A 72,089-nucleotide genomic window follows, 5' to 3' on the forward strand; every position below is an offset into this window, starting at 1 on the left:
GCCAGAGTAGAAAAATAGCTTTCAGGGTATCCTATTCTAGAGTCACGCTTTTCATTTTTTTTTTTCTACGAGACTTATGAAATGAATATTAACTGCGTCATAAAGAGACATTTCAGATATGGCTTAACAGAACTGGCAATATTACCGAACTGGAAAGATTTGTTAACACCCAAAAGGTCCATCTATTTAGCCAAGTTTCTTTACCGATACAAATCAGAAAATACTGATTTGAACAAAAACTACGAAATAGTATTTACAATGATGATCTTTTTTTTTAATGAAGCCATTTGAATGAATAAAATCTGTGGTTCTGAACAACTGCCAATATCCAACACCTTGGCAAAGAGTCACACCAACGTGCAAAAACACATGATATTTCCATACATAAGAAATTCTAAACGTGCAGTAGGAAGGAGGAACCTATACTTACTGCTGGAGAATTCTAACACATACGAAGCAAAATTTCCGCAAGTTACTCCTGAAATACCATACCACTATCATATCTTACACATTCGAAGGTAACGTAGCAATATCATAGCTTTAGTGAGTTTACTAGAGTAACTCTTCTCTATTTCAGACATTCAGTGAAATAATGAGCCTAGAGAACGACCCTAGTGTGCCGTCAGCCCTAGTACACAGTTACCAATCTTTTGGTTTGGCGCCAATTCCTCCTCGAACATCGCCAGTGTCTGCAAGTTTAAAAGTGGAAGTTTCAACACTATCACTCCGCGGTACTTCGTCAGAAATTACCACATTTATTTCACCAGGAAGTTCACAAATATGACTCGTCAGATCACAGCTTCATCTTTCGTTATTGAAGTTTGTTTTCTTTTTTTTTTGTCGAAATTTAATGGATCCCGCGCGTGCTACGGGGAATTCTTGGGTGCATCTTCGTCGACACTGGACCAGAAACATTGCAAGAATAAATAGAATACGAATCATAGAAAACCATCAGGGAAAGACTCATTACCGTTTCCTGCGCTGCTTGAACGAAACCTAACCTAACGACAATTTTTCATTACGTCTTCGTTTTCTGAAAGGAAAATCGTAAAGATGAACGATTTACGAGACGCTGGAGATGTGTGAAGAGGATCACAGGGATCGGTGTTGTCATGTCATAACGCTGGGGCTAAACCTGACTCCTCTGAGGTCAATGTGACCCGAGTGGGAGAAACAAGACGACCAGCTTTGTGGCCTCAGGACTTCTTTATAGATTAATTGCCCCTGACTGGAATTTCTCTCTCTCTCTCTCTCTCTCTCTCTCTCTCTCTGATGAACAGTTTGTAGGTGAATGCTAGCTTGTATTTGCTGCCAGTTAGTGTTCTGAGGACAATTAGTTTTGTGTTTAGCTCATGTGTTTATGTTTGTGGTGTGGCGAGTGAATCACCTATGTGTTGTATTTTCGAGTGAGTGATTGGCCATTCAACGTGACAGGAGGGTCCGGGTTAGATCAATATCTATCTAGATTCTGGTGTGTAAATGAAGACTTCTGTGGAGATGAGGACATTCCGTCTTGGGCGAGTTAGTGTCCTAATTACGTGCTGTAATTTTTGATATCTTTTCAACGACTGTGAACTTCATTTCGATTGCAAATCACTACCTTTCTGCGATTTCCTCCACTCAAAACCCTGGCTCTCACTTAGAGTTCCCTTTTAACGTTGGACTAAGGGGGGAGGGGAGGTAGATAACTCAAAAATAGTAGTGCTTTACGGTATAAATCAACGTCAGGATCGTGCAAAACACACCAAAAAAAAAAACCATCGGAAAACCATAATTTCAACTTCCAAACAGATGGATGCTCGAAACGGTAATATAACTAAAGTTCTGCTAACTATAATGAAATCCGCTGTTATGAATTTCACCGATATTGATAATTCGAGGTTGGCCCGTCGACTGTCTGAGCTTTAAACCTATTTATGAACCGCCAGGTTCATGAAGGCCATCAAAATCAGTCGCTACATCCTCCACATCCACTCCCCTAATGTCGAGGGTGACCACAAAGAAACCACTCGTGCACCTAATCATGAAGACGGGCAGGATAATACCTTGTGAACATACCAGGCATATTTTTGAATACGTGTACAGGTAAATGACTTATTCATCCAAGATATCATCAGAAAATGTTAAGGTGCTGAATGTCAAACACTTACAGAACGTGGTATGTAGCTTCATATTCTATGTTGCGACATTAGGTAAGGCAATGAATGGTGGTGAGGGTTATGAAGAAGAGGGGAAATGTCGTGTTGATTAAAGTATAAGTAAGTGAAGCGCTAGTGGAAAATCAACTGGACATAGCTATGATACCTTTACCTTAGCTCCTAAGCTGGCGAGACGTCTTAATCTTCTGTAACACACACACATACGCACACACACACACACACACACACACACACACACACACACACACACACACACTCTCATGATGGGGATCGCAACAACTAGTGACGTATGCCAACAAATAGAACAACTGATCGTAACAACACCCCCACAAGCAGGTATTTCTCACAAATAGCTCATCACAATGTGAAAACTAGACATAGGCAAAAAGTCTCTCTCTCTCTCTCTCTCTCTCTCTCTCTCTCTCTCTCTCTCTCTCTCTCTCTCTCTCTCTCTCTCTCTCTCTCTCTCTCTCAGTACTTCCGCTCTACACACATGAAATTTTCCATTGAATTTTAGACACCCTTATCTTCCAAGTCATTACAGACTTTTACATGAAGCCCAATAATTAAAACACTTTTTCTTTATGAAAAGTCGATACATTAACTCATAAAAGTGGCGCAGGATATATGACCTCAACTATCCTTCACTGATCGAACGAGGGCAAACTGCAAGAAAACTGTTCTCTGACTGGCATGGATACCTCATCTATCGTCCATCCCTAGCAGATGATCTATTCTCTTCCAGACCCCTCCCCCTCCACCCCCAGTTACTAACCCTTGGTCAACACATTTCCATTAACGTCCCAAAAACTCTCTGCAAATCCTTTTTACCTCCTAAAACCACCTTCACTCTCCAGTTAACGGTCAAATGATAATATATATAAAAAGTTTAAGCCTGGACCTGGAATGGTCTCTTACCACGCGAGACAGTGACCTCTCCTCGGCACGAATACCCTGCGTTCGCGTCGCCAAGCCCCAGAGCTCGAATCCCAGACAGACTGATTTGTGCCGGTGTCCCCGGTAGCTTTATCGTGCTGCCCCATGCTCATCCTGCGAGCGGTAGCGCATAAGGATGACATGGGGTGACAAAGGGTCTTAGTCAGACCCCAGTGTGACAGAGTTGCCAACCTAACCAGACTGGCAGTGAGGCCACGTAAGCATCAATGGCTTTATTCTCAAAACAAGATCTAAGTAAGCTCTCAGATCACTAGACTCTCATCACTAGACTGTAATAGTTTTAGTTAACTCGAAAACTCTGCATTATCATACATGTTACGTTACCTTCCACAACCTAAATATAGTTAGATAATGACTCCTATCACGGCTGACAACTTAACCAACCTCTTGAAGCAGCGAAAACCTGGTCAAATTGAAGTGTAAGTGACCCAAAACATAAACAGCAATTACCAATCAGGGAGTCTAAATGTCCGCTATATATAAAATGGTTCATATATATAATCTTTTGCTACAGACAATACAATTATGTGCTTTCCGACCGTAAACAAATGGTAATTACCCTACATTTGCAACTGAGGCTCACATCTACTTTCAGCCACTCCTTAATATGTAGTCATGTTACTACCAAACCGAAACCCGAGTCAGAGGAGAGGGAACACATCACAGGCTTGTGCGAGCGTGGTGGTGTGTGGAAGTGTTAGCTAAAGCCTATGCAGATTTTGTAGCCTGTATGGGTACAGGTTGCAGTAACGATATCAATAAATTACCTATTTCCTCTCTGATGATAATACATTACAAACTGTGTTGCGTTTAATTAAAATGATTGAATGGAAAGTAATTTCCTTATCTAGAAACAATAACTGGTTATGAGTTTCCAAAACGTTTTACAGGAATTTCCAGAAAGTAAATATGTTTGTTTCATAGAACGTGCTGGGATTATAACCCTAAATCATGAAAAATCACAAAATTACAAACAAAAATTTTCTGCAACCCATATTTTTCAGTAGAGGGAGATTTTCCTTTTTAGTTTTCTTAATAATTCAAGTTTTCATTATGGTCTCAAGACCTACCTTCCCCACACGTTTTCTTTTCATCAAATCTAAACAACTCACGCAAATAAACTGGAAATATCTCATCGGAGTATTGTATTACCTTGCACACACACACACACACACACACACACACACACACAGACACACGTAATCTGCTTCACTGTTTACTCCTGTCATGCATTATAGTTAAGTAGTTGCCTGATTCTTTCAATGAGAGATTGAATGCATCCCTGAGACGCGAAATTGCTGGAGAAATTGGACTTGTTAACATATTGTAAAGTAAGCGAACAGCTACAGTCTCCGTTAGATGTGGTTTAGCTTATCCAGGATTTCTAAAGCCTGTAAATCTCATTTCATAAACGTCTGTGCATTATAATAGTTACTGATATAATCTAATGTGAAGCTACCAGTGTCCATAATTTTTACCATTATCAAATTGATTTGTACCACTTGGATGAAATCGTTAAGAAGGAAATCAAATACGAAGGCGTAACAAATGACGTAATTTGGCCTAATCTATTGAAGGTAATACATTGCTACATGTTAACCTTTTTCACCTAAACAGGTATCACTAGGTAGTCTTGTTTTAAGGTGATATAATTGAATTACGACTCCAGTGACCAAATTTTCGTGAGTTGAAAGAGGGAGGGACATTCTCTCAATAACAAAAAGAGATGAAATTATATGGTTTACATCTAGTCCTAGTAAACTTCAACAGGATCGTACGGTAAATTAATATTGATCGAACGCACGCGAGTATCCATACTTACATTTTGATTATCGGACATTTTACAGAAAGTTTTCTTATCTAACAACTAGGAGTGGGTTTCTGAATACTGTAGACTTTCATGCTGCTTTGCTTCAAATTTATTTTTGTTACTGGCAAAACTTTGGTGTTTGGTACTCTGAGTAGTGATTATTCAAATGCCTATGAATTATAATAATGAGTGAAGGCACATTCATCAAACTCAGTTCCGGGAAGACATGATATCAGTTGAAATATTTCTGCTATGCGCTAAATGCTCATATCTATACTTTTGAAATAGGTAATATAATTCTACCCACCGATGGTCAGTTGATGATTTAGATCCGTTCTGCACCTATACTATACACCTACTTTTTACTGGAATATAATGATATTGAGATCGCAAGTCTGCAATAAAATTACGTTTATTTTTGGGGCATTTTATGGTGACGGTGGAAAATGACAATTTCTTTTTTTTTTGTGTGTGTGTGTGTGTGTGAGAGAGAGAGAGAGAGAGAGAGAGAGAGAGAGAGACCTCTCCTTTGTTGGTCAGACCCTGGCAGCAGATCGACTGAGGCAAAAGGACAGTTTCAAAACGTCAAAAACTCAATGCACAGTTGTCAGTGGTGTACTAAACATTTTTGGTATATTACTAACGTATATGGTGAAAGTAGTGTTCACCTAATGATCTAAAATAGATTATGTACTAGATATCTAAGATACATAATGTACACTTTAACAATAGTTGCACAACTGAAAAAATGTAGCAATAAGTGGGGAAAAAACACTTAAATAGCAACGGTCTAAATTTTTCAAAAATTTCCCTTTGAAATAAAGCCAACTAATTCTATATTGTTTCGTTGGTCAGAGCAACGTAACCAGTGCATAACAGTATCATGTACTGAGCACACAAGACAATTCGTAGTGCAATGCACTATGACAAAATGATTTCATAAGTGACTTAACAGACTAATTTCATTAATCAAAATACATCCTCATTAAGAGCATGGTTATGGGTTAACGTATTGAAGAGTATTACACAAGAGTCGAACTTGACCATGGTATGACTCTTCTAACCGAAATCAACAGAGATATTATCTATAACTGTTAACATACCGTACCTCTGATATTTACGAATACTTGCATTGCGACAGCTAAAGTTCCATACAGTCACGTACTTTATAGCTAACAGTTTTCACAAGAACGGAAACTCCTAAAGCCGGACATTTTTGCATCCCTTACAATTTCGAGAGGACAGCAGACACATCGAGTTGAAAAGCAGGACTGTCTTGCAGAAGTCTTGTCACTTCACCTAAACCTAGATGAAACCCAACGAATGGACGAGTTATGAGTCAATATATCTTACCTTAACGTAGCCCAGCGGATGTAGGAGGGTGCTGACCGCACCTCAGTCGCTGGTAACCAGATCTTTCAGCTAATTAATCACTTAACAGATTTTCCAGGTAATCACTCTTTAGTCAGGTACTGAATGCATTTTCAAAAGTTATATATATTACCCATACGCCAGTCACTGTAATTCTACACAATATTTTCACCATATTGTTCACCAAACACAATACACTGCAGTAATTTCACTCTTTTGTTTACAAATCATTTATATTGAAAGAAAAATATTCTCACTTTATACACTTTTTTCCATCATTTCAATTAATGAATCATTACTCATATTTATAGATGAGTGACACTTGAGTAAGGCTGCAACGGTACTCAGCGCAGTAACACACTTTTGAACGTTGCCAGAGCACAGATCACTCTGCCTTGACCCATATGAAACAATATAACGATCTCTCTATTACTTGTAACACGATATCCTTTTTATTCTTGAACGTATATCACTTGCAGTATGATTATTCAGTCACTCGTTGACACTGTTTATCCTCTATTGCACTTCACCGTATATTTACGTACGAAAGAAATACATCAAAAGTCAACGATATTCTAATGTCCGTCTCGCGCTCCCGCCGTCGAGGTGAGGGAAGGCCGACTGCTGCTCTGGCTGGACCCGGGGTGAGGGCGTGGCCTGGTAGCAGAGGGTCATAACTGGTAGTTACACCATCCGATGTCTGCGTCAATGTAAACAAACGTATGACGAATGTCTCAACTTTCTATCATGATTAATAAAAAAAACAACTTTAAAAGCCTACTATGAATGATTTTTATATTGTTATTACTTGACTGATGAGTTAGGATTGTAAATGAGGGCCCACCCTTACACCACCCTACCCACGCAAGCACCAGCAAACGAGGGGGCGGGGCGCCCCATCCACCGGTAGGACGGCGGATGCACAACAATTTCTGTTGCCGTTCTTGCACATCGCGGGTCGTGTGTGCGTGTTAAATGTACGTTTCCTCTCGGGTATTTCGTGATCAGGGTGGAAAATGACAAGAATATGAGAAAAGGATAATCTCTCTTTGCTGGTTACGTCAAGGTTAAGGCTCACACACAACTACCACCAGTCTACCATGTATCAGAGTGAGGGACTCCACCCAGAGGTGCCAGTAATAGGGAAAAGTTTTAACAAAACTTACAATTTTCTACTTATTCTTGTTAGGAATTCTTAAGTTTACATGGAAAAGATACAAGTGTACATGTAAGATAACAACGCACAAGTCTAAACTTAATACCCACAAAGGTAGCAAGTAGAAGTGAAGTTTGTCAACAATCAAATCCGAACATCAAATTAATGCAGTTTTACACTTTCCTTGGTTATGACGGTATAAATCCTTAACAGTGCCATGTTATTACGTATCAAACACCAATGTGTATGGCAATTCATAGTAGTGTTCAATGGCTAACGTTTTGAGTCAACAACAAACTACAGAAATTTCATATTACATCCTCAGTAAGAATACAGTTATGAGTTACGTATTTGGACGATGATCTAAGACCAAGAAGTGCATTATATGAGAGCAGTGCTTAGGTCGGTTGGATGTTACTCTTATTATTATAGACCACAATCAACAAAGATATTATCTGTAGCTCAAAATTATATCAGACCTTTGCTATTTACGCACGTATGAATGCATTACGATAGCCAAAATTCCATGAAGTCATACTGCTTAATGGTAGTAATAATGATAAAAGCAACATTATATACTCATTCTTTGGTAGTAATGTTGATAAAGGGAACATTATATGCTCATTTTACGAAAAGCAGGATATTTTCGTGTCTCCTAAACGGGAATGTCCCTCCGAAATCAGAACGTCTGGTCATTCTGCCTGGCTGAAGAATCTGGCTCATAATAAGCTGGGTATGAGGAGAATGTGGCCGGTGGCAGCACTGGTGTATCATCAGTAATGAAGTTGCCAAACTGCTTGTAGAGCGGACATAATCTATTTACTTTGGCCTCCGTGTTTAGATCTGACACTCCAGTGAGAGAATGTCAATCAATTTACATCATTTTTGCCCAAAACTTTCCATGTGCACTGATCACTCCCGCTGACAGAGACCATATATCTGAAGCATTTTTGTTTTCCTGATTAATTCAAGAGTCAACCATCCACGGAAATGTAAGGATAATGTAAACGACTTCGAAGTGAACGTTCAACCACTACTGACCACAGTAGAGATCTTTACATCGTCATCTTACCTTGAAGAGCTTTCTTACAACACACGTGTCTCTGTAAACACGGCTCATGACCTTCTGTCCACGAATCAAAATCGGTTATGTATTACGAACTGCCTGGTGACGTTCACTCACGAACTGCCTACACGTTCATGTGTGTCAGATACCAAGTCGGACATGTTGGCAGCTCTGTGTGGGCTTTCAACATTAGGATCAAGCTTTTACAAAAGAGGACAGTTGCCTTAAAGCTTGATATAAGCAGCGTGTGATGGTACATGCTGCCGGATGCCACCATAACAGCGTCACCTAAGCAGTATAACAACATTAGCGATCCTACTCCATCATGTAGATGCGAAAAGTTCCATCCCATCCTCTCTCTCTCTCTCTCTCTCTCTCTCTCTCTCTCTCTCTCTCTCTCTCTCTCTCTCTCTCTCTCTCTCTCTCCTGCGTAGACTGAAACAAAAATATTGTCTACCACACTCTTCATTAATCCTATATAATGAACCCACGTTTTAAGGAAGAAGGATAGCTTTGCATCTATGATCCCCTTCTTTCTCTTTCTTGTGCTGTAATTCTTTTCAGTCCAGCATAGTAAATTTTCTTAAGGAGCGAATAAAACATTGACAAGTTAAAAAGAAAGAAGAAAACGGAGAAAGGATTTTCATTTATTAAACATGATATCCTTTAAAAGCATTTACTTATTATGCATTTATTACCAGTTTTCATGCTATAATCTGAAAGTAACTACTGCAGTATATCAAGGCCTTAATATTCAGGATGCGTTAGTGTCTGGTGCATTAGAAAAATTAAATAGTAAATATAATGCAGTTGAAATCCCCTTGCTAGTAACCTCCTTGCGAAGCATTATCTTGGTCACTAGTGTTCTTTAAGGTCATTACCCCAAGAACAGCAAGAGCCCACACTATTCGTACACCTTAATTCTCACAGGTATCTAGTTACACCAGTGAGGATAAACTTATCAATGGCGCTATTTGTAGTTCTTCATTTACTCACTGAAAACTTGCCGTACGGTAATTCTTAACTAAACGTTAATTTCACTAGGCAGCACGTATGAATTATAATCCTGATAATAGTGTTATTAGACGAGGTGTTAGTTATTCTGTTATACTAACACCCGTGGACAAGCTACCTGTATGCTACGTAATTAAGTAAGTAGAATTATGTCAGGACTTTCGACTGAAAACACAGCACAAATGATATACAAACACCAGTGCAAGTCTACTTTGTACTACCAGCGGGCAAGAACATGCGGTGTCTGGCAACAATTTCACTGCACGACCACAGTCACTGTGATGAACTGTCGCTTGTATCTCATTATGCCTAGAGAGCCGTGGTATGTACATTCATTCTGTATATCCAATTAAATGGGTGTAGAAGGGGAACTGTAGATGAAGCTCACTCACAGAGTGATAACACAGTCTTTCTATTCACAGAGTCGGCTCAGTTGGCTGGTCGTACGGAACAACGACTTTACTAAATAAACTACATCAAGAAAATTAATGAGTAAACGGGGAAAAAAATATATACCAAGACGTCAATTACGAAGGGAGTAACTTATACCAAGACGTCAATTACGAAGGGAGTAACTTAGCTCTAGGAATATTACCCATATAATGTCATACGTTATATATGTGCCAACAACCGCTTTCGACAAGACATACAGGTCAGTGTGGGTGAGTGGCACTGTGGAATGTGAAGGGAAACCATGGAGGACGTTGGTCACACTTAACGAAACAACTTCGTGTTTAAGTGGAAATTCTTCAATATCACTTTTATAAGTGTGGGAAATCTATTTGACCGTAGCACACTGCGTGGGTTGAAGATGAATGTGTGTGTGTGTGTGTGTGTGTGTGTGTGTGTGTGTGTGTGTGTGTGTGTGTGTGTGTGTAGAAACCGAGTAAACAATATATGGTTGATAAAAATAATGCCATGGGTTTGTGATTCCACTCCCCTCGTCCCAACCCAGGAGAGAGAGAGGGAAGGACTAAGTAGCGTGGAGGACACGACCTGTCACCGGAATCACAAGTCACTTGTAATGCCTCATTAAATCTCGTGGTTGTCTGGTCTCAGGTTACCCTCTGGAGCAGCGAGTGTGTGTGTGTGTGTGTGTGTGTGTGTGTGTGTGTGTGTGTGTGTGTTACCGGAGAACCTCCTGCTTTGAGGTTACTCCACGAGTGAGAAATCATTTGGTCGAGGCTGTTGACGAGATCAAGAACTCTCTCTCTCTTGTTAATGAACTTCTCGCTTCCAGGAAGTCTATCCTGTCCCTGCTACTGAGTACAGCGCAGCCTTGGAGCTTCAGGAGCCTCTGGTAAAGGGCTCCTGGGGTACGACAAAGGACCTTATTGAAAGAGATCTTGGGGTAATTCAATATAGATATATGTATACAAACATACGTGCTCTCCGTATTTATTAGCTCGCACGAACTCTCGCTCTTTGTCAAAACCTGGCTTAAGTAATGATCCTTTGCGGTGGTGTAAACCCACAGCCACGCGTGCCTTCTTGAAATTCAACCTTCTTATTGTTCGTGCACTTGAACAGCTGGGTTGATCAAGTGACGCGGATGCGTACCGTTACATTCGCTGTCAGTGACACACACACACACACACACACACATATATATATATATATATATATATATATATATATATATATATATATATATATATATATATATATATATATATATATATATCTGATACCAGTAATCACACTCTTTGGCAGTGGGGAGGGAGGAGGGGGAGTCCTCCATATAGATTCACGAAACGGTTGATGAAGAAGCGAAGCAGTTGACGGTTCACCGTACAGCAATACAGTCCTTAAGCTCGGCCCAACGTTGTCCTCCGTGAGCGCTACATGAGAGACGAACAGGTACCGAAAGTGTAGTCAGGACAGTTGTGTTTGTTTTTGAGAGATTTTCTCTTTCTTTAGCTTGGATCGTTAGGTTCAAACTGTAACATTATGGTTGACAACACGCTCGCTACGGAATGCAGAACACCAAAGCTTTTGGTTCAGAAGCTCCGAGTGACGTAGTCACGCTCTGCTGGTGTGACCACGATATTTACACAGCTAATGGGGAAAACCCCCCCCTGTGTGCACACGCCAGGCCTGGGGGAACAGGCTAGTCTAAACCAGTTACTTATAGGCGTTACACTGCAAGTTTATCTTACATAATAAATTCAGGTTAGAGCAGTCTGTGTAGGATGGTATGGCGTCATATACCTACTGTAATGACCTCTGTTCCTACGGCCAGGGAGTTTTACTCCTCTATAATGCATTTTCTATTTCTTCCTCTAAATTTTTCATCTATTAATAACATCATTTCCCACCTGGCATGCTAAACCACCCACTACTGTAATGCTATAAATGCATGTGTCCTGAATTCCTACGCTTTTATCTTCTTTCGTAACCTCTTCAGTTTCAATTCTCTATAAACATATTTATCTTGAGTTCTCAGGCTTTTATCTTCTTTCGTAACCTCTTCAGTTTCGACTGCTCTATAAATATATTTATCTTGAGTTCTCAGGCTTTTATCTTCTTTCGTAACCTCTTCATTTTGAAAGCCCCCCTTTTTTTTTCTTTTTTCCCACAGTATCAACATCCCTGAATCCATTGGGGAAACTTAGAAAGTTGTAATCACGTTTCCCCGTTGGCCTTCGGTCTCCCAGAAGGGTAAGTCTATTATTGCCATCTACCTACCTGTGGCTTAGATCTTTTGTTTACATTCAGTTATCGTCGCCCATCGCCGAGTCTTGATACATGGATCTAAGTCTATGTCTATTTATAAATGCTTCTCGTAGGTGGATGGTTTTACTTTGCTCTCGTCAAGGTGAGGGTCTCAGTCTGCCTTGGTGTAATTGCTGCCCAGCTTTATTTCTTTCTAGTCTGGGATGAATTTCGCAAGTTTATGCTTGTTGTTACCCCTGCTGATGCCTGTCGTAAACTCCTCGTTTATTATCACAATCATGAATGCATTCTGTTTCTCTTATAGGCTTTTATACGTCCTCAAACATATTCAAGTACGACTGAATCCCCTCTCACAAGAACGAGAACAGGAAACACTAGTAACAGAGGGCCCCAGAAGAGTACCTTCTGGGATACTAGTTACTTTTATCAATACTTGAATTGGGAATTGTGATGTAGGTCACCTGTTCCTTCTCAAGCTAGTATGTTTCAGTCCATCGAAAGAGTATTGCTTGCATTATTGCCTAAATTTCTCAAGTTTTGTACCCACCGCTCATGGAGCATCGTGTCAGATGCCTCTATACAGTCTAAATACACAGTCAACCCAACCAATTTCTCTTTTTCAGCCCATTAACATTTTAGTAATGCGCGATCCCCTCGCTCTGAACTCCTGTTGCCACACAGTAAAGTTCTTCCTTCCTAAATACTAATCCTTATGGTTCCTTATCATCTTTTTAGTCAATTTACACACCAAACGTTTTTCGTAATACTGAACTCTAGTTTGGATCAATTTCCCTCATGTCTTTGTCATAAACAGGAGTGTTTGTTCCCCCACACTCCCTTGGCACTGACCACCACTACCTTGCAACTCTCTGAACACCTCTAGTGATCACCGGTTTATCAAGGGTTTTAACTCCCTACTTGAGCACGTACGGCAAAACCTAGTTACCTTCGTGGCCATGAATTATACATGAATCTGTCTGTATCTCGTTTAATGATCCCGCTGCTCTCCCTGGTCGCATTCCCATGTAAGTGGCTGTGTGGGTGTACTGCCTCGAGAAAATGTACACTTGAGATTTAGCACTCAGTCCCTTACATATATATCCTTCTCCGCTTCAGTAATTCTTCCTCGTGAAACTTTTATGGAGTTAATCTTATTAATTGCTTGCTCTTGTTCAATTTGTGGAACAGACTCAGATGTGTTACAGACTACGCGATCCCTGTTCACAGTTTTGCTGTTCCTCATTTTTCGTTCCCCTGTACGCATCCCAAAGCTCGTCTACTGTTCAAAGCACAGACCGATACTTGTTTCTTCAGTATCTCAACAATCTTCTATATCTTTAATATCCTTCATTATCTCACCAATATGTGATCGATATTTGCTCTTTCACTCAGAACTTTTGCTCCCTCCCCCACCCTGTGACCCAATTTAGCTTCTATGGTTCTATCCCCTGCTAAAACCACTCCCAGATATCTAAAACACTTCACTTCCTCCAGTTTTGTCCATTCAAACTTACCTACCAATTAACTGGTCCCTCAACCCTACTAATATGTAGTCTGAAGTAAATCACAGACAAACTGTGGTCTGAGATGAGGTAACCATAAAGCTAATCGTGGAGTAACGGTGTTAGCCATTGACTACCAGTCATATGGTTCCGGGTTCGATTACCCCCACATATATTGGTGATATAGTTTACATCGATTCCACGTATTATTACGTGTTGTAGATATGAATGGTTATCTCCGGAGTGTCTTGTGTCGATTTACAGTGAAACCTTCCCAGTGTGTTGGCAGGTTACACCCTCGGCCTCAGGTCGTCCGTCACACAGACGACGAGGCAACTCAAGTGGACATTTATACAACACGATCGTCGTCTACAACACATTCGTCAACTAAATCACGCACCCCACACACAACATAGCCAGCAACCCACTAGCAGCATATTGTACTCAGCAATCCACACACAACATAGCCAGCAACCCACTAGCAGCATATTGTACTCAGCAATCCACACACAACATAGCCAGCAACCCACTAGCAGCATATTGTACTCAGCAATCCATACACAACATAGCCAGCAACCCACTAGCAGCATATTGTACTCAGCAATCCATACACAACATAGCCAGGTCATGTAACCCACAGACGGGACAAGCAACGTACATATAAAAGCTATAAAAGTCCGGTCGTCATACAACACTATTAATATGACCTCACTTATCATTTATTCAGGTTCAGTCCACAATGTTAACATGTTTAGATTCACCGGGTGTAGTATTTGATGATTCTAAAGCCAGGATGGTTCCATCCAGCATTCAGAATCTTGAAAACTAAAAATATTCCACTGAGAACTGACTATCAGGACGCCTTCCTTCTGTCCTCGAACTTCCAAACTGTGGAATTTCTCTTGCATCTTTTCTCTTTCCCTTTTCATATATTTTTTCCCCTTTACAAACACGTGCGGAATCCTGATCAATTCTACTTTCCTTCTCTCTGACTTTTTTCTATCACTCGAGAAGGCTTAAACTAAGGCTCATTATTTGCTCGTGCCATGTCAGGTCACTATAAAAAAGTATATATATATATATATATATATATATATATATATATATATATATATATATATATATATATATATCCCTGGGGATAGGGGATTAAGAATACTTCCCACGTATTCCCTGCGTGTCGTAGAAGGCGACTAAAAGGGGAGGGAGCGGGGGACTGGAAATCCTCCCCTCTCGTTTTTTTTTTTTTTTTTTTTTTTTTCAAAAGAAGGAACAGAGAATTGGGCCAGGTGAGGGTATTCCCTCAAAGGCCCAGTCCTCTGTTCTTAACGCTACCTCGCTAATGCGGGAAATGGCGAATAGTTTGAAAGAAAGATATATATATATATATATATATATATATATATATATATATATATATATATATATATATATATATATATATATATATATACACCTGTACCCAACTTGGAGCATATGCATATGCAACATGCACACAACAACCACGTCACGTAAGATACATACGCAACAATGAACTAAAGTAAGGCATAAGCATAGTTCATAGGGATAAGTTCTGGTAATCATGCAGCAGCAGTAACAGTGCAGCAGCAGTGCAACAGGCGCAACAGTGCAGCAGCAATGCAGCAGGATCAACAGTGCAGCAGCAATGCAGCAGCAGCAACAGTGCAGCAGCAATGCAGCAGCAGCAACAGTGCAGCAGCAATGCAGCAGAAGCAACAGTGCAGCAGCAATGCAACAGGAGCAACAGTGCAGCAGCAATGCAGCAGGATCAACAGTGCAGCAGCAATGCAGCAGCAGCAACAGTGCAGCAGTAGTGCAGCAGGAGCAACAGTGCAGCAGCAGTGCAGCAGGATCAACAGTGCAGCAGCAATGCAGCAGGATCAACAGTGCAGCAGCAATGCAGCAGCAGCAACAGTGCAGCAGTAGTGCAGCAGGAGCAACAGTGCAGCAGCAGTGCAGCAGGATCAACAGTGCAGCAGCAATGCAGCAGCAGCAACAGTGCAGCAGCAATGCAGCAGCAGCAACAGTGCAGCAGCAATGCAACAGGAGCAACAGTGCAGCAGCAATGCAGCAGCAGCAACAGTGCAGCAGCAATGCAGCAGGATCAACAGTGCAGCAGCAATGCAGCAGGAACAACAGTGCAGCAGCAGTGCAGCAGGAGTAACAGTGCAGCAGCAGTGCAGCAGGATCAACAGTGCAGCAGCAGTGCAGCAGGAGCAACAGTGCAGCAGCAGTGCAGCAGGAGTAACAGTGCAGCAGCAGTGCAGCAGGATCAACAGTGCAGCAGCACTGCAGCAGGAGCAACAGTGCAGCAGTAGTGCAGCAGGAGCAACAGTGCATCAGGAGTGCAGCAGCAGATCAGCGTGTGTGGGGCTTGCTTGGTTATGCTATGCTACTGAGTCCCTCACACGTTGTTACACACCATTATATATATAATCCCTCCACACAGACACGCGTTCAACAGATCATGTCAGTTTTCTGCCAGAGATGACGGCAAAACTACATTCCGGAATCAGGAAATATTTCTTGAATGAGTGAAGAAAAATGAATTACGGTGATGTTTATACACTACGGCATGAACAACTACATAATGGCAAAAATGTATGAAGAGTGACCATGAATATTTGGGTCACTGACCACTGACACGAGTGTTTGTGGATGAGTCTACATTACCCAGTGTAAATTATTCATTATTATACTTGCCACAACCATGTAAAACTGACGGTTTTCCCAACTAAACTCTTAATAGAAATATATATATATATATATATATATATATATATATATATATATATATATATATATATATATATATATATATATATATATCATCTATTTAGTCATTTATTATACTTTGTCGCTGTCTCCCACGTTAGCGAGGTAGCGCAAGGAAACAGACGAAAGAACGACCCAACTCACCCACATACACATGTAGCATTAAGAACTGAGGACTGAGCCTTAGAGGAAATATCCCCACTTGGCCCCCTTCTCCGTTCCTTCTTTTGGAAAATTAAAAACGGAAGGAGAGGATTGCTAACCCCCCGCTCCCTCCCTTTTAGTCGCCTTCTACGACACCTAGGGAATACGTGGGAAGTATTCTTTCTTTTATATATATATATATATATATATATATATATATATATATATATATATATATATATATATATATATATATATATCAGGGCGTTACCGGACTCTGCCTGCTTGTGGTTACACTGCGAGTGAAAAGTCACCCTCTGCGAACTGTATCATTGGACTACATCTCGTCCAAAAGCTTCTCATTATAAAGGAATCTACTGTTTCCCTGCTTCTGATCGTAGCGCAACCTTGAACCGCAGAGTTCCCTTAAAAAAGAGCTCCTTGGGTTGTACAATCAAAAATCTAAGCTGTGTTCCTAGACTCCGTCTGCATATAATCATACCATGAGCCGGATGTCATCTTCGGCGAGGCTATTACCATCGGTGAATGACAGGATATAGTAGAGTATCATCAAGGACCTAATCTCGCTCTGAGAGAAATCCACCTTACCGTGTTCCCGAGTGGAGCGCAACCTCGTACATTAAAGAACAAGAAACTCCAAGAAAAAAAGGGTCTTGGGGTCGCACGACAAACTAGCAATTAATGAACTCAACCGCTCCTCAGCAGGTACTCAATGTCATCTTAATTCTTCTTTTTTCTATATCTTTATCATCCATGTTTTGCCTTATGATGTTTACAATCCTACGTGCACCCTTGGCTTGTCTTTTACGTCTACTTGCAGCGCCCACGGCTTCTGTCGTACATCTACAATATTCTTATCCCTGACAACGTCAGTGATCGATAGTTCGTGCGCTGGAGGCTTGAGGGAGGGACAAATATGCCCTCATCTTCCGTGGTTCGACGCTTCTCGATCGTCGAAACCTCGGATCACGAATGCCCCGGATGTTGGTGTAGTTTGCCACTCGCTCATGGTTACTTGACTCAACCCATGTGTAAGACCCTTGAGCACAACGGAACGACCCTTGAGCACAACGGAACGACCCTTGAGCACAACGGTATGACCTTTAAGCACAGCGGTAGGATCCATAAGCACAACGAGATGATGACCCGTGATGAGAATGGCTTGACTCGAGCACAACAGTAAGAGCATAACGGTATGACTGTTGATCACAGAGGTTTAGCTCATATGCACAAAGATAGGTCTATTGAGCACAACAGTATTACTCTTGAGATCAACGGTACGACTGCTGAGCACAGCAACAAGACCGTTGAGCACAAAGGTAGTCCTGTTGATCCCAATATGACTACTGTTGAGCACAACGGTACCACTGTTGAGTAACGGTACGACTGCTAAGCACAAAAGTGCTACCCTTGAGCACAGGTGGAAAACCCTTGTGAACATGGATACCAATCTCGGCTTTCGATACGACCCTGGAGTATGATGGGCCTAACCCTAGGTAAACCTCACCCTCAGAGAGGTCAGATCAAAGGCAAAGCCAACATACCGTCGTGCTCTCGGGTCGTACCCTGCTGTATCAACAGAGCCGTGCCGTTGTGTTGCAGGGTCGTACCCTCCTGTATCAACAGAGCTGTGCCGTTGTGTTGCAGGGTCGTACCCTCCTGTATCAATAGAGCTGTGCTGTTGTGTTGCAGGGTCGTACCCTCCTGTATTAACAGAGCTGTGCTGTTGTGTTGCAGGGTCGTACCCTCCTACGTGTATTAAAAGCGTCATGCCGCTGCGTTCAAAGGTTAAGGTCAAAAACATCATAAAAAATAAGGAAATGAAACTTTGCACACACACACACACACACACACACACACACACACACACACACACACACACACACACACCAGATAACAACATGAAAAGGTATGCCTTGATGTTTTGCATGTCAAAATGAATTAAATTTCTCTCTTTTCCAGCGGACAAAGGGAAAACTTTGTTCCATGTTGAGGGCATCGTGTAACACTATCTCCAAAAATAGTCGTAGGGATGAGCGATACGTGTGCTCCGACCGAGGAGCAATGTTAGCCCCTCACCACAGTAGAAAAATACAGCCATAGGCAGTTGCTACTGTTGTGGCGAAGAGAGCAAGTGTAGCGTTCTAGCACGCATTATCATTCTACCAGTACCAAGCTGTGGCCGCAATAAACGGAGGCGTAACAGATATGAAAGCGGCAATAACAGTAACAGCAACGGTGGTGGCTGCTGCTGTTGTTGACGGTGATACTAAAATGATACAGAGGAATACAAAAGGAATGCAAATGGCAGCAGACCACTGGGACCTTTCGAGGCTGTTTGTGATAGCGGAAGACGTCAGAAACTCATAAATTTTAGGGGGTAAGAGTACAAAGACATACAGATGCTTCAAAGAGAAAAATTTGCACTATTCTTGTAACTAACGAGGAACAAATATGCTTAAGTTGATTTTTAAACGTGTCCACGCACTGCTTTCAATAACTCTGATGGGTAATTCATTCCATAAGTTAAAGATGTACTTGAAAAAAAAAAAAAAAAATGCCAGGCCTCGCTGAGGCGTTTACCCTCGAGTTTGTATCCATTATTACGAGTGAAATCAGAGAATCAAGCCTTAAGATAATAAGCTTGTTAGATCGTGATTATCGAAGCCTTTGATAATTATGAATACCTGCAGTAAATCACCTCTTAACACCTTCTCTGTGATAAGGTAAATAGATCTATTTCGTTTAATTGGCTCTTAAAAAATTCGTTTCGCAATCTGGAAATCATCTTGGTAGCTCGAATTGGTGGCTGTACTCCTACCACTGGCTATATCTTATCTTTAACGTACAGGTGACCCAAAGTGAACAAAATATTCAAGATGGGGACGCATCAGTGACTTACAAAGAGGATGATCTCCAGAGCTCTACCTGTGAATCCAAGAATTTTGTTCGTCTTTTTCAGGTCACCAGAGATTATTACACGCAAGGTTGTCTCCTCATTTACATTTTCTTTTACTCGATAGAATTCATACAGCAGCTGACTTTCTCGTTTCTACTACAGGTCTGTAAACCTTTGCACTTATCGACTAGTGGTGGAGACGGTGTAGGTGGTGAGGATGAGGAGAAACAAGAACGTGATGGTGGTGGCGATGATAGAGTCGTTGGTGCTGTTGGTGGTGATGTTAGTGATTTATGTAATGTTGGTAAAGTGGGGAACTGAGAAAGAAAATGGTGTGTATGTGTGTGTGTGTTGTGGTGTCTGTGATGGAGGTGGTGGTCATAGTGGCGGTGTTTGCAGTACTGCCAGGGGGTAACTGTGGTAGTGGTTATATATATATATATATATATATATATATATATATATATATATATATATATATATATATATATATATATATATATATATATATATATAATTCCTTGACAAAAAACAAAAAACAAGATTTTCTAGTCTTCCAATCAAATCATTCAATATCTGTGAGGGCGTCAGGTTCGATAAGTTACAAACATACAAAGGAGAATAACACGAGTGTGTGTTTGCTAGCACCACTACCTTGTTCCTGGGTTTGCACGGAGTTATGTAGATCACGCCAGGTGGAGTCATCAGATTAATGAACGCGAGAGGGAGAGAGAGAGAGAGAGAGAGAACACCTTGCCTGACACTCCAGATGGAGCTTTAACCTCATTTATATTCTTGAGAAATATTAGTATTACACTTCAGTATACTCGAGTGCAGTATCATCTTTCACACCATAAGGTTACATCTACAATTCTTGGTTCCTTTTATAGTTAGAGTTGTCCCCGTGGCGCAGTGGAAAGCGCGATGGACTTCTAATCCATAGGTCCCGGGTTCGACCCCCGGCGGGGATGTCTCGTTTTGAATCACTCCAGTCAAATGGTAAGGCCCTACACAGCTGTCTCCCACGTGGAAAGCTTATGTTCGAAACCTAAACCAGATATAGAGGGATTCATAGTACAGTTATAACATGGGGCCTTCTAGGGTTTGCTGAAGACGTTCCAAGTATACTCAAACAGGTCATTGTATCTACACTGCACACCAACGACATCATGAGTAAAGATCATCAAGGAAGTGTATTTTAGAGGAAGTATTTTCCTTCAGTATAAGCAAGAGGAAGAACGACAACGCACACACACACACACACACCAGCAGGGAGGATGTGCCAGAGAAAAGTCACGTCCCTCAGTGAGGTTTTGCGCGCCAACCTTACACGTCCCCAGCAGGAAGGTACCCACTGGCAAATATTACCGAGGCTCTTTTACTGAACATATTATATTCATATAATATTCATGCTGTATTCATATACTGTATTCTGTATTCATAAGATATTCATCCTTAACAGAAAAGAAAATGACGTATATAAAGTATTTTCATGCATTAAGCTTTATCTGTGTAAATTTCACTTCTGAGATAATTGCTTTTAGTACCAGCTTAAATTCAACCTGGGTTCCTTTATAGATGATTCCACTTTTGAATGATTAAGTGTAATACTTCCTTAAGTACTGTCTGTCTACACACACGCACACACACACACACACACACACACACACACACACACACACACAAAGGACACGAACCCCACAGGTGTCAAACTCCCTCCACGATCGGTACAAATGGTAATAATGACACAGTCGCCAAAATAAACACATACATGACACGCACATGAAACATCAATACTTCTTTTTTTTTCAAAGCCAACGTGTATTCTATGGTACTGAGATGTCTCGGGTATGATCAGGTCAACATACTGCGGAAGAATGTCCCCGTGGCGCAGTGGAAAGCGCGATGGACTTCTAATCCATAGGCCCCGGGTTCGACCCCCGGCGGGGATGACGGATTTTGAATCACTCCAGTCGAACGGTAAAGCCCACGCCTCCTGAAAGGATGCTTTCCGTTCGAATCCTAACTTAGACGTGGAAATGAATGACTGATTCCTGCCGGGGTAAAAACTCTCCTCGTATCCACATACAACCACAGACACAAGGGCTCTTGTGGTGTAGCGGTTACCGGCGATGACAATGACACAAGCATTGGGCCTTCCTGGTTCGAATCCTGGGCGCAGCAGTCGGCCCACAGTCAACTCAACTGCTCATCCTCCCTCGGGGTTGGTCGATAAATGGGCACCTGGTTTAGGCCAGGATTTGTGTAAAAGCACAGTACACTGACAAGCCTAAGAAACGGGGCAACACGAGTGTCAAACTCTCGCTCTACACACACATACACGCACAACAACAGACACACACAAAACACTCACACACACACACACACACACAAAACACATACACACAAACACACACACACACATACACACACAAAACACATACACACAAAACGCACTCACACACACACACACAAAACACATACACACAAAACACACACACTCGCACACTCAGTCTTTGAGATGATTGATATCTGGATCACATCTTGGCGGGAGATTTCCAAGTACATCCGTGACTTTGATCCCTAAAGTTTACTGAGTTACCAATATACCGAGGAGACAGCCGAGCCGACCTCGCACTGAGCACAAATTTCTTGACGAGTTCTAGATCTCTCAATATGTATGAAGGACAGACAACATAAGACTTATTTACCTGCATTTTCAACACATAATTCTTCCCCGTCGTTCGTCTTCTTTATATTTATGTTAATTCTTCAAGATATCGACTTCAAACATTACCTCTTACGTCCTTACCAATATTTACAAACATAGTCAACTCATTTTCACACGGAGAATCTTAGAATTGCTTTAAGGTTTAACTATGCATTACATCTTTGACTTACCATCTCATAAGGTTTTCTATTCTGTAAGGACACCGTACAAATCGTGCTATACACAACTGAACAACATGTTTAAAGGTGTTTCTAAAGAGGAAGATGTTATAGACTCGTGATATGAGAATAAGAGGAAGTTTTAAGAACCATTTTGATAACTGGAAAAGACAGGAACACAAAACTGACGCATACAAGGCTCATGGTCCTCATGAATTTCATCATATGTGCTGATGATGAGTGTAAATCTCTTAGTTAGACCTCTTGAATTACTTTTCAAGATGTTGTTGGAGGAAAGCATAGTGTCTAGGGAGTAGAAAAGCGCATCTAAAAAAAAAAGAATGGGTTATTGGAAAGAGGCACTAAAATAGAGACCAATCTCCCTGACGAGTGTAGACTGTAAGGTGATGGGAAAATGAGAATCAGAAAGGAAATGGGTGACCTACAAAAGAGATATTACCTAAATGAGAGACCATACGGTTTTAGGGAAAAGGTCATGTGTAACGAATCTCTTACATTCCGACAGGAGAGTGAGCTCTCTCTTAGATTCAAAGGAAGGCTGGCTGGATCGTTTGTATCTGGAATTCCAGAAAGCATTTGACACTATACCGCACGGGAGTTTCAATGAGAAACTGGATCACCAGTCAGGAGTATGGCGAAGGCTACTCGCTCGGACAGATTATCTTAGTAGAAGGAAACAAAGAACCCATGTTAAAGAAGACTTCTTCATGCTGGTGGAGGTTACCAGTGGAGTGATGCAGGACTCTGTTCTGGGACCGTTACTCTTCTTGATCTATCTATATGACTTGCAAGAAGGTATGAACACTTACCTGAATACAACTGTAGATGTTGTAAAGGTCATGAGGACGTAAAAAGCAAGGAGGATTACATCAACCTACACGGAGAACCAGACAGACTCCAGAGCTAGTCTGACACATGACTGATGAAATTCATCTCCAGTAAATGTAAAGTAATGATAATAGGACGGAGTAAAAGAAGGATCTGTGTGTGAAAGAAACTTGGGAATTGACATCGTTGCAAACCGGTCACCAGAGTCCCACATAAGGAGAGAAGTTCAGGAGACAAACTGTCTCCTAGAAAATATTACAACAGCCTTAAAGTATGTAGATAAGGAAGTATTTAGCAACCTGTTCATATCCTACATAAGGCCAAAACTAGAACATACTTCTCATGTTTGGTTACTGAACCTAAAAATGAAGAGGACAACAAAGATGATATCAAAATTAAGACAGGAGAATTACAGGGAAAGGTTAGAGGCTTTAAATACGTTTACCTTAGAAAAGAGAAGAGTGGTGGGTAACCTGATCACAATCTTTACGTTTTCAAAAGCGAATGATGACGAGGACAGAGGGCAGTTTCTCAAGGGACGTAGGAGAGTGCAACATAAGGATATAACATGCTATCAAAGAAAACAATTATTAGAAAAGACGTAAAGCAGTACTTTTATATAATAAGAGTGGTGGACGAATGAAGCAAACTGAAAAAGGATGTGATAATGTGGACATCAAAAAAGTTTAAAAGTTTGTACAACGGTAGAGAATGCTCAAGTAATGAGATGCCACAGGTAAAACTCCCTGCCTGTGAGGTGCAGATGGGTAAGACAAACAGACGATTGCTTAAAGTTGCAAAAAAACATACATACATATCACACTTACCTAAAAGATAAAAAACAAACACGACCATATTTTTCTGTTCTCACTTGACATGTACTCTAAGGCACTGAGACGTCTCAATCATAACTTGGTCAACAAATTGAGAAAAAATGTCCCCGTGGCGCAGTGGAAAGCGCGATGGACTTCTAATCCATAGGTCCCGGGTTCGACCCCCGGCGGGGATGACCAGTTTTGAATCCCTCCAGTCGAATGGTAAAGTCTACGCCTCCTAAGTGGACGATTTCCGGGCGAATCCTAACTTTGACTTGGAAAAGAAAGAATGATTTCCACCACCCTGAAACTCCCTCTTCGTAGCTTCACATAACCACACACACACAGACACACACAGTCTTTGAGATGCTTGATACCTGGTTCACATCTTGGTCAAAGATGTTCACAGAAACCCATGACACTGATCCCTAAAGTTTACTGAGTTACCAATATACCGGGCAGGCAGCCAAGCCGACCTCGTACTGAGCACAAATATCGTAAGCTTTAGAAGATCTCTCAATGTGTATAAAGGACAGACGATATAAGACTAAAAATATTTACCTACATCTTTTACGTATAATCATTATTCGCTGTTAATCTTTATATTTAGATTGTCTTCGAAATTTCGACTTAAAACATTATTTCTTATGTCTTTATGAAAATTTAAAGACATGTTTAATTCATTATCACACGTAAAATTTCAGAATTGTTTGTTGGCTTCACTATACATAACATCTTTACCTTGCCAAAATAGGACACCATACGAACCATGCCATACACAGCTGTATGACATTTTTAAAAGCATTTTCACAGAGAAAGATGTGGATTCAATACCTGTGAGATGAGATTAAGAGGAGGATTTTTAAAAACTACTTTGATATCTAGAAAAGACAATGACATATAACTAAAAGATCCAAAGCCGTTCGTGGTTCATGGTCCTAATGAGATTTCAACATGCGTGATGAAGATGTGCGTAAATATCTCAAATAGAACTCTTGAATTACTGTTCATGATGTCGTTGAAGAAAAGCAAAGTGCGAAGGACTGGAAAAGAGAATCTATAGTAAAGATGACTGAGAAGAGCCATTAAAATACACACCAGATTCCTTGACGAGTGTGGTCTGTAAGGTATCGGAAAAAGATACTCAGAAAGTAAATGGATGACATGCATAGGAGAAATTACCTGCGTGGGAGGAAAAGAAGTCATGTGTAATGAACCTTTTGGATTTCAACAAGAAAATGAGCTCTGTCTTAGACAAATGTGAGGGCTGGCTGGAATGTTTGTATCTCGATCGCCAGAAAGCATTTGACACTACACTACATGGGAGGCTGATTAAGAGACTGTATCACCAGAAAACTGCTCAGTTGGACAGAAGTTTATCTTGGTAGAGGGGAACAAAGAACACATGTTAGAGAACACCTCTACATACAGGTAGAGTTACCGGTTGAGTGATGCAGGGCTGAGTTCTAGGACCGTTGCTCCTCATGATCTATGTGAATCACTTGCCAGAACGCATAAGCACGTACCTGAAGATGTTTACAGATGATGCAAAGGTTGTGAAGATGAAAAACGTAAACACGATTGCATCAACTTACTCGGGGAACTAGACAAGACTACAGAGTTGGTCTGATACATGGATGATGAAATTCAAACCCAGGAAATATCAAGTAATGATGATAGGAGGGAGTGAAAGAAGGATCTGTGAGTAAAAGAAACCTGAGAGTTGACATCATGCCTAACCTGTCATTAGAGTCCCACATAAGCGGAGGAGTTAAACAGACAAACTGTCTTCCAGCAAATATTACAATCAGTTTCAAGTTCGTAGATTAAGAAACATTTAGTAGAAAGTTCATATCGTACATAAGGTCAAACTGGAATGGGATTCTCATGTTTGGTTATTGCGCAGGGGAAACAAAGAGCTAATAGAGAAGGTCCAGGGGAAGGTAACAAAAATGGTACCAAAATTAAGACGGATGAGTTACAGGGAAAGACTGGAAGCTTTAGATATGATTCTCTAGTAATAAGAGTGAGGGGTGATCTGATCACAACTTTTACGCTTTCAAAAGAGATTGATCACATGAACAGTAAACAGCCTTTCAAGGAAAGTAAGGATAGATCACCATAAGAACATGACATGAGATTCTTTGTGGAAGGTTTTAAGAGCATATGGTGTAGGAGGTAAGTTGTTAGAGGCAGTGAAAAGTTTTTACCAAGGATGTTAGGCATGTGTACGGATAGGAAGAAAGGAGAGTGATTAGTTCCCAGTGAATGTCGGTCTGCGGCAGAGGTTTGTGATGTCCACATGGTCGTTTAATTTGTTTATGGACGGGGTGGTTAGGGAGGTAAATACAAGAGTTTTGGGGAGAGGGGTGAGCATGCAGTCTGTTGTGGATGAGAGGGCCTGGGAAGCGAGTCAGCTGTTGTTTGCTGATGATATAGCTCTAGTGATTAATTCGTGTGAGAAACTGCAGAGGTTGGCGACTGACTTAGGAAAAGTGTGTGAAAGGAGAAAGTTGAGAATAAATGTGAAGCAAAGTTATTAGGATCAGTAGGGTTGAGGGAAAAGTTAATTGGGATGTGAGTTTGAATGGAGAATAACTGGAAGAAATGAAGTCTTTTAGATATCTGGGAGTGGACTTAGCAGCGTATGGGACCATGGAAGCGGAAGCGAGTCACAAAGTAGGGGAGGGAACGAAGGTTCTGGTAGTAATGAAGAATGTGTGGAAGGAGAAAACGTTATCTTAGCAAAAATGGGAGTGTTTGAAGGAATAGTAGTGCCAACAATGTTATATGGTTGCGAGGCATGGGCTATAGATAAGACTGTACGGAGGAGGGTGGATGTGCAGGAAATGAACTGTTTGAAGACAATATGTGGAGTTAGTTGGTTTAATCGTGTAGGTAATGTAAGGGTAAGAGAGATGTGTGGAAATAAAAACAGCATGCTTGAGAGAGCAGATGTGTTGAAATGGTTTGGACATATGGAGAGAATGAGTGAGGAAAGTTTGACAAAGAGGATATATGTGTCAGAGGTGGAGAGAACAAGGAGAAGCGGTAAACCAAACTGGAGGTGGATTGATGCAGTGAAAATTTTGAGCGATCGGGGCCTGAACATACAGGAGGGTGAAACGCGTCCAAGGAACAGAGTGAACTGGAACGAGGTGGTATACCTGCAGAACTTGGATGTGGATAGGGAGCTGTGGTTTCGGAGCATTACACATGACAGCTAGGTACTGAGTGTGAACAAATGTGGCTTTTTTGTCTGTATTCTTGGCACTCCCTCGCTGAAACATGGGATAGCGATGCTGTTTTCCTGTGGGGCGGGGTAGCGACAGGAATGATGAAGGTAAGCAAGTATGAGTATGTACATGTGTATGAAATGTCTGCGTATGTGTATGTATTTGTATGTATATGCTGATATGTATATGTACGTATATGTACGTATGTGAGCGTTTATATACATATATGTGTATATGAGTGGATGAGCCATTCTTCGTCTGTTTCCTGGCGCTTCCTCGCTGATGAGGGAAACAACGATTATGCATAATACAAAAATAATATATAAAAAAATGTAAAGAATTGCTTTTATAGTACAAAAGTAGAGAATTTTCAAGAGATGAAGCCTCTCTCCCCCTACAGTACAACTAGGTCTACAGATAAATAATTACTCAAAGAAGCAAAAATACGTACATGTTAATCACGTACAAGTAAGAAAATAAATGACAAGTATGCACAAGTGCATGCATATACACACATCATCACACATATATTTTCTTTTCTCAGAGATGTCTCGTTCATAATCTGGTCAACAAATTGGGCAAGAATGTCCCCGTGGCGCAGTGGAAAGCGCGATGGACTTCTAATCCATAGGTCCCGGGTTCGACCCCCGGCGGGGATGACCAGTTTTCAGTCACTCCAGTCGAATGGTAAAGTCAACGCCTCCTAAGAGGACGTTTTCTGGGTGAATCCTAACTTTGACTTGGAAATGAACGATTGGTTTCCACCACCCTGAGACTCCCTCTTCGTAGCTTCACATAATCACACACACACACACACAGACACAGTCCTTGAGGTGTTTGATACCTGGTTCACATCTTGGTTAAAGATGTCCACAGAAACCCATGACACTGACCCACTGATCCCTAAAGTTTACTGAGTTACCATATACCGAGCAGGCAGCCGAGCCGACCTCGCACTGAGCACAAATATCGTGAGCTTTAGAAGATATCTGAATATACAGAAAAGACAGACGATATAAGACTTAACGTATTAACCTGCATCTTTTACGTATAATCATTGTTTCTTGTTGGTATTGTTTATATCAAGATTTATTCTTCGAAATTTCGACTTTAAACATTACTTCTTATGTTTTTATGAATATTTAAAGACATGTTTATTTCACTTTCACAAGTAAATAACATCTTTACCTTGCCACCACAGGACACCGTACACAGCTGTATAACATATTTAAAAGCGTTTCCACAGAGAAAGATGTAGATTCAATACTTGTGATATGAGATTAAGAGGAGGATCTTTAAAAACCACTTTAATACCTAGAAAAGACAATGACAGATAACTAAAAGATTCAAACCCGTACATGGTTCATGGTCCTGAGTAGATTTCAACACATGTGCTGAAGATGTGAGTAGATATCTTACATAGAACTCTTGAATTACAATCGCTGGAAAAAAGCATAATGCGAAGGACTGGAAAAGGGAATCTATGATAAAGATGACTGAGAAGAGCCATTAAAATACACACCAGATTCCTTGACGAGTGCGGACTGAAGGTACCGGAAAAAGATACTCAGAAAGGAAATGGATGACCTGCATAGGAGAAATTACCTGCGTGAGAGGCAACACGGGTTTAGGGAAAAGAGGTCATGTGTAATGAACCTTTTGGATTTTAACAAGAAAATGAGTTCTGTCTAAGAAAAATGGGAGAGCAGGCAGGAATGTTTGTATCTGGATCGCCAGAAAGCATTTGACACTACACCACATGGAGGCTGATTGAGAAACTGTATCACCAGAAAACTGCTCAATTGCACAGATCATCTTGGTAGAAGGGAACAAAGAACACATGTTACAGAAGACTTCTCCATACTGGTGGAGTTACCGGTGTTCTAGGACCGTTGCTCCTCATGATCTATGTGAACCATTTGCCAGAACGCATAAACACCTCCCTGAAGATGTTTACAGATGATGCAAAAGTTATGAAGGTGTAGAACGTAAGCACGACTGCATAAACTTACGCGGGGGAAGTAGACAAGACTACAGAGTTGGTCTGATACATGGATGATGAAATTCAAACCCAGGAAATATTAATTAATGATGATACGAGAGAGTGAAAGAAGGATCTGTGAGTGAAAGAAACTTGAGAGTTGACATCATGCCTAACCTGTCATTAGAGTCCCACATAAGCGGAGGAGCTAAGTAGACAAACTGTCTTCCAGCAAATATTACGATATGTTTCAAGTTCTTAGATAAAGAAACATTTAGTAGGAAGTTCATATCGTACATAAAGTCAAACTGGAATGGGATTTTCAAGTTTGGTTATTGCGCAAGGGAAACAGAGAGCTAATAGAGAGGGTCCAGGGGAAGGTAACAAGGATGGTACCTAATCTATGACAGGTGAGTTACAGGGAAAGGCTAGAAACTTTAAATATGATTCTCTAGGTGTAAGAAGAGTGAGGCGTGATCTGATCACAACTTCTACGCTTTCAAAAGAAACTGATCACATGAACAGTGAACAGCCTTTCAAGGAAACTAAGGATAGATCACCATGAGAACACAGCATGAGATGCTTCGTGGAAGGTTTTAAGAGCATATGGTGCGGGAGGTAAGTTGTTAGAGGCAGTGAAAAATTTTTACCAAAGATGTTAGGATGTGTACGGATAGGAAGAAAGGAGAGTGATTAGTTCCCAGTGAATGTCGGTCTGCGGCAGAGGTTTGTGATGTTCCCATGGTTATCTAATTTGTTTGAGGACTGGGTGGTTGGGGAGATAAATGCAAGAGTTTTGGGGAGAGGGGTGAGGATGCAGTCTGTTGTGGATGAGAGGGCCTGGGAAGCGAGTCAGTTGTTGTTTGCCGATGATACAGCTCTAGTGATTAATTCGTGTGAGAGACTGCAGAGGTTGGTGACTGAGTTTGGAAAAATGTGTGAAAGAAGAAAGTTGAGAGTAAATGTGAATAAGAGCAAAGTTATTAGGCTCAGTAGAGTTGAGGGACATGTTAATTGGGATAAAAGGTTGAATGGAGAATAACTGAAAGAAATGAAGTGTTTTAGAGATCTGGGAGTGGACTTAGCAGCGTATGGGACCATGGAAGCGGAAGTAAGTCACAGAGTAGGGGAGGGAGCGAAGGTTCTGGGAGTAATGAAGAATGTGTGGAAGCAGAGAACGTTATCTCGGAGAGCAAAAATGGGTATGTTTGAAGGAATAGTAGTTCTAATAATGTTATATGGGTGCGAGGCATGGGCTATAGATAAGATTGTACGGAGGAGGGTGGATGTGCTGGAAATGAAATGTTTGAAGACAATATGTGGAGTGAGTTGGTTTGATCGAATAAGTAATGTAAGGGTAAGAGAGATGTGTGGAAGTGAAAAGAGTATGCTTGAGAGAGCAGAAGAGGACGTGTTGAAATTGTTTGGACATATGGAGAGAATGAGTGAGGAAAGATTGACAAAGAGGATATATGTGTCGGAGGTGGAGGGAACAAGAAGCGGGAAACCAAATTGGAGGTGGAAAGATAGACTGAAAATTTTGAGCGATCGGGGCCTGAACATACAGGAGGGTGAAAGGCCTCCAAGGAACAGAGTGAATTGGAACGATGTGGTATACCGGGTCGACGTGCTGTCAGTGGACTGTGGTAAACCATGGAAATTTCTGCAGAACTTGGATGTGGATAGGGAGCTGTGGTTTCGGAGCAACGTCAATGGACTGTGGTAAACCATGGAAAGGTCTGCAGAACTTGGATGTGGATAGGGAGCTGTGGTTTCGGAGCAACGTTAATGGACCGGGGTAAACCATGGAAAGGTCTGCAGAACTTGGATGTGGATAGGGAGCCTGGTTTCGGAGCATTACACATGACAGCAAGATACTGACTGTGAACAAATGTGGCCTTTTTGTCTGTATTCTTGGCACTCCCTCGCTGAAACATGGGATAGCGATGCTGTTTTCCTGTGGGGCGGGGTAGCGACAGGAATGATGAAGGTAAGCAAGTATGAGTATGTACATGTGTATGAAATATCTGCGTATGTGTATGTATTTGTATATATATGCTGATATGTATATGTATGCATATGTGCGTATGTGAGCGTTTATATACATATATGTGCATATGAGTGGATGAGCCATTCTTCGTCTGTTTCCTGGCGCTTCCTCGCTGATGAGGGAAACAACGATTATGCATAATACAAAAATAATATATAAAGAAATGTAAAGAATTGCTTTTATAGTACAAAAGTAGAGAATTTTCAAGAGATGAAGCCTCTCTCCCCGTACAGTACAACTAGGTCTACAGATAAATAATAACTCAAAGAAGCAAAAATACGTACATGTTAAACACATACAAGTAAGAAAATAAATGACAAGTATGCACAAGTGCATGCATATACACACATCATCACACATATATTTTCTTTTCTCAGAGATGTCTCGTTCATAATCTGGTCAACAAATTGGGCAAGAATGTCCCCGTGGCGCAGTGGAAAGCGCGATGGACTTCTAATCCATAGGTCCCGGGTTCGACCCCCGGCGGGGATGACCAGTTTTCAGTCACTCCAGTCGAATGGTAAAGTCTACGCCTCCTAAGAGGACGCTTTCCGAGCGAATCCTAACTTTGACTTGGAAATGAAAGATTGAATTCCACCACACTGAGGCTCCCTCTTCGTAGCTTCACATAATCACACACACACACACAGACACAGTCCTTGAGGTGTTTGATACCTGGTTCACATCTTGGTTAAAGATGTCCACAGAAACCCATGACACTGACCCACTGATCCCTAAAGTTTACTGAGTTACCATATACCGAGCAGGCAGCCGAGCCGACCTCGCACTGAGCACAAATATCGTGAGCTTTAGAAGATATCTGAATATACATAAAAGACAGACGATATAAGACTTAACGTATTAACCTGCATCTTTTACGTATAATCATTGTTTCTTGTTGGTATTGTTTATATCAAGATTAATTCTTCGAAATTTCGACTTTAAACATTACTTCTTATGTCTTTATGAATATTTAAAGACATGTTTATTTCACTTTCACAAGTAAATAACATCATTACCTTGCCACCACAGGACACCATACAAACCATGCCATACACAGCTGTATAACATATTTAAAAGCGTTTCCACAGTGAAAGATGTAGGTTTGATACTTGTGATATGAGATTAAGAGGAGGATCTTTAAAAACCACTTTGATACCTAGAAAAGACAATGACAGATAACTAAAAGATTCAAACCCGTACATGGTTCATGGTCCTGAGGAGATTTTAACACATGTGCTGAAGATGTGAGTAAATATCTTACATAGAACTCTTGAATTACAGTCGCCGGAGAAAAGCATAATGCGAAGGACTGGAAAAGAGAATCTATAATAAAGATGACAGAGAAGAGCCATTAAAATACACACCAGATTCCTTGACGAGTGTGGTCTGTAAGGTATCGGAAAAAGATACTCAGAAAGTAAATGGATGACCTGCATAGGAGAAATTACCTGCGTGAGAGGCAACACGGGTTTAGCGAAAAGAGGTCATGTGTAATGAACCTTTTGGCTTTTAACAAGAAAATGAGCTTTGTCTAAGAAAAACGGGAGAGCAGGCAGGAATGTTTGTATCTGGATCGCCAGAAAGCATTTGACACTACACCACATGGAGGCTGATTGAGAAACTGTATCACCAGAAAACAACTCAATTGGACAGATCATCTTGGTAGAAGGGAACAAAGAACACATATTAGAGAAGACTTCTCCATACTGGTGGAGTTACCGTGTGAGTGATGCAGGGCTGTGTTCTAGGACCGTTGCTCCTCATGATCTATGTGACCGACTTGCCAGAACGCATAAACACCTACTTGAGGATGTTTACAAATGATGCAAAGGTTATGAAGATGTTAAGCGTAAGAACGATTGTATAAACTTACGCGGGGAACTAGACAAGACTACGGAGTTGGTCTGATACATGGATGATGAAATTCAAACATAGGAAATATCAAGTAATGATGATACGAGAGAGTGAAAGAAGGATCTGTGAGTGAAAGAAACTTGAGAGTTGACATCATGCCTAACCTGTCATCAGAGTCCCACATAAGCGGAGGAGTTAAGGAGACAAACTGTCTCCCAGCAAATATTACTGTAAGTTTCAAGTTCGTAAAATAAAGAAACATTTGGCAAGAAGTTCATATCGTACATAAGGCCAAAACTGATATGAGTTTCTCATGTTTAGTAATCGTACAAGGAAAACAAAGAGCTAACAAAGAAGGTCCAGAGGAGGGTAACAAAGATGGTACCAAAATTATGAAAGATAAGTTACAGGGAAAGACTGGAAGCTTTGAATATGTCACTCTTGAAGTAAGGAGAGCGAGGGGTGACCTGATCACAACTTTTACGCTTTCAAAAGAGAATGATCACATGTACAGTGAACAGTTTCTTCAAGAATATATCATGATATTTAGCAATATATCAAAACATAAATGTAAAGAAGTACTTTTATAGTATACGAGTGATGAATGGATGAAACAAACTGAAACTGGATGTGATGATATCCAAAACAGAAATGAGCTTAAAAGTTAGCACAACAGTTGAGAATGTTTAAGAGATGAGGCCTCCCTCCTCGTACAGTACGACTAGGTCTACAGATACATAAATACACGAAGAAGCAAAAATACGCGCATGTTAATCACATACAAGTAAGAAAATATGATAAGCATGCACAAGTGCATGCATATACACACATCATCATACATATTTTTTTCTTTTCTCACTTGACATGTACTTTAAGACACTGAGATGTCTCGTTCATAATCTGGTCAACAAATTGGGGAAGAATGTCTCCGTGGCGCAGTGGAAAGCGCGATGGACTTCTAATCCATAGGTCCCGGGTTCGACCCCCGGCGGGGATAACCAATTTTGAGTCACTCCAGTCGAATGGTACGGCCAACGCCTCCTAAGAGGACGCTTTCAGTGCGAATCCTAACTTTGACGTGGAAGTGAAGGATTGGCTTCCAATAGTGTGAGACTCCATTTTCGTATCTGAACATGATCACACACACACACACACACAAAGTCTTCGAGATGTTTGATACTTGGTTCATGTCTTAGTTAAAGGGGTTCAAAGAAACCCATGACACTAACCTCTTCTTTTCATGACGAGATGAAAGCTGTATTGTTGCGTCTGGCCCTAATGGCCCTCCGTGCTAACAGCAATCTCCGGAGTGGAGGTGCCATAAGTTTCCAAGCATGAGCGTACCATCACAAATGAAACCAAGATATACCATTTCTACTTTCGGTGTCCTCTTGGGGATCAGGACAGAAAACTGGCACCGCACGTCATCTGTATAGCTTGTTCAAATGGACTAAGAGACTGGCTAAACAAGAGGAAAAGAAAATACCTCCTGCAGTTTCCATGATATGGAGGGAGAGAGCGGAAGGATGATGTCACAGACTGTTATTTCTGCATGATCAATGTCACTGGGTTTTCTGGTAAGAGCAAGCACAAGATTGTCTACTCTACCCTGGACTCCGCAATGCAACCAGTGCCGTACAGCAATGACAACCTTCCCATTCCACCACCACCGGAGGACGGCATCGGAAGTTGCTGCCACGATGAAGAAGAGGAGGGTGAGGAGGCTGCTGCTGTATTGGAAGAAAAGGGGAACGGATGCAGAATTTGTACATGACGACGAACCAAAGAAATTTTCTCAATGAGAGTTAAATGATTCGGTCCGAGACTTGGCACACCGCCGAAAAATGAGGCTGGATATTCAGCATCTCGTCTAAAAGAAAATTTTTTGCTCAAGAAGGACGTTCGCATAACTTAGGCTCGTACTCCTCAATTTTCCGTAGATGGGCCGCTCTATTTTAGCAACAACATTGACGTAATATTCCACTGCTAATCTCAAAGGCAGGATCCCTCAATGGCGCTTGTTCATCGACTTATCTAGAAGAAGTCTGAAAGCGATGCTGCTCCACAATGGGAACAAGAATCCCTTCTTTCCTGTAGGGCATTCAGAGCACATGCAAGAGTGTTATGAGAACATGAAGGCGCTCCGAGATGTCATGAAATATAAAAATTACAACTGGAAAATATGTGGAGACTTGAAAGTGATCGGCATGCTGATGGGAATGCAGTCAGGAATCATGAAATACTGTATGCCTTTGGTATAGTCGAGCAACTTCCAGGCATTATATGGAGTCGAGCTGGCCTCAATCAAGATCACAGGAGCCAGGAATTTCAAGTGTCCAGCCAGGATGAGCCTCTGGCTGATGCACAAAATGTTTTTCCCCTGCTCCACTTAAAGCTTGGTCTCATGAAGCAATTTGTGATAACACAAGCCAAGAGAAACTCGAAAGGATTCGAGTATGTGGTAGAAAAAATTCCGATGACCACTGAGGCCAGGTTGCAAGAAGGCATCTTCGTAGATACGTAGATGAACAAACTCCTGAAAGACCACAGTTTCAGCACACATCTTGACTTGGAGCTAGAGGCCTGAAACTCTTTCGGTTGGCCATGTGTAAATTTCTTGGGAAACACAAGATCTCAGGATTCTGAAGGCTCAAGGGGCATTTCCTGCATTCATATCTGGATGTTTTTTTGCGGAGAACCTTGGAGCAGTGTCTGACGAGTCAGGAGGGCGCTTCCACCAGGACATCAGCGCGATGGAGCATCGATACCAGGGTTTCTGGAATAAAGGAATGCTCGTAGACTACTCCTACATATAACACAGGGACGAACCTGAGTCAGAGCAACGTAGTAGGTCCAAAGCTCAGCGCTTTTTTCGCTTGTGAAGATCGCCATAGAAAGTTAAAAGCTCTATGTGTTTAGCTTGTCCTTCTTGGACAATATCTTTGTATACCTTCTACCAAAGAATATTGATTATCTGCACAGAAAGTTTGAACTGGTACAAATCTTTTCATTTTACCTTCCGTAGAAAGTAAATGAGACGTGCTGTACTGAAACGAACTAAATATTCGTAATCTGCATCGGAAATAGGTCTAGAAAAAGTTACATTGCATCCTTGACGAGGAAAAACTTCAATTTTGTTGACCAGTGTAATTACTCAAAGTCGCAAAAAATACCTACTGTAGCATAAAATCACGCACACCTGAAATATTCATATGCATGCATACACATATATCACATTTTTTCCTCATTTGACGTGTGCTCTAAGGCACTGAAACGTCTCACTCATAATCTGCTAATCAAACACGAAAACGTTGTCCCCGTAGCGCAGTGGAAAGCGCGATGGACTTCTAATCCATAGGTCCCGGGTTCGACCCCCGGCGGGGATAACCAGTTTTCACTCACTCCAATCAAATGGTAAGGCCAACGCCTCCTAAGAGGACGCCTTCAGGGCGAATCCTAACTTTGACGTGGAAATGAAAGATTGATTTCCGCCAGTGTGAGACTCCCTCTTCGTAGCTTCACATACTCATACTCACACACACACATACTCACACAGTGTTTGAGATGTTTGATACCTGGTTCACATCTTGGTTAAAGGTGTTCACAGAAACCCATGACACTGATCCCTAAAGTTTACTGAGTTACCAATATACCGAGCAGGCAGCCGAGCCGACCTCACACTGAGCACAAAATACCTTGAGTTTTAGAAGATCTCTCAATATGTATAAAGGACAGACGATATAAGACTTAACGTATTAACTTAAATCTTTTACATATAATTATTCTTCGTTATTAGCCTCTTTTATGTCTAGATAAAACCTTCGAAATCTGGATCTTAAACATTACTTCTCATACATCATACATAACATATTCAAAAGTGTTTTCACAGATGAAGATGTCATAAACATAATTCTTGTGAGGTCGGGTGAAACCGTTTTGAAAAACATTGTACCTGAAAAAGACGTTAACAGCTCACTAAAAGATTTTGACCTGTGCAAGGCTCATGGTTCTGATGAAATTTCACCAAATGAGCTGAAGACGTGGGCAAATATCCAAGACAAACCTCTTGAATTACTGTTGTAGGTGTCGTTTGAGAAAACAGTTCCAAGGGAGAGGAGAAGGGCAAATATATACCCATTTTTAAGAAAGGAGACCAGGAAGAGGCACTGAACTACATATCAGTCTCGCTGAAGAGTAACGAAAAAGCAAATGGATGACCTGCATAAAAGAATTACCAAGTGAGAGGCAACACGGCTTTAGGGAAAGGAGGTCACGTGTAACAAACTTCTTAGACTTCTACGAGAGAGTGAGCTCTTTCTTAGAAGGAAAGGATGGCTGGGTTGTTTATAACTGGGCAGCCAGGAAGCATGTGGCGCTATACCTCATGGGAGGATGATCAAGAAATTAGATCACCAGGCATGAGTAAGGAGAAGAAACTATTCGACTGGATAGATTACATAAGTAGAAGGAAACAAAGGACACACGTTAGAGAAGACTTCTTCATATTGGTGGAGGTTACCAGTTTAGTGATGCAAGGCTTTGCTTTGGGATCGTTACGCCACTTGATCTGTGTGAATGACTTACCAGAAGGTATGAATCATACCTAAAAATGTTTGCAAATGATGATGTGAAAAGCACGCAGGATTTCATCAACTTACACATAGACTCCAGAGTTGGTCTGGTGCATGGTTGATGAAATTCAACCACAGCAAATGTAAAGTAATGATGAAGGAAAGAATGAAAGAAGGATCTGTATGTAAAACATCGTTCCTAATCTGTTACCAGAGTCCTACATAATGAGAGGAGTTAAGGAGACAAACTGCCTCTTAGCAAATATGAGAATACCTCCCTTCAAAGTATTTAGATAACGGAATACTTAGCAAGCTCTCTATACCCTACATAAGGCCTAACTAGAATATGGTTCTTATGATTGGTTTTCGCACCTAAAAAAATGACAAGGAACTAATAAAGAGAGTCTAGAGGAGGGCAACAAAGATGGTACTAAAATTGAAATAGACAAGTTATAGGGAAAGGCTAAAGGCTTTAAATATTACGCCATTGAAGAAGGATGAGTGAGCGGTGACCAGATCACAACTTTTACGTTCTCAAAAGACTTGTGGCGTGGACAAAAAAAAGATGTTTGAGTAATATAAGGAGAGAGCAACATGGGGACATAACAATATTATGCAAAACAATTATAGAAAAAAAAAATTTAAAAAGGTGCTTTTATATCATAAGAGTGGAGGATGGTTGGAAAAATGGAAGACGATGTGATGGTGTGGATTGCATGAAGACACTTAAAAGTCTGTACAACAGTAGAGAATGTTCAAGAGATGAGGCCCCACGAACGTAGAACTTCCTACCCGTACAGTACAGATAAGTAATTACAAATAGATAATTTCTCGAAGACCCAAAAATATGCACATATGAATACAAATAGATGACCTTAAGTACTTAAAGTCGCAAAATTACGTACACATGAATCACACGCACCTAAAAGATGAAAAACAAATACCAACATATTCAACTTTTCTGACTTGTACTTATGTACTTTAAGGTACTGAGATGTCTCGTTCATAACCTGGTCAGCAAATTGAGGAAGACTGTCCCCGTGGCGCAGTGGAAAGCGCGATGGACTTCTAATCCATAGGTCCCGGGTTCGACCCCCGGCGGGGATGACCAGTTTTGAATCCCTCCAGTCGAATGGTAAAGTCTACGCCTCCTAAGTGGACGCTTTCCGTGCGAATCCTAACTTTGACTTGGAAAAGAAAGATTGATTTCCACCACCCTGAGACTCCCTCTTCGTAGCTTCACATAATCACACACACACACACACACACAGACTCACACACATTCTTTGAGATGTTTGATACCTGGCTCACATCTTGGTTAAAGATGTTCACAGAAACCCATGACACTGATTCCTAAAGTTTACTGAGTTACCAATATACCGAGCAGGCAGCCGAGCCAACCTCACACTGAGCACAAAATACCTTGAGTATTAGAGGATCTTTCAATGTGCATAAAGGACAGACTAAATAAGACTCAACGTATGAACTTAGATCTTTTACATATAATCATTCTTCGTTTTTAGCCTATTTACTGTCTAAAAATTATTCTTCGTTGTTAGCCTATTTTCTATCTAAATGAAGCCTTCGAAATCTCGGTTCTAAACATTACTTCTCATACCTCATACATAACATGTTCAAAAGCGTTATCACAGAGGAAGATGTTGTAAAGTTAATGCTTGTGAGGTGGGGAGCAATGGAGGTTATAAAAACAATAATATATCTAAAAAGAAAAAAAAGGAAAACATTAACAGATCACTAAAAGATTTTGACCTGTACAAGGCTCATGGTCATGATGAAATTTCACCACATGAGCTGCAGACGTGGGCAAATATCCAAGACACACCCCGTGAATTACTGTTGTAGATGTCGTTTGAGAAAACATAGTTCCAAGGGAGTGGAGAAGGGCAAATATATACCCATTTTTAAGAAAGGAGACTAGGAAGAGGCACTGAACTACAGATCAGCCTCTTTGATGAGTATAGTCAACATGGTACTAGAAAAGATCACTAGAAAGCAAATGGATGACCTGCATAAAATAATTACTTAGTGAGAGGCAACACGGTTGTAGGGAAAGGTTATGTGTAACGAACCTCGTAGACTTCGACAAGAGTGTGAGCTTTAACTTAGAAGGAAAGTTTGGCTGGATAGTTCGTATCAGGACTGCCAGAAAGCATGTGGCACTATACCGCATGGGAGTAGGGTTAAGAAACTGGATCACCAGGCTGAAGTAAGGGTAAGACTACACAGTTGGACAGAAGATCATCTTAGCAGAGGAGAACAAAGGACATGTGTTAGAAAAGAATTCTCCATCCTGGTGGAGGTTTACCAGTTGAGTAACGCAGGGCTTACCAGAAGGTATGAACACTTACCTAACCATGTCTGCCGATGATGAAGATGTGAAAAGCAAGTAGGATTTCATCAACTTACACAGGGAACTAAACAGACTCCAGGATTGGTTTGATACATGGTTGATGGAATTCAACCACTGCAAATGTAAAGTAATGATGAAGGGACGCAGTGAAAGAAGAATCTGTGTTTGAAATATCGTTCCTAACCCGTCACCAGTCCTACATATTGAGAGCTGGAGTTAAAGAGACAAACTGTCTCATAGCAAATATTAGAATAGCCTTTAAGCATATGAATAAGGAAATATTTAGCAAGCTGTCCTACATAAGGCAAGATTAGAATATGTGTCTTATGTTTGGTTATCGCACCTAAAGAACAAAGAACTAATAAAGAACAAAGAACTAATAAAGAAGGTTTAGAGGAGGGCAACAAAGACAGTATCAAAATTAGGACACATGAGTGATAGGAAAAGGCTAGAGGCTTTGAATATGCCCTCATTGAAGAAGGATGAGTGAGCGGTGACCAGGTCACAACTTTATGGTTTTCAAAAAGGATTCTTGGCGTGGACAGAGAACAGATTTTCGAGAGATATGAATAGAGAGCAACATGAGAGCATAACAAAGTAGAGAAGGTCCAAGCGACGAAATCCCACGAACTTCCTCCCCGTACAGTACAGATAAGTAATTACAAACAGATAATTACTCAAAGATTCAAAAATATGTACACTTAAATTACACACAAAACAATATGAAAATAAAAAACACGTATGAAGAAATGCATACATATTTTACTTTTCTTCCCTGACATGTACTCTAAAGCAATGAGATATTTCATTCATAATCTGGTATGCAAATTAAGGAAAACTGTCCCCGTAGCGCAGTGGAAAGCGCGATGGACTTCTAATCCATAGGTCCCGGGTTCGACCCCCGGCGGGGATAACCAGTTTTCACTCACTCCAATCAAATGGTAAGGCCAACGCCTCCTAAGAGGACGCCTTCAGGGCGAATCCTAACTTTGACGTGGAAATGAAAGATTGATTTCCGCCAGTGTGAGACTCCCTCTTCGTAGCTTCACATACTCATACTCACACACACACATACTCACACAGTGTTTGAGATGTTTGATACCTGGTTCACATCTTGGTTAAAGGTGTTCACAGAAACCCATGACACTGATCCCTAAAGTTTACTGAGTTACCAATATACCGAGCAGGCAGCCGAGCCGACCTCACACTGAGCACAAAATACCTTGAGTTTTAGAAGATCTCTCAATATGTATAAAGGACAGACGATATAAGACTTAACGTATTAACTTAAATCTTTTACATATAATTATTCTTCGTTATTAGCCTCTTTTATGTCTAGATAAAACCTTCGAAATCTGGATCTTAAACATTACTTCTCATACATCATACATAACATATTCAAAAGTGTTTTCACAGATGAAGATGTCATAAACATAATTCTTGTGAGGTCGGGTGAAACCGTTTTGAAAAACATTGTACCTGAAAAAGACGTTAACAGCTCACTAAAAGATTTTGACCTGTGCAAGGCTCATGGTTCTGATGAAATTTCACCAAATGAGCTGAAGACGTGGGCAAATATCCAAGACAAACCTCTTGAATTACTGTTGTAGGTGTCGTTTGAGAAAACAGTTCCAAGGGAGAGGAGAAGGGCAAATATATACCCATTTTTAAGAAAGGAGACCAGGAAGAGGCACTGAACTACATATCAGTCTCGCTGAAGAGTAACGAAAAAGCAAATGGATGACCTGCATAAAAGAATTACCAAGTGAGAGGCAACACGGCTTTAGGGAAAGGAGGTCACGTGTAACAAACTTCTTAGACTTCTACGAGAGAGTGAGCTCTTTCTTAGAAGGAAAGGATGGCTGGGTTGTTTATAACTGGGCAGCCAGGAAGCATGTGGCGCTATACCTCATGGGAGGATGATCAAGAAATTAGATCACCAGGCATGAGTAAGGAGAAGAAACTATTCGACTGGATAGATTACATAAGTAGAAGGAAACAAAGGACACACGTTAGAGAAGACTTCTTCATATTGGTGGAGGTTACCAGTTTAGTGATGCAAGGCTTTGCTTTGGGATCGTTACGCCACTTGATCTGTGTGAATGACTTACCAGAAGGTATGAATCATACCTAAAAATGTTTGCAAATGATGATGTGAAAAGCACGCAGGATTTCATCAACTTACACATAGACTCCAGAGTTGGTCTGGTGCATGGTTGATGAAATTCAACCACAGCAAATGTAAAGTAATGATGAAGGAAAGAATGAAAGAAGGATCTGTATGTAAAACATCGTTCCTAATCTGTTACCAGAGTCCTACATAATGAGAGGAGTTAAGGAGACAAACTGCCTCTTAGCAAATATGAGAATACCTCCCTTCAAAGTATTTAGATAACGGAATACTTAGCAAGCTCTCTATACCCTACATAAGGCCTAACTAGAATATGGTTCTTATGATTGGTTTTCGCACCTAAAAAAATGACAAGGAACTAATAAAGAGAGTCTAGAGGAGGGCAACAAAGATGGTACTAAAATTGAAATAGACAAGTTATAGGGAAAGGCTAAAGGCTTTAAATATTACGCCATTGAAGAAGGATGAGTGAGCGGTGACCAGATCACAACTTTTACGTTCTCAAAAGACTTGTGGCGTGGACAAAAAAAAGATGTTTGAGTAATATAAGGAGAGAGCAACATGGGGACATAACAATATTATGCAAAACAATTATAGAAAAAAAAAAGATTTAAAAAGGTGCTTTTATATCATAAGAGTGGAGGATGGTTGGAAAAATGGAAGACGATGTGATGGTGTGGATTGCATGAAGACACTTAAAAGTCTGTACAACAGTAGAGAATGTTCAAGAGATGAGGCCCCACGAACGTAGAACTTCCTACCCGTACAGTACAGATAAGTAATTACAAATAGATAATTTCTCGAAGACCCAAAAATATGCACATATGAATACAAATAGATGACCTTAAGTACTTAAAGTCGCAAAATTACGTACACATGAATCACACGCACCTAAAAGATGAAAAACAAATACCAACATATTCAACTTTTCTGACTTGTACTTATGTACTTTAAGGTACTGAGATGTCTCGTTCATAACCTGGTCAGCAAATTGAGGAAGACTGTCCCCGTGGCGCAGTGGAAAGCGCGATGGACTTCTAATCCATAGGTCCCGGGTTCGACCCCCGGCGGGGATGACCAGTTTTGAATCCCTCCAGTCGAATGGTAAAGTCTACGCCTCCTAAGTGGACGCTTTCCGTGCGAATCCTAACTTTGACTTGGAAAAGAAAGATTGATTTCCACCACCCTGAGACTCCCTCTTCGTAGCTTCACATAATCACACACACACACACACACACAGACTCACACACATTCTTTGAGATGTTTGATACCTGGCTCACATCTTGGTTAAAGATGTTCACAGAAACCCATGACACTGATTCCTAAAGTTTACTGAGTTACCAATATACCGAGCAGGCAGCCGAGCCAACCTCACACTGAGCACAAAATACCTTGAGTATTAGAGGATCTTTCAATGTGCATAAAGGACAGACTAAATAAGACTCAACGTATGAACTTAGATCTTTTACATATAATCATTCTTCGTTTTTAGCCTATTTACTGTCTAAAAATTATTCTTCGTTGTTAGCCTATTTTCTATCTAAATGAAGCCTTCGAAATCTCGGTTCTAAACATTACTTCTCATACCTCATACATAACATGTTCAAAAGCGTTATCACAGAGGAAGATGTTGTAAAGTTAATGCTTGTGAGGTGGGGAGCAATGGAGGTTATAAAAACAATAATATATCTAAAAAGAAAAAAAAGGAAAACATTAACAGATCACTAAAAGATTTTGACCTGTACAAGGCTCATGGTCCTGATGAAATTTCACCACATGAGCTGCAGACGTGGGCAAATATCCAAGACACACCCCGTGAATTACTGTTGTAGATGTCGTTTGAGAAAACATAGTTCCAAGGGAGTGGAGAAGGGCAAATATATACCCATTTTTAAGAAAGGAGACTAGGAAGAGGCACTGAACTGCAGATCAGCCTCTTTGATGAGTATAGTCAACATGGTACTAGAAAAGATCACTAGAAAGCAAATGGATGACCTGCATAAAATAATTACTTAGTGAGAGGCAACACGGTTGTAGGGAAAGGTTATGTGTAACGAACCTCGTAGACTTCGACAAGAGTGTGAGCTTTAACTTAGAAGGAAAGTTTGGCTGGATAGTTCGTATCAGGACTGCCAGAAAGCATGTGGCACTATACCGCATGGGAGTAGGGTTAAGAAACTGGATCACCAGGCTGAAGTAAGGGTAAGACTACACAGTTGGACAGAAGATCATCTTAGCAGAGGAGAACAAAGGACATGAGTTAGAAAAGAATTCTCCATCCTGGTGGAGGTTTACCAGCTGAGTAACGCAGGGCTTACCAGAAGGTATGAACACTTACCTGACCATGTTTGCCGATGATGAAGATTTGAAAAGCAAGTAGGATTTCATCAACTTACACAGGGAACTACACAGACTCCAGGATTGGTTTGATACATGGTTGATGGAATTCAACCACTGCAAATGTAAAGTAATGATGAAGGGACGCAGTGAAAGAAGAATCTGTGTTTGAAATATCGTTAGTAACCCGTCACCAGTCCTACATATTGAGAGCTGGAGTTAAAGAGACAAACTGTCTCATAGCAAATATTAGAATAGCCTTTAAGCATATGAATAAGAAATATTTAACAAGCTGTCCTATAAGGTCAGATTAGAATATGTGTCTTATGTTTGGTTATCGCACCTAAAGAACAAAGAACTAACAAAGAACAAAGAACTAATACAGAAGATTTAGAGGAGGGCAACAAAGACAGTATCAAAATTAGGACACATGAGTGATAGGAAAAGGCTAGAGGCTTTGAATATGCCCTCATTGAAGAAGGATGAGTGAGCGGTGACCAGGTCACAACTTTATGGTTTTCAAAAAGGATTCTTGGCGTGGACAGAGAACAGATTTTCGAGAGATATGAATAGAGAGCAACATGAGAGCATAACAAAGTAGAGAAGGTCCAAGCGACGAAATCCCACGAACTTCCTCCCCGTACAGTACAGATAAGTAATTACAAACATAATTACTCAAAGACTCAAAAATATGTACACTTAAATTACACACAAAACAATATGAAATAAAAAACACGTATGAAGAAATGCATACATATTTTACTTTTCTTCCCTGACATGTACTCTAAAGCAATGAGATATTTCATTCATAATCTGGTATGCAAATTAAGGAAAACTGTCCCCGTGGCGCAGTGGAAAGCGCGATGGACTTCTAATCCATAGGTCCCGGGTTCGACCCCCGGCGGGGATGACCAGTTTTGAATCACTCCAGTCGAATAGTAAAGTCAACGCCTCCTAAGAGCGCGATTTCCGAGCGAATCCTAACTTTGACGTGGAAATGAAAGATTGGTGTCCACCAGTGTGAGACTTCCTCTTCGTCGCTTCACATACTCACACACACACACACACACGCAGTCTTTGAGATGTTTGATACCTGGTTCACATCTTGGTGAAAGATGTTCACAGAAACCCATGACACTGATCCCTAAAGTCTACTGAGTTACCAATATACCAAGCAGGCAGCCGAGCCGACCTCGCACTGAGCACAAATATCTTGAGTTTTAGATTTCTTGATATGCGTAAATGACAGGCGATATGAGACTTAACGTATTAACTTAAATCTTTTATACAAAACTCTTCTTCGTTGCTAGTCTCTTTTCTATCTAGATTAAACCTTCGAAATTTCGATTCTAAACATTACTTCTTATACTTCATACATAACATAATCAAAAGTGTTTTCACAGATGAAGATGTCATAAACCTAATGCTTGTGAGGTCGGGTGAAAACGTTTTGAAAAATATTATATCTGAAAAAGGCATTAACAGATCACTAAAAGATTTTGACCTGTGCAGGGCTCATAAATCTGATGAAATCTCACCGCATGAGCTGAAGACGTGGGCAAATATCCTAGACAAACTTCTTGAATTACTGTTGTAGATGTCTTCTGAGAAAGACATAGTGCCAAGGGAGAGGAGAAGAGCAAATATATACCCATTTTTAAGAAAGGAGACCAGGAAGAGGCACTGAAGTACAGATCAGTCTCGCTGATGAGTGTGGTCTGCATGGCACTAGCAAAGATAATTAGCAAGCGAACGGATGACCTGCATAAAAGAATTATCGCGTGAGAAACAACGCGGTGGTAAGGAAAGGTGTCATGTGTAACCAACCTCTTAAGGCTTCGACAAGAACTCTGCAATAAAAGGTTTGAACTAGTACAAATCTTATCATTTTACCTTCGCCCATGCATCATATAGCTGCAGATGAACTGAGTAAATATGTATTCGGATAAAGAAAACGACACCTGTTGTCCTGAAACGGACCATAAATTCGTAATCTGCATCGGAAATAGGTATAGAAAAGTTACACTGCATCCTTGATGAGAAAAAAATTCAATTTTGTTGACCAATGTAATTACTCAAAGTCGCAAAAGATACCAGACTATGACTTAAATCACGCACACATAAAATATACACATGCATGCATATACATATATTATACATATGTGTTTCCTCATATGACATGTACTGTAAGGCACTGAAATGTCTCACTCATAATATGCTTATCACACAGGAAAACATTGTCCCCGTAGCGCAGTGGAAAGCGCGATGGACTTCTAATCCATAGGTCCCGGGTTCGATCCCCGGCGGGGATGACGAGTTTTGAGTCACGCCACTCGTATGGTAGAGCCTATACCTCTTAAGTGGACGCTTTCCGGGTGAATCCTAACTTTGACGTGGAAATGAAAGACTGGTTTCCACCACCCTGAGACTCCCTCTTAGTAGCTTCACAAAATCACACACACACACACACTCACACAGTCTTTGAGATGTTTGATAGCTGGTTCACATCTTCGTTAAAGATGTACACAGAAACCCATGACACTGACCCACTGATCCCTAAAGTTTACTGAGTTACCAATAGACCGAGCAGGCAGCCGAGCCGACCTCGCACTGAGCACAAATATCGTGAGTTTTAGAAGATCTCTGAATATACGCAAAGGACAGACGATATATGACTTAACGTCTTAACCAGCATCCTTCGCGTATAATCATTCTTCGTTGTTAACTTTTTTCATATCTAGATTAACTCTTCAAAATCTCGACTTTAAACGTTAAACCTTAAGTCCTTACGAATATCTAAGCACATATTCAACTCACTTTCACACTTTCCATATTTTCATGGTTTGATTGTAAATATCATCTTTAACTTGCCACCTCAAGAGGTGTCACTTTCTGTCGGGAAACCATACAAAACGTGCCACAAGTAACTCTACAACATGTTTAAAGCAAGAGGATGTTACACACCCAATATTTGTGAAATGGGATGAAGAATTTTAGAAAACATTGCAATATATAGAAACAGACAATAAGAGATTACTTAAAGATCTTGACTCATACAAGGCTCTTGGTCCTGGTGAAATTTCACGACAGGTGCTGAAGATGTGCGTAAATATCCTAGATAGACAGACTGCTTCAGTTTCTGTTCTAGATGTCGCTGGAGACAAGCATAGGGAGTAGAAAAGGACAAATTCATACTTAGTTGTAAAAAAGGAGACCAGGAAGAGGCACTAAACTACAGACCAGTCTCCCTGACGAATGCGGTCTGCAAGGTACTATAAATGATAACCAGAAAGCAAATGGATGACCTGCATAGAAGAATTACCTAGTGAAAGGCAACACGGTTTAAGGGAAAGGAGATGATGTGTAACGAACCTCTTAAGACTTCGACAAGAGAGTGAGCTCTGTCTCAGACAGAAGGGAAAGTTGTGTGAATTATTTGCATTTGGACTGCCAGAAGGCGTTTGACACCGTACCGCATGCAAGGCTCATTAAGAAACCGGATCACCTGGCAGGAGTAAGAGGAAGAATCCCCGGATGAACAGGGAATGAAAGACATGTTAGGGAAGACTTCTTCATGTGGATGGAGGTCACCAGCGGAGTAACGCAGTGCTCAGTCCAAGGTCCATTAATCTCGTTGATCTGTGCGAATGACTTGCAAGAAAGATTGAACTTCTACTTGAATATGTCTGCAGATAATGCACAGGTCATGAAGAGGAAGCATTGCATCAACTTGCGAGGGGAACTAGGCAGACTTATAGAGCTGGTCTGATACATGGTTAATGAAATTCAGCCCAAGCAAATGTAAAGAAATAAGGATAAGACAGAGTGAAAGGAGACAATACGATTATCAACTGCCAGGAAATAAGCCTCAGGATTCTATGTGTAAAAGAGACTTGGAAGTTGACATCGTCCCTAACCTGTCACCAGAGTCCCACATAAGGAGAGGAGTTAAGGAGACAAACTCTATTCTATCAAATATCAGAATGGCTTTCAAGCACATAGATAAAGAAATATTTAGCAGGTTATTCATATCTTACATAAACCCAAAACTAGGATATGTTTCTCAAGTATGGTTACCGCACCTATAGGAGAAAAAAATAGCTAACAGAGAAGGTCCTGATGAAGGCAGCAAAGTTGGTACCAAAATCAAGAAAGTTGGGTTACAGAAAAAGGTTATATGCTTTCAAAGAAAGAAGAGTGAGAGTTTACCTGATCACAAACTTAACGTTTTCAAAACATATCAGTGACGTGGACAGTGGACAGTGACCAGTTCTTCGGAAGATGTAGGGACAGAGCAATATTAGGATATGACAAGAAATTTAGTTAGGAAAATCATCAAAGGAACATATAGAAAAGTAGTGGAAGGATGGAACGAACTGAAAGGGTATGTGATAATGTCGAGAGCATACAGAAATTTAACAGTTTCTGGAACAGTGCAGAACGTTCAAAATATGAGGCCCCACGAGTGTAAAAATACCTCCCAGTACGGTACAAATCAGTAACTGTAAATACATGATCAGTGAAAGTCGCTTCTATAGTTACCGTGACATAAATCACACACATAGAATACTCATGTGTATGTATGTACATAGGTCATACATTATCTTTCATTCTCACTTGTGATACGTGCTTTAAGGCACTGAGATGCCTCACTCATAACCTGGTTATCAAAATAAGGACAGTTGTCCCCGTGGCGCAGTGGAAAGCGCGATGGACTTCTAATCCATAGGTCCCGGGTTCGACCCCCGGCGGGGATGACGAGTCCTGAATCACTCTAGTCTAATAGGGAAGCTTCTCCTGCTAGGAGGATCTTTTCCGTTCGAATCTTAACTTTGACGTGGAAATGAAAGACTGGTGTCCACCAGTGGGAAACTCCCGCTTTGTATCCACACAGTCACACACACACACATACACACACGTGTTTGATATCTGCCTCACTTCTAAGCGAGAGACATCCAAAGAAGTCCATGACTTTGATCCCTCAAGTTTACCGAATTACCAATATACTGAGCCGGCAGCCGAGCCGACCTCGCACTGAGCACAGATTTATTGAGATTTAGAATCTCTCTCAATATACATGAAGGACTAACGATGTATGAATAAACGTACTTTTCAACATCTTTTACATCAAATTGTTCATTGTTGTAAGACATTTTCATGTCTAGATTAATTCTTCTGAGTCCCGACTTTAAGCATTACTACATATGTCTTTACAAAACTCAAAAATATTCAGCACATTTCCATACATAGTCTCAGAAACATTCATGGTTTGATTGTGAATGGCCATCTTTATCTCGCTACTACGTGAAGTTTCATTTTCAGCCAAGAAGTTGCACAAAGTGTACGATTCACAGATGTGTAAACGAAACCAATGCATCATACAGCGCACATTTGTTACGTTAATATTACAAGAATCGCTGTGACGTGTGACACAGACCTGAACACCACCCGCAGGTAACGGTTATCTATTTTGCAATGTTCTTACCCAGTAACAGCGCTCGGTCCGTGCAACATGTTCACGGTCTCGTCCATCAACTCTGGGATGAGGTACATATTTTCCAGCTCTCAGGTGTTGTACCTCAACAGGATCCAGTTCCTGACGTTCTGGTACACGATCAAACACACAGGTGATCCATCATGCCAGGAACAGATGGTAAACATTTGGTATACTTCGATCTGATGGATGATTGAGGGATAATTTGGAAGCTAGGTCTTCATTGTCCGGGAAATACTGTAAGGTAAACAATCCGTTCTGCGAAAATAATCATAACCAACATACTTTATCGTACCGAGGTTCGATCAGGAGTATCTAGTTTACCATAACAGAACAGATGGCTGGTCATCTAGTGGGTATAGCACAGCATGGGACAGAACCTGTACTCTTCATCTACAAACTCTTTGTGCTGTGTGACCTCTCTAGTGAGTGCAGGTTATGGCCTGTGTGTTTCTTGTGTGGCCTACTGCGCATTACCTGTCCCTAGGGTGAGATGCGTGACCTTCCTAGTGGGTGTGGCCTATGATCTGTATCTTGCGTGTGTGTGTGTGTGGAGCACCGCACCTGTCTCTCGTGTAGGTGAGAGGGTTACGTGACGCAGTTGTAGTGAATGAATTACATAGCCTCTCTATTTGTTTGCCTTTGTGTGTAAGGGAATTAAGTGATCTTTGTGATGTTTGAGGAAGAGTTGAAAGACGTAAGTGTGTATATGTACGTACTGTATAGCACGGCATAACCCCTCAAACACGTCAGTATAGCCCTTAAGCACGACGATACGACCCTTACGTAAGATGGTGTGGCTTTTAAACTCAAGTGAAAACCATTCTACCAGGCTATGTTCCTCGCTGACAGTCGCTCCACTATTTCTGAATAGCACTAGATTTACTGTTGAAATTCATAATACTTCGACTTATAACTTCATTGCACATAAAAGGAAAGTGTTTGGATCACCTACACACTAACACCGGGAAAAAATCTTAATGTGTCCCATTTTTATTTTTTTTGACAAGGATAGCGTTAATGACTAGCATCGCAAATCATAAGATGATTATGGACGGCAGTAACGAAGAAGGATCTTATACAACGTCTCTTCACTCTTTTACGACAGTGTCAATCAAGATTTTGCTAACCTGTTCTGAAACATTTCTCTCCTCCTTACTCTCTGTCTCTCCCTATTTGTCAACTATCAATACTCCATTCCCACCTCAATAGGGTTAATTAGATATGGACGAGCTTCGAAACCACACACACACACACACACACACACACACACACACACACACACACACACACACACACACATCCTCAACCCTTCCACACTTTTAGAAGTGCTTTTCACTTTTGCACTTTATATATTAAGTTGATCTGTCAAGTGAAACAAATTCCTACATTCAAATCATATGACAGTTGCAAAGAATCTCTTAATGCAAGACAACACGATGCAATCTGACGAAAATAAAGTATACGACCAGTTAAGAACACGTGCAGGTAGAAAATTATACACGTCTTCCACTGAATATACAACAGTAAGTCTGACCATGATGATAATTAGTTGATTAAATCTGTAATTAATGATAATGAGTTAATGGACGATACAGAATGCAAATGATGGTAATGAGATAATGCACACTGCAAAATCGAACATTAAAAACTCGACATGGATATCCAAGTCGATGCTGGAATAGGTACCTAAGTAAATGAAATGATAATAATCGCACCTTAAACATCACGAGGTTCGAATCCTGGTTGCGGTGGTCGGTCCACAGTCAATTCAGCTATTCATCCTCCCGGGTGGGTAAATAAGATGAATATCTGGCCTAGGCCAAGATATATATATATATATATATATATATATATATATATATATATATAGCTTCGGGCACTAAGCTGCGCGTTCCTTCTCAAGTAAAAGAAAAATAGATACAACAGAGCGAGGCTGTGGATTTCTGAAGAAGTATGAAGGACGACGTCATAATTCCAAGTCCTTCGAGAAATCCTCCTTCTGCTCTTCCTTCTGCTGTTTCTTTCTCTATAAATTGAAAAATACAGGAGAGGAAAGGATTTCCAACATCCCCGCTTCCACCCCTTTAAGTCGCCTTCTACGACATGCAGTAGATACGCAGGCAGTATTCTTTCCACCTTGTCCGCCAGGGATAATCATAGATCTCAAGTACGTGGTTTTCTCCGGGAAATGTGAGATGTCTTCCTCACTATCTTCAAAATATTTTCATCTCAAGATATAATTCTTCTTTTATTGATCCCACCCACGCAAGGGATGTTTCGACACCGCAACTTAGACTAGTAATGTACTGACATTGTCCCGAGATACGATATTGACAGAAATACTTCCGTTGTTAACAGAAATATCTACACATCTTATAGACACATATGCTGCTCTATTTCAGCGGTTATAAAATCTGTTGTAGCAGATGGCAGCAACAGCAACAGCAGCTACAGCAACAGCAGCAGCAGCAACAACAACAACAGCAACAGAACCAACAACAACAGCAACAACAACAACAACAACAACAACAACAGCAAGAACAGCAGCAACAACAACAGCAACAGCAGCAACGCCTGATCACCATCGTCGCTCAGTTAAAAAGACGATCATCAGTGAGGCTGACGCGCGCTTGACTGAGCCTGGCTTGTTGGTTGACTGCAGCATTGATCAAGTGTGGTACTGATGTACGTCCAGAACTGGTCGCCTGGTTATTTAGGCTTTAGTGCCTATCGACTGCCAGGGTCATTACGGACGTTAAGGTGAAGCTATACCCAACTGTCCGAGATCTTGAAAACCTTCTTTAGACATGTGTGTGTGTGTGTGTGTGTGTGTGTGTGTGTGTGTGTGTATGTCTGCACTGCTGGGAGAGTCAAATGTGGAGAGCACTGTTCTTGAGGGGCTGCTGTACCACGGGGTATCTGCAACCTACCCACGTAGCCACTGCATTACGGTCTGCTGGTACGGCCAACCATGGCTCCGCCAATCCACGACTTCAGTACACTGTACTATAATGCGAGATACCTATCAGTAACTGATCTTACATATTTGTCTCCCTTATTACTCAAAAAAAAAAACTAGTCTTCGAAATAAAAGATACTTTCTGTACTTACAAATGATGTCATTAAATTACAGCCATGTCTTTTGGCTCTAACTGCGTGATTACAACGACAATATAACCCACATCTCATCGTCAGAAAGTTGCATTGAAAGCATCTCGTGTTCCACACAACCGACTGTGTTGTGAACTGATCCACACAAGCGCAGTGATCCAGACCCTCTTCTCTTGAAATCATAAAATGTCACCCATCCTCTTCAATCAGGCAGAATTGTTTTGCAATATCATCTATTTAAACTCACTAAAGCTTAATGTTTACTAAAGGTATTTATCGTATCATGTGGATGTTATCAGCTTCAGGAATGATCGATTGAATGTTTGCTTCTTTCCAGCCTCAGTCAGACAATAAAACTACTCCTCTACCCACTTGTATTCGCCCCTACTCTCAGAATCTGTCTTGCTTTGAAAGGCAGAAGAACAGACGACTTTTCTAAACCCCTAGACAAGGTCTGGACTTCATGAGGGCACCAGTACCTGTGACCTATTCTGACTTTTCTTTTTCCTTTTTTTTCTGAAAGTGGGAAAAAAAGTGAGGCATAACCTCTGCGACTCGACACTGAAAAGTTTAATCTGTCAGATCATAATCTCTGCCGCTGACTTCTCTACGTGTGGACGAACGCACAGGGTCAACACGACATGTTCCCCCCTTCTATGTGAGGGGGAATCAAAAGTTTGAGTTTGGGTCAAAGCTTTTCCCCCCTAAAATAAATATCAGTTTTGATCAGCCGTGTGTTTATCACGAGTAAAGTAGAGCATCCAACGTAAACACCACATACCAGACCTCCAACAGAGGAGTTGTAACACATCGGGAGCAACTGTACCTCACCACTCCGTACAACACATCCCTTATGTACCTCTCCTTGCAAGAGGAGAATGAGTACAGACGAACTCCTCCCGCATGCATGAATCTCATCCCTACACACCACCAGGACAATGTGTACCTACAGAAGAGGATAGTGTGGTTCTTTTTTCTAATTTCAAAGTGTCAGAATGACTGATCCAAACTATTTAACATCTACGCTATTATAAACGAAGCTTGACAAATGCTAAGATGCATACTATGACAAAGAACACTTTCGTTACATGAAAAAAATAAACGAAATAGATAAGACACGGTACGTTAGTGGCCCATCCGGGTCCACAACTGCCTCATGTTCTCTTTGCAACTAACTACGTAGCAGAACGTATCAGAGGTTTTAATTCATAACTTCTGCAGTGAACACTGTACAGTGAAACAGCGCTAATTGACTTCACACTTCCGGTTGGAATATAGACCGAGCCATAATAATTTTTCAGTAGATTCTATTTTCTTTTTTATCCACGACAAGTTCCTGTGATAAGTATGTATAATTGCGTATTAGGTTGTTTATTCTTGATCGTTCGTCTAGTATATATATATATATATATATATATATATATATATATATATATATATATATATATATATATATATACATATATATATATATATATATATATATATATATATATATATATATATATATATATATATATATATATATATATGTATATATATATATATATATATATATATATATATATATATATATATATATATATATATATATATATATATCTTTTTTATCTGCTTACAACATTACAGTGAACCAATGATGTTTAATTTCCTTTCCTTTAAAATCCACTCCTCTTTATGCATCCATCCCATTCCGTTTTCCATTTTCTATTTCCTGGAGCTTCGAGTTAAACTTTCATCTTATGCCTCCCTTCCTGCTTATATTTTCCGTGGCGTAATTCGAGTTCACTTTGCGTTATTGCCAGTTCAGAAGAAGTTCTTCCCCCCCTGCCCCGCTGGGAGACTGGCTATGGCATATGCATATTCCATCCCGAGCGTGTTTGTGGTGCATGAAGGGAAATGTTTGCTGATGCCTTGTTCTGCGCCGCGCTGTGTTGACTCTTGTGTTCTCTTATGTACACTGGCATGGAGGGCGAACACTCTCCTCCACCTGTGAGGCTACGGACAACATCCAAGGAGAGAACCGAAGGAAAAATATTCAAATAAGAGCGAGAGAGAGAGAAGGTTATAAGGCTGGGCAGAAGAATGAGAAATGTCGGAGAAGAAAACGGTGGAAGGAAATGTCACGTTTGCGTTTTTACGTTATTCTGCCAAGAGTCGAGATCAGGGTTCAATATTCACAACTAAGGTTCTCAAAATCTAAGGAGTGGATGATGGAGACAGGATGGGTAGCAAAGGTTAGGTTTGTGGAGATGCGGTTCTTGTTTGTGCCTGGCTGCTTCTGTAGCTACTTCCACCGTGGTGAGGTGATGGGAGTGGCGGAGGGTGCCATGAGAGACATGCGTGGTGAGGACGCCATGGAGAGAGAAGCCTTAGAAAAGACAGGTTCAGTGAGGGAAGCCATGAAGAGGACATGTGAGGTGAGGGAGGCCATGAAGAGGACATGTGAGGTGAGGGAGACCATGAAGAGGACATGTGAGGTGAGGGAGGCCATGGAGAGGACATGTGAGGTGAGGGAAGCCATGGAGAGGACATGTGAGGTGAGGGAAGCCATGGAGAGGACATGTGAGGTGAGGAAAGCCACGGAGAGGACATGTGAGGTGAGGGAAACCATGGAGAGGAGAGGTGTTATGAAAGTGCCATAGAGGGGACAGGTGTGGTAAGCGTGCCATGGAGAGGACAGGTGAGGTGAGGGAAGCCATGGAGAGGACAGTTGAGGTAAGGAAAACCATAGAGAGGACAGGTGAAGTGAGGGAAGCCATGGAGAGGATATGTATGATAAAAGTGCCATGGAGTGGAGAGATTTGGTAAGGGTGCCATGGAGACGATACGTGTGGTGAGGGAAGCCATGGAGAGGACAAATATGGTGAAGTAAGCCATGGAGAAGACAGGCATGGTTAGGCAACCCATGGAGAGGACACATATGGTGAAGTAAGCCACGGAGAAGACAGGCATGGTGGGGAAAATCATGGAGAGAGGACAGGTGTGGTGAGAAGGACAGCATGCCGAGGGGTGCTATGCATTCGTGTGTGGTGAAGAATACCATGTTGGAGAGGGGGAGGTGTGGTGAGGAGTGCCATGTTGGGGAGGGCAGGTGTGGCATGAATTGCTACATTGGACAGAGACAAGTGTGGTGAGGATTGCCATGTTAGAGAAGGACAAGTTTGGTGAGGAGTGCCTTGTTGAAGAGGGCAGATGTAGTAAGAATGCCATGTTGGTGAGGGCAGGTGTAGTGTGGGATGTCATGAGGACAGGTGTAGTCAGGGGTGACATAAAAGAGGAGACACGTGCGGTGGGGAGGGGGGTGAGGTAGGCCGTAGAGAAATAGGATATGGAGAGGGTGAAAAAAGTAGTATGTATGCCAGGTAAGGCCATGAGAGTAAGGACGTGATGAGAGTGGAGGGTAGTGGTGATAGGAGGGTCGAGGGAAGGGGTATGGTGAACAGGTAATTAAAGGGAAAGATAGGGTGAGAGATAAAGGATTCGAGGAGACACGGGTGTGTAGTGAGGGAGGGGTTGATGGGAGGTGTGCTGTGAAAGGAGGGGTGTGGTGTGATCAGTGGGAGTCGAAGGAAGGTATGCAGTGAGAGAGAAAGAGAGAGGAGAAAGAGGGGGATGAAGGAGAGGGGTGTGGTGAGAGAAAGAGAGAGGAGAAAGAGGGGGATGAAGGAGAGGGGTGTGGTGAGAGAGGGGTCGAAGGAGAGGGTGTGGAAGCAGAGGGGTCGCGATGGGAGGTGTACTGAGAGAGGGGACGAGGGAAGGGGTGTGGTAAGTGGTGGTCTAGGAAAGAGGTGTGGCGGCAAGTTTAAGTCGATGGGAGGCGTGTGGGGAGAGAGGGGCGAGGGAGAGCGGGTATGGTAACAGAAGGGGAAGGGGTGGGGGGGGGTCGAGAAGGAGAGTGTAGTAGGGCAGTGAAATAGAGGTGGATGGTGCGTGTTGAGGACCACGAGGGCGGTGGTCGCGTGCTACTACTACAGAACACTCGGCTATGTCGCTGCTATTACGCCGGTAAGTGGCGGGTGGAGGTATCGGATGGGGACGGGGCGGAAGGGAGGGGGTGGGGGGGAAGAGACGTGGAGTCTCAGGATAACGAAACGTGCATGAAATACAAGTGACAGTGGACCGCTGTTGAGTAAACACACTAAGAGAGCTGGCGCGGGTCTTGCCCGCCACTTTCTGTCCTCCATATATCTTAGAGGAACGGTTCTCTGCCCCGAGGGTTGGTGCTAATGGTGATGGCGGACAGGAGTGCTCTCGGGATGAATGAGGTAAGGAAGAGGTGGGGGTACGGAGCCTATCTTAGAGATGCCTCACACAAGCAATATCTGAAGCAAAATCTCGCGAAATAAAGTTCAGTCAACACCTTCGTCTCCGTCTGAGTCTCGCTTGAGAATTTTACTCAAAGGAGAAAATGGGACAATCTAATAAGTTTCCTGTAATGGAGCAATATCCCTCGACGAACTGATGGAGAAGTGAGGATCAGAAGAGACACGTCCACAAGTTAAATGTCTGCCTGGGGAGGTACACAAGTTCCCCCCGCCAAGCCACTCATCCCACCGCTAGCGCTCTCCTGGCCTCGGGTTCTAATCTCTAGTTTTTGTTTCCCATTCATTATAAAATCATGCTGCTAGTACATAGGTTTTCTAGACAAAAAATAGAAATTCATATAATAAAGTTTTTCGTTTTGCCATTAGGAAGAGCAGGAAATGAAAATAAATCCTGCCCCAAAGCCATAACTCGGCAGTAACGGTCAAAACGCCAGTAGAAAACGGTAAACAAATCTAACATCCGTGCCTTAAAAATATTCCTTAATGGACACACACGCTGTGTGGCCTAATGTACACCAGTTATTTTGAAAAAGCATTTCCTTCACTTTTAGTTCACTTCAGGGCATTACATCACTCAGTTATTTGGCATTCACTGTACCAGTGATTTACGTCTACCTGAGACGCAGTGGTTCTATTATCTGTCGAGATGTTCGTTGGGTTATGACACACACACACACACACACACACACACACACACACACACATATATATATATATATATATATATATATATATATATATATATATATATATATATATATATATATATATATATATATATATATATATGGATCTGGAGAAGGCATATGATAGAGTTGATAGAGATGCTCTGTGGAAGGTATTAAGAATACATGGTGTGGGAGGCAAGTTGTTAGAAGCAGTGAAAAGTTTTTATCGAGGATGTACGGCATGTGTACGTGTAGGAAGAGAGGAAAGTGATTGGTTCTCAGTGAATGTAGGATTGCGGCAGGGGTGTGTGATGTCTCCATGGTTGTTCAATTTGTTTATGGATGGGGTTCTTAGAGAGGTGAATGCAAGAGCTTTGGAAAGAGGGGCAAGTATGAAGTCTGTTGGGGATGAGAGAGCTTGGGAAGTGAGACAGTTGTTGTTCGCTGATGATACAGCGCTGGTGGCTGATTCATGTGAGAAACTGCAGAAGCTGGTGACTGAGTTTGGTAAAGTGTGTGAAAGAAGAAAGTTAAGAGTAAATGTGAATAAGAGCAAGGTTATTAGGTACGGTAGGGTTGATGGTCAAGTCAATTGGGAGGTAAGTTTGAATGGAGAAAAACTGGAGGAAGTAAAGTGTTTTAGATATCTGGGAGTGGATGTGGCAGCGGATGGAACCATGGAAGCGGAAGTGGATCATAGGGTGGGGGAGGGGGCGAAAATCCTGGGAGCCTTAAAGAATGTGTGGAAGTCGAGAACATTATCTCGGAAAGCAAAAATGGGTATGTTTGAAGGAATAGTGGTTCCAACAATGTTGTATGGTTGCGAGGCGTGGGCTATGGATAGAGTTGTGCGCAGGAGGATGGATGTGCTGGAAATGAGATGTTTGAGGACAATGTGTGGTGTGAGGTGGTTTGATCGAGTAAGTAACGTAGGGGTAAGAGAGATGTGTGGAAATAAAAAGAGCGTGGTTGAGAGAGCAGAAGAGGGTGTTTTGAAATGGTTTGGGCACATGGAGAGAATGAGTGAGGAAAGATTGACCAAGAGGATATATGTGTCGGAGGTGGAGGGAACGAGGAGAAGTGGGAGACCAAATTGGAGGTGGAAAGATGGAGTGAAAAAGATTTTGTGTGATCGGGGCCTGAACATGAAGGAGGGTGAAAGGAGGGCAAGGAATAGAGTGAATTGGATCGATGTGGTATAATGGGGTTGACGTGCTGTCAGTGGATTGAATCAGAGCATGTGAAGCGTTTGGGGTAAACCATGGAAAGCTGTGTAGGTATGTATATTTGCGTGTGTGGACGTACGTATATACATGTGTATGGGGGTGGGTTGGGCCATTTCTTTCGTCTGTTTCCTTGCGCTACCTCGCAAACGCGGGAGACAGCGGCAAAAAAAAAAAAAAAATATATATATATATATATATATATATATATATATATATATATATATATATATATATATATATATATATATGCTCCCTTTATTAGATTGCCTTATGTACTTTTCCTATAGCAAATATGAACCAGAATCAGTGCCTTGCCTCCTGTCTTCGGATCAGACGACGGCCTCCGTCCACACCTACGACAGTCGCTACGTTGCCCCACACAACGCAGGGGAACCCAACACACTTGCCTCTCCTCCCACATCCCTTGACCCTTCCTCCCCCTTTTGTTTCTCCTGTAATTCCGCCTCGCCTTCAGTCACATACAGTCTCTCCAAAGAACACTTAAATACACAAGGTTAAGTGTGTCTGCACTCCGCCTGCCTCCTCACCCACGCGTTCATCTCCTTTAAACCCCACCTCTCATTACCGACTCCCCAGAAACCAGAACTCGCCCCACCCGAGTCCTCCCCATTACCTCCATGCTTACATTCACCCCTTCCCTACCCACTCCATCACTTCATTCATTATTCACCTTCTTCTTGCCCCCCCACACCCCACCTTCCTCATCAACTCATCTTTCTCACCCCCTTACCCCTTCTTCCTCGTGAGTCACTTGCGTGTAAACTCGCTAATGGTGACCACGAAAAGTCTCCCCGTCACGCTAACGCCTTTCACCACACCTTTTACGAGATCATCACAGATTTCTTGCCTCACAATGGTGAGAGGGAAGAACAGAGGTGGACGAGACAAGAGGAAGAGTGAAGGATGTGAGTGAAGGAAGGAGTGAAGGATGGGAGAGTGAGTGATAGGGCAAAGCAGAAGTGGAGGAACTGGAAGGAAAGGCAGAGGGAAGGACATAAAGGAACAAAGGGAGAAGAAACGAAGGAAGGAGGGAGGTGGGAAAGACTTCGAGGCATGTGTATATTGTAAGTGACAAGTAAAGGATTAACGTGCAAGAGAACAGAGAGGTGTATGGGCATCAAGTAAAGGGAAAGAGTTCGGGAGATGCATAAGAAAAAGAGGCAGGAGGTCAAGAGGAAGATGAAGAGGCTGAAAAAGAGGGCAAATGAAAGTTGGGATGAGCGTGTACCAGCGAACTTTTGAGAGAATAAGAAAATGCTTTGGGAGGAGCTTGACGGTGTGAGAAAGACAAGAAAACAAATGGGAACATTGGTGAAGGAAGCAAATGGGGTAGCGGTAGCAGGCAGTGATGAGGTGGAGAGGAGATGAAGTGAGTACTCTGAAGGACTGTTGAATGTGCTTAGTGATAGGTTGGCTGATGTAGGGAGTTTTTGGGTCGTGGAGGTATGTGAATGGGTGTCATGGCAAGTGGTATGGTGAAAAGAAAAGAGGCTGAAATATGGCAAGGCGGCTTGAGTAGATGCCACTGCAATTGAGTTTCTTAATGGGATGACTGTGTTGATGAATGGTTTGCTAGGATCTTCACTGTATCTATGGAACATGGTAATGTGACAGGTTTGGCGAAAAAAGCATACATGGTGCTTCACTATGAAGGCAAGGGAAACAAAAGAGAGAGCTCGACCTGTAGAGGTACAAGTAAGTTGAGTGTAACTGATAAGTTTTATGGGAGTGTAGTGATCAATAGGGTGCTGGCATGCACAGAGTAACAGACTGAGTAGGAAAAACGTGGTTTCAGGAGTGGTAGAGGATGGGTGGATCGGGTATAGTCTTTGAGGAATATATGTCAGAAATACGGAGAGAAACAGAAGGATTTGTAAGTGGCATTCATGAATCTGGAGAAAGTACATGACAGAGTTGATAGAGATGCTTTGTGGAAGGTGTTACGAACATACAGTGCGGGAGGAAATCTATCAAAAACAGTGAGGTCCGACTTATAAACTCTCCCAGGCTAATTTCAAAACCTGACCTGCTTGCCCTGTGGCGCATTGTTGGCTCACTTTCCTTCCTCTATAGGTATTATTTTGGTTTTTGCTCTCGAGAGCTGGCTGCTAATGTGCCCTCACCAGGCAATACTAGGTAAGCTGCTGCGTCACATGATTACTGTGTGACCTTTGGCAACTCAAGGGTGGGCTGTTTTGATAACTGCTTCTCCACACTTCGAAGCTTTGAAACTCTCTACCCTTTTATGTCTTTCCCAGTAGCTATTACCTGGCACATCTTAAAATACAGGTTTTTCACTTCTCTAAAATTCTTAAATACCTTGATGTGCACTTTTGTCCGTGACTGGAGCCTCAAAAAAGAAAGAAGTGTTCGAGTAGGTAGAGAGGATAGTGAATGGTTCGTGGTGATGATAAGTATGCGGAAGGGTGTGTGATATAACCATGGCTGTTTAATCTGTTTATGGATTGGGTGGTGGAGAGGCAAATGCAAGGGTCTTGGACAGAGGAACAGGTATGAAATCTGTTAGGGTGCGGAGGCGCATGAGAAATGAGTCAATTGTTATTTTGCAGACGACATGGCTTGGTGGCGGATTAGGATGAGAAACTGCAGAAGCTGGTGTCTGAGTGTGGGAGAGAGTGAGAAAGGAAAAAGGCGACTGCAAATTCGAATAAAAGTAAGATTATTAGGTTTAGAATTGAAGACAGATAGGTTGTTTGGGGTGTGAATAAGAATGAAGAGAACTTGGAGGAAGTACAGTGTTTTTAGATACCTGGGAGTGGATATGAGTGTGACTGAAACCAAACGGAGCTAAAGTAAGGCGTGAAGTGAGTGAGGTAGCAAAGGTTGTAAGCGTTTTGAGGAAGGTGTGGAGACAGAGATGTTACAGTATGTATGCAAGTCGTGGGCCTTAGACAGAAGTGTAAAAAGAGGGTGTATGTGTTGGAAATTGACACAAGCAAGTCAAAGTTCATTCGGTAACTAATGGTTAGAATTTGTACAACGGAAGCAATGGCATGTGGATAAATAAATCCAAAATGGCAGACTAAAAGTAATAGAGTGAACAAACCCGCACTTATTCTGTGTTGTCACTAGAAAAGAAAAAAGTTAAGTAATCTAAAAGTCAATAAAATGTATATAATTCTGTAAGTGAAACTTTTGAGGACTCGGGGAACGACAAATGACCTCCGTCCTCAACAAACACACTGTAATGAAATCTAGTGAGTAAATATACCGAGGCAGACGGACGCACAGGCATTCATTACACGGTCTACGTTATATAAATAGGGAAAAATCGTGATGCTGACATTTGCCACCGATTTATATATATATATATATATATATATATATATATATATATATATATATATATATATATATATTGGAAAGGATCACAATTTTGTGCATGATCAGGTATATTCCTATGAGTCCACGGGGAAAATGAAACAGATAAGTTCTCAAGTGCACTTTCGTGTAATAATCACATCATTAGGGGAGATACAAGAGATAAATATAACAGTCAGTTGATATACAACGAAGAGACGTAGCTAGGATGCCATTTGGTAAACATATGATTGTCCAAGACAGACAACAAGCGCATCATAAACTTATTATGTGGAAAAATTTTTATCAACAGTAAGTTATTCAATCTGTATATACCTCCACCATATTAAGGTTATAATTCTTTGTGTATTTGATAATAGAAGATTCAATGATATTTCTCGTGGTAATGGAGTTAGAGTTGATAACTGAGATGGCATTACTCTAGTCAATACAAAGATCATAGTTTTTAACGTGATCAAAGAAGACATTTGAGTCTTGTCCTGATCTTATACTGTAATTATGTTGCTGAAGTCTAACAGGAAGATCCTTACCCGTCTGCCCAACATAAAACTTATCACAATTTCTATATGGCACTTTATAGATGCATCCAGGAAAATTTTCTGGTGAGTTCCTGATTAAGATATTCTTTATAGTATTATTGTTGCTGAAGGCAACATTTACATTAAAGAATTTAAGCAACATGGGAAGTAAAGTATAATTATTAATAAAATGGAGAACTAAAAGATTCTTGGTGTCAATAGGAGGTTTGGGCTCAACTCTAAAAAATTATTTTTTGATAAATTCAGGGATTTATCAATAGATTATATCCTCTCAAACTCATATACATATATACATATATATATATATATATATATATATATATATATATATATATATATATATATATATATATACATATATACATATATATATATATATATATATATATATATATATATATAAATATATATATATATATATATATATATATATATATATATATATATATATATATATATATATATATATATATATCAAGATAACAACAAACTACCGTGGAGGGTAAAACCAGTAAGCCCACAAGTTATAGCAAGGCGGAGACGCCAAGCTTTCGTCTGTTTCTCATGACGTCTTTAGGGCGACAAGTTGTACTATATTAACAAGGAAGGGTTGCATGTAGCGGCAAGAAGGGACTTACAGCACCTGAGGGAGTGACATGAACTCAACCCTCGGTGGGGAGCGGGAGAGAAGAAGGATGTACAAAACTGATAAAATTCTAGCAAAATATACATGTATACCTCCGCTCAAAAACCAAGGTTTGTACAGACGTAAGAATGTGGTGAGGTCAGGTCACGCGATGATCAAGTGTAGCCTTCTTCTTCCTCTCTCTCTCTCTCTCTCTCTCTCTCTCTCTCTCTCTCTCTCTCTCTCTCTCTCTCTCTCTCTCTCTCTCTCTTACCATAGGTTGATCTCAGGTCGCTGTAAAGTCCATCTTCCCGTCACACATAACCCTAACTTGTTAATGGACAACTCATCCGTCCCTCTTCGTCGCTTTTGACAACATGCAGGAGATACGTGGGTTTAACTCGATGGAAAAATTAACATAGATGCTCAAAGCTTTCGACTGCATTTCAGGCTATTTTCAAGGACATAGAATCAATAGGAACAAGAGAATGTATACAAAACTAGACTTCACCACATCTGACGACACAAGGAACAGTTCATCTGGGAAACATGGAAAAGTTGACCTGAACGGTATAATGACCCGTTCCTTTACCTGGCAGAGGACGTCAGGTCAGCTACTGTGTTCTTAATTCTGTCACATTTCAACCCAGATTTCAGTAAGGCATTATCTAATTCATACATTCCTTCATTCATATTCGTGGTGCTGTTAACTTTGGTAAGAGACGATTCAACAATAAGCCTTCTTATACATGACAAACAAGCGTAATTCTTCTTAATATCGCGTTTGATTCCGAGGTTGGGTTGCATTCTTTCTTTTCAATAACTGAAGCACAAGTAAATTGGGAGGTAGGTTTGAATGGAGAAAAACTGGAGGAAATGAAGTGTTTTAGATATCTGGGAGTGGATTTGGCATCGGATGGAACCATGGGAGCGGAAGTGAGTCACAGGGTGGGGGAGGGGGCGAAGGTTCTGAGAGCGTTGAAGAATGTGTGGAAGGCGAGAACATTATCTCGGAAAGCAAAAATGGGTATGTTTGAAGGAATAGTGATTCCAACAATGTTATATGGTTGTGAGGCATGGGCTATAGATAGGGTTGTTCGGAGGAGGGTGGATGTGTTGGATATGAGATGTTTGAGGACAATATGTGGTGTGAGTTGGTTTGATCGAGTAAGTAATGAAAGGGTAAGAGAGATGTGTGGTGATAAAAAGAGTGTGGTTGAGAGAGCAGAAGAGGGTGTATTGAAATGGTTTGGTTACATGCAGAGAATGAGTGAGGAAAGATTGACAAAGAGGATATACGTGTCAAAGGTGGAGGGAACGAGAAGTGGGAGACCAAATTGGAGGTGGAAGGATGGAGTGAAAAAGATTTTGAGCGATCGGGGCCTGAACATACAGGAGGGTGCGTGCAAGGAAGAGAGTTAATGGTAACGATGTGGTATACCGGGGTAGACGTTGCTGTCAATGGATTGAACCAGGGTATGTGAAGCGTCTAGGGTAAACCATGGAAAGTTTTGTGGGGTCTGGATGTGGAAAGGGAGCTGTGGTTTCGGTGCATTACACATGACAGCTAGAGACAGTGCGAACGAATGTGGCCTTTGTTGTCTTTTCCTAGCGAGTCTTTCATGAGCACGTTCCTCAATCTACTGCCGTTTTCAAATGCAATGTTAACATCAACTTCCTTAAGTAGTTGGAGGCAGTCCTAGAAACTTCTTATACAGCATACTAGATTTTTAGTGTTATAGGACTTCTTAACTTTTGAAAGATATATTTTCCTGGCACTATAATGAGAGTTGTCAGTGAAGAGTTTGGGATACTTAAAGGATGATGTCACATGACATACTTTAAGGGGCTGGTTTAAGGCCCATGACCTAAGAATACTAAACCCACAACTTCGTGCGGCAAAAACCTAAAAGAGACCATTGGAATAAGAAACAACCAACGTAAGTGGATAAATGTCAGAGAAAATGGGATACGTATGGCTTCACAACACGTCTGTATTCAAGCCTGGTCTTGTAAGATCTCATCTTCCCCGGTAGACAGAGAGTGATGTGAGGCTTCTGCTTCTGATAAGGATTGCATATACATAAATCAATATATATATATATATATATATATATATATATATTGTTAGAAGCAGTGAAAAGTTTTTATCGAGGATGTAAGGCATGTGTACGTGTAGGAAGAGAGGAAAGTGATTGGTTCTCAGTGAATGTTGGTTTGCGGCAGGGGTGTGTGATGTCTCCATGGTTGTTCAATTTGTTTATGGATGGGGTTGTTAGGGAGGTAAATACAAGAGTCTTGGAAAGAGGGGCAAGTATGAAGTCTGTTGGGGATGAGAGAGCTTGGGAAGTGAGTCAGTTGTTGTTCGCTGATGATACAGCGCTGGTGGGGGATTCATGTGAGAAACTGCAGAAGCTGGTGACGGAGTTTGGTAAAGTGTGTGGAAGAAGAAAGTTAAGAGTAAATGTGAATAAGAGCAAGGTTATTAGGTACAGTAGGGTTGAGGGTCAAGTCAATTGGGAGGTGAGTTTGAATGGAGAAAAACTGGAGGAAGTGAAGTGTTTTAGATATCTGGGAGTGGATCTGTCAGCGGATGGAACCATGGAAGCGGAAGTGGATCATAGGGTGGGGGAGGGGGCGAAAATTTTGGGAGCCTTGAAAAATGTGTGGAAGTCGAGAACATTATCCCGGAAAGCAAAAATGGGTATGTTTGAAGGAATAGTAGTTCCAACAATGTTGTATGGTTGCGAGGCGTGGGCTATGGATAGAGTTGTGCGCAGGAGGATGGATGTGCTGGAAATGAGATGTTTGAGGACAATGTGTGGTGTGAGGTGGTTTGATCGATTAAGTAACGTAAGGGTAAGAGAGATGTGTGGAAATAAAAAGAGCGTGGTTGAGAGAGCAGAAGAGGGTGTTTTGAAATGGTTTGGGCACATGGAGAGAATGAGTGAGGAAAGATTGACCAAGAGGATATATGTGTCGGAGGTGGAGGGAACGAGGAGAAGAGGGAGACCAAATTGGAGGTGGAAAGATGGAGTGAAAAGGATTTTGTGTGATCGGGGCCTGAACATGCAGGAGGGTGAATTGGAGCGATGTGGTATACAGGGGTTGACGTGCTGTCAGTGGATTGAATCAAGGCATGTGAAGCGTCCGGGGTAAACCATGGAAAGCTGTGTAGGTATGTATATTTGCGTGTGTGGACGTGTGTATATACATGTGTAGGGGGTGGGTTGGGCCATTTCTTTCGTCTGTTTCCTTGCGCTACCTCGCAAACGCGGGAGACAAAAAAAAAAAAAAAAAAAAAAAAAAAAAAAAATATATATATATACATATATATATATATATATATATATATATATATATATATATATATATATATATATATATATATACATTCTTGATTGCCGTTTCTCATCTGTTCACTTCCATTCTCTAGCCGTCATGTGTAAAGCATCGAAACCTCAGCTCCCAATCCACAACCAGGCCCCACAGACCTTTCCATGGTTTCCCCCAGACGATTCACACGTCCTGGTTCAGCCCATTGAGAGCACGTAGACCCTTGTATACCAACATCGTTCCAATTCATTCTATTCCATACATACCTTTCACCCTCCTGCATGTTCAAGTTCCATTCACTCAAAATCTCCAGTTTGATCTCCTTCTCCCCATCCCTTCCACTTCTGACACACACATATCCTCTCTGTCAACTTCTCCTTACTCACTGTCTCCTTATGTCCAAACCATTTTAGGACACCCTTTTTCAGCTCTTCCAACCAAAGTTTAGTTTTCTTTCACCACACTTCTCTCTTACCCTTTTCTTACTTACTCTAGGAATCCACCTCACAACACACATTGTCACCAAACATTTCATTCACAACATATCCATCCTCCTCTGCTCATCCTCATCTTCAGCCCATGCCTCTCAGCCAAATAACATCGTTGGAACTCATTTTCGCCCTCCCAGATAACTACCTTTCATTCCACATATTCTTCAATGTTCCAAGAACCTTTGCCCCCTCACCTACACTTCCGTGTCTATGGTCCATTTGCCGTCTTGTCCACTCCCAGGTATCTAAAACACTTCACCTCTTCCATTTTTTCCCGTTCAAAGGCACATCCCAACCGACCTGTTCCTTTACCATCCTAAACTTAATGACCTTAATTTCATTCACATTTACTCTCAACTTCCTCGTTTCATACGCTTTTCCAAACTCAGTCACCAACTTCTGCAATTTCTCACTCGATTATACCACTTGTTTTATGTCATCTGGAAACAACAAATGACTTATTTTCCAGGCCTCCTCATCCTTTACAGACTGCATACCTGCCCTTCGCTCCAGGAATCTTGCATTTACTTCTCTCAATAACTCATCCTTAAACAAATCAAACTGGTTCTGGAGGTGCCCGTGGCGACTCACGTCTTCCCCATAATGCTTCATGAGCATTATCTGAGGTGGCTTAAGATGTCACATTGCCCGCCACTCCTTGTCTACTCAGTCCCTAAATCATCTAAGTATATATCGAGGATCAGTTTTAAATAGTGGTGGAACCACCGTTCCTGACCTAGATGACTTCTGGCGACTGCCTCACACACGCCAAGTGACATTAGTACACTTCCTCACATCACTGACGTTAGAACTTCCCACACACCACATTTGCTGAGTTTTTGCTTCGCATCAGTGAGGTCAACACATCCATCACATCAGCGACATAAGCGCGTCTCTCTCGTCAATGAATCAGAAACCTTCCTCATATTAATGAGGTTATTGCCTCCCAAACACCGATGATTTCAGCGCATCTCGTATAACACTGGGGAGAGCGTTCTCTCCCATACCGATCAACCCGATGTGTCTTTGACTATAACAAAGACACTCCCATTGTGACACCAAATAGTAGCAGTGCTCCCGTTTCATGAACGAAGTAAATGACTCGAACGGTGAAATAATTTCCTGCTTTATTTCAGGTCGGTGAAGCCGCCAGTGCTTCTTTTTCATCAGCGAAGTTCAAGTCTGTTGCATCACGGGACTTATTGTCCTCGATACCTTGACATCACATTTTCTAACTATATATCGTTCGTATGTTTCATATATCTCACACAGTTGTTGGTTATACCGCCTTTATATTATATGCGCGAGTGTTTTCTTCACACTAGTTACTGCCAGAATTATCTTCACACCAGCATGGTCAGCCTCTGCACTACACCACCATGGTCAGTATCTCCTTCACACCACCATTATCACACCAGCATGGTCAGTGTCAGCCTCACACCACCATGGTTAGGGTCTGCTTCATACCACCATGGTCAGCGTCTGTACGACACCACCATGGTTAGTGTCTGTTTCACACCACCATGGTCAGTGCCTACCTGACGCCAGTGCCTCTGTATGGTGCCAGCACACATATGGTCGACCTAGCCTTCACTTCCGGGATGAGCAACACAAACCATGGCCTGTCGTTGGACCAGAAGCTTTATAGCTATTTCATGCCTTGTCGACCCGTGTCAGTCAAACATCCCCGCCCACACCTGAGGGGTCACGTTGTCTATAATTCTGAACATCCAGTAAACCCGGAACAAGACTTTCATCGGCTCATTTTTAAGCCTGGGTTCAGTACAATATTCCCTCTATTAATATCATGCTCTTTCTAAAAGCCTAAAGGTCGATTTTCTACAGCTACGAAAACTAAACGCTTAATGGCAACGGTTACTGAACTTAGCTACATTTTTCTCGCCCTAAATTTTATGTGAGATGTGAAATATACCAAGGTTTACTGACTTCTTTACTTGTAACCTAACTCTTAATTATCAATTTCTAACTTGGGAGTTTATGTATGCACTGTATAGGGAAAGTCTAAAATGGTATGAAACAAGGTGCTGTTTGCTAATACAGTTCAAATGTGAGTATTCATCATAAAGTTATACCCAAGAGTTTACAAGAAGTGTGGAATGATCACACACACACACACATACACACACACACACACACACACACACACACATACACACACACACACACACACACACACACACACACACACACACACACACACACACAAGGAAACAGACGAAAGAATGGCCCAACACACCCACATACACATGTATATACATACACGTCACACACGCACACATACATACCCATACATTTTAAGGTATACAATATATACATACACAGACATATACATATATCCACATGCACATAATTCATACTTGCTGCCTTTATTCATAGACAGATAGATAACAGACAGACAAGGAGAGAGAAAAGAGTACAAATATGTTATATATATAAAAAGTTCGAAGACCGGGCACCGCGAGTATAAACCCCTCCCCCAGTAACACGCCAACAGTAATCTCATATGGTAAGCCCATGCATCAGTCACACACACACACACACACACACACACACACACACACACACACACACGCACGCATATTTTCCCACGAGTCTGTGATCTTAATGAAATCCGTGAACTATATGCGTTCGTCATTCGTTATTGGCATTAAAGTTTTTTTTTTCATTTTCTTTCTATACCGACACAAGATTCTTCATACGTCAGATTATAATTATCAGAGATTATGTGCCATTCAGTTATCGAACAGCGGGTGGGTAACGATCTCAGAGATTAAGCTACGCACACCAGAGCAGGACCCCGTTCCTTACTCAGTCAGGCGTCGCACTTCAGCAGGACACAGGTACTGACGAAGGCACACATATCCAGGCAGATCTTGACGGAGGAAGTTCAGCTCCTGGACATATCCGTAAACTAACAGTAAATCCTCTACACAATCCAGACAGATATGCAAGATCTATGAAAGAAAAATGAGAGTATTTCGGAATCTTCAAACACGAGAAATGAAGCAATTTAAAAAGAAAAACTGCAAAAGTGGTTATTTACTTTCTCTACGCCCTCTTTGCTGGTGAACTCATCAAATCTCTCGCATAGATGAAAACTTGTTGCAATCATCGAGAAACGGACAAATCTGTTACGGAAGATGGGAAAAAAGTTTCGAAATTTTTACTGAAGAATTTACAGTCTAGAGCGAATTGTTTTATGGGGCGAGTCGTTCCTGAATGATAAATCGGAGTTTTATATATATACATATATATATATATATATATATATATATATATATATGTATATATATATATATATATATATATATATATATATATATATATATATATATCCGCAACGGAACCGGGGTAAATCAAATTATCCAAACTCACAGAAAACGAACCCAGGAGTCCCAAGCTTTCGTCTGTATGAATGAATGTGGCATATGCGCTTTCACTATTATGTAACATTTCCATGGGATTCAATGAAAAATAGTTGCTCCCGAGAATTTATGATTTTGCTTTTATTTGGTTTCGGTATATTGACGATGTTTTATGCCATGGCTAGAGAAGAAAGATATCGATAAATGTATAAATAATTTAAACAATTTGGTGCCAAACCTAAAACTTGAGGAGGAAAAATAAGTAAATAGTACACTATCTTTTCTAGATGTTCTAATAGCAAAATCTGAAAATGGATTCAAATCTAAGGGTCATAAGTAGCCTACTTACAATGATAGATACAATCACTATTTTTCTAACCACAGCAACTCCATCAAGATGTCCCACAGAGCATCAAGTTGGGGCAGCTCTACCTCATCATCAACGACACCCTGAGGGACATAAACGACCGCTGGAAGCATGAACACAACTCCATCTTTGGCATCACCACCAACAACTCTCTTGACTTCAGTGTCCTTCAGCACATCATCAACCACCTTCAGGAGTGGACTACGGCCAACGATGTCACCATCAACCACACTAAGACGGTGATGATGCACATCAATCTGGGTGCACACAACATCCTGCTCCCTGACATCACACTAGCCTTGACGTCCTCCAGGTAGTGTCACAGACTTCAGATGTCTTGGTATAACAACAGAAGACGATTTAAACTGGAAGAGTCATCTCAGCGATATCATCAAATCTTCCTCATACCGTCTGTACCTTCTCCGCCAACTGAGAATACTAGGCGTCCCGAAATTTAAGCTCAGGAATGTCTATACCGCCTCCAGTCTACCTAT

General features: G+C 41.3%; 13 non-coding genes across 13 annotated transcripts; all 13 read left to right on the top strand.

The window, feature by feature from the left end:
* The first annotated feature begins 20,469 nt into the window (after window positions 1-20,469).
* On the top strand, window positions 20,470-20,542 carry TRNAR-UCU (transfer RNA arginine (anticodon UCU)). The gene has a single exon. It is a non-coding gene; the product is annotated as a tRNA-Arg (tRNA).
* A 908-nt stretch (window positions 20,543-21,450) lies between these two features.
* On the top strand, window positions 21,451-21,523 carry TRNAR-UCU (transfer RNA arginine (anticodon UCU)). Its single transcript has one exon. It is a non-coding gene; the product is annotated as a tRNA-Arg (tRNA).
* Window positions 21,524-24,245: 2,722 nt separating this feature from the next.
* Window positions 24,246-24,318, top strand: TRNAR-UCU (transfer RNA arginine (anticodon UCU)). Its single transcript has one exon. It is a non-coding gene; the product is annotated as a tRNA-Arg (tRNA).
* A 3,628-nt stretch (window positions 24,319-27,946) lies between these two features.
* On the top strand, window positions 27,947-28,019 carry TRNAR-UCU (transfer RNA arginine (anticodon UCU)). Its single transcript has one exon. It is a non-coding gene; the product is annotated as a tRNA-Arg (tRNA).
* Window positions 28,020-31,810: 3,791 nt separating this feature from the next.
* TRNAR-UCU (transfer RNA arginine (anticodon UCU)) lies at window positions 31,811-31,883 on the top strand. Its single transcript has one exon. It is a non-coding gene; the product is annotated as a tRNA-Arg (tRNA).
* Window positions 31,884-34,172: 2,289 nt separating this feature from the next.
* Window positions 34,173-34,245, top strand: TRNAR-UCU (transfer RNA arginine (anticodon UCU)). Its single transcript has one exon. It is a non-coding gene; the product is annotated as a tRNA-Arg (tRNA).
* A 2,316-nt stretch (window positions 34,246-36,561) lies between these two features.
* On the top strand, window positions 36,562-36,634 carry TRNAR-UCU (transfer RNA arginine (anticodon UCU)). The gene has a single exon. It is a non-coding gene; the product is annotated as a tRNA-Arg (tRNA).
* Window positions 36,635-38,853: 2,219 nt separating this feature from the next.
* TRNAR-UCU (transfer RNA arginine (anticodon UCU)) lies at window positions 38,854-38,926 on the top strand. Its single transcript has one exon. It is a non-coding gene; the product is annotated as a tRNA-Arg (tRNA).
* Window positions 38,927-41,030: 2,104 nt separating this feature from the next.
* On the top strand, window positions 41,031-41,103 carry TRNAR-UCU (transfer RNA arginine (anticodon UCU)). Its single transcript has one exon. It is a non-coding gene; the product is annotated as a tRNA-Arg (tRNA).
* A 2,221-nt stretch (window positions 41,104-43,324) lies between these two features.
* On the top strand, window positions 43,325-43,397 carry TRNAR-UCU (transfer RNA arginine (anticodon UCU)). The gene has a single exon. It is a non-coding gene; the product is annotated as a tRNA-Arg (tRNA).
* A 2,098-nt stretch (window positions 43,398-45,495) lies between these two features.
* TRNAR-UCU (transfer RNA arginine (anticodon UCU)) lies at window positions 45,496-45,568 on the top strand. The gene has a single exon. It is a non-coding gene; the product is annotated as a tRNA-Arg (tRNA).
* A 1,329-nt stretch (window positions 45,569-46,897) lies between these two features.
* On the top strand, window positions 46,898-46,970 carry TRNAR-UCU (transfer RNA arginine (anticodon UCU)). Its single transcript has one exon. It is a non-coding gene; the product is annotated as a tRNA-Arg (tRNA).
* A 2,372-nt stretch (window positions 46,971-49,342) lies between these two features.
* Window positions 49,343-49,415, top strand: TRNAR-UCU (transfer RNA arginine (anticodon UCU)). The gene has a single exon. It is a non-coding gene; the product is annotated as a tRNA-Arg (tRNA).
* Window positions 49,416-72,089: the final 22,674 nt, after the last annotated feature.

Source organism: Panulirus ornatus, chromosome 1 (assembly GCF_036320965.1).
Source record: "Panulirus ornatus isolate Po-2019 chromosome 1, ASM3632096v1, whole genome shotgun sequence".
In the NCBI taxonomy this organism is placed as follows: domain Eukaryota; kingdom Metazoa; phylum Arthropoda; class Malacostraca; order Decapoda; family Palinuridae; genus Panulirus; species Panulirus ornatus.